Source organism: Aphelocoma coerulescens, chromosome 3, assembly GCF_041296385.1.
Source record: "Aphelocoma coerulescens isolate FSJ_1873_10779 chromosome 3, UR_Acoe_1.0, whole genome shotgun sequence".
In the NCBI taxonomy this organism is placed as follows: domain Eukaryota; kingdom Metazoa; phylum Chordata; class Aves; order Passeriformes; family Corvidae; genus Aphelocoma; species Aphelocoma coerulescens.
In genome coordinates this window covers 36606923-36678135 of record NC_091016.1, presented here as the reverse complement: position 1 = coordinate 36678135, position 71213 = coordinate 36606923, and positions in this window count along the sequence as shown.

The window sequence follows — 71213 nt, the reverse complement described above, 5'->3', positions numbered from 1 at the left end:
CAATGCCCCATTTCCGGCTCAAACTAGGGTTATGGTCATGGTTACACCTAGTGTTAGGATTTGAGAAATCCACAAAGCCAGGAGTTCCAGGGATACTCAGGATGCGAAAGGCAGGCCAAGATTATCGCAGCACAGCCAAAACCTTCCTCCCACTTCTTCATTCTTCTTGGAATTCGCCACAGACCAAGGCCTGATTTCTGGCTCAATCTAGGGTTAGGGTGAGGGTTAGGGTTACGCCTAGGGTTCGGCTTGAGAAAACCACAAAGCCAGGAGCTCCAGGGACACTCACCATGTGAAAGGCAGGCCAAGTTGAGCACGATACAGTTAAAACCTTGCTCCATCTTCTTCTTTCTGCTTGGAACTTGCCACAGCCCAATGCCCGATTTCTGGCTCAATCTAGGTTTAGGGTTAGGGTTAGGGTTACGCCTAGTGTTAGGCTTGAGAAAACCACAAATCCAGGAGCTCCAGGGACACTCACCATGTGAAAGGCAGGCCAAGTTGAGCACGATACAGTTAAAACCTTGCTCCCACTTCTTCATACTGCTTGGAACTCGCCACAGCCCAATGCCCGATTTCTGGCTCAATCTAGGGTTAAGGTTAGGGTTAGGGTTACGCCTAGGGTTAGGCTTGAGAAAACCACAAAGCCAGGAGCTCCAGGGACACTCACCATGCGAAAGGCAGGCCAAGTTGAGCACGATACAGTTAAAACCTTGCTCCATCTTCTTCTTTCTGCTTGGAACTTGCCACAGCCCAATGCCCGATTTCTGGCTCAATCTAGGGTTAAGGTTAGGGTTAGGGTTACGCCTAGTGTTAGGCTTGAGAAAACCACAAAGCCAGGAGCTCCAGGGACACTCACCATGTGAAAGGCAGGCCAAGTTGAGCACGATACAGTTAAAACCTTGCTCCCACTTCTTCATTCTTCTTGGGACTCGCCACAGCCCAATGCCCGATTTCTGGCTCAATCTAGGGTTAGGGTTACGCCTAGGGTTAGGCTTGAGAAAACCACAAAGCCAGGAGCTCCAGGGACACTCACCATGCGAAAGGCAGGCCAAGTTGAGCACGATACAGTTAAAACCTTGCTCCCTCTTCTTCTTTCTGCTTGGAACTTGCCGCCGCCCAATGCCCCATTTCTGGCTCAAACTAGGGTTATGGTCATGGTTACACGTAGTGTTAGGATTTGAGAAATCCACAAAGCCAGGAGTTCCAGGGATACTCAGGATGCGAAAGGCAGGCCAAGCTTATCGCAGCACAGCCAAAACCTTGCTCCCACTTCTTCATTCTTCTTGGAATTCGCCACAGCCCAATGCCCGATTTCTGGCTCAATCTAGGGTTAGGGTGAGGGTTAGGGTTACGCCTAGTGTTAGGCTTGAGAAAACCACAAAGCCAGGAGCTCCAGGGACACTCACCATGTGAAAGGCAGGCCAAGTTGAGCATGATACAGTTAAAACCTTGCTCCATCTTCTTCTTTCTGCTTGGAACTTGCCACAGCCCAATGCCCGATTTCTGGCTCAATCTAGGGTTAGGGTGAGGGTTAGGGTTACGCCTAGGGTTAGGCTTGAGAAAACCACAAAGCCAGGAGCTCCAGGGACACTCACCATGCGTAAGGCAGGCCAAGCTTATCGCAGCACAGCCAAAACCTTGCTCCCTCTTCTTCTTTCTGCTTGGAACTTGCCACAGCCCAATGCCCGATTTCTGGCTCAATCTAGGTTTAGGGCTAGGGTTAGGGTTACGCCTAGTGTTAGGCTTGAGAAAACCACAAAGCCAGGAGCTCCAGGGACACTCACCATGTGAAAGGCAAGCCAAGTTGAGCACGATACAGTTAAAACCTTGCTCCCACTTCTTCATTCTTCTTGGAACTCGCCACAGCCCAATGCCCGATTTCTGGCTCAATCTAGGGTTAGGGTTACGCCTAGGGTTAGGCTTGAGAAAACCACAAAGCCAGGAGCTCCAGGGACACTCACCATGCGAAAGGCAGGCCAAGTTGAGCACGATACAGTTAAAACCTTGCTCCCTCTTCTTCTTTCTGCTTGGAACTTGCCGCCGCCCAATGCCCCATTTCCGGCTCAAACTAGGGTTATGGTCATGGTTACACCTAGTGTTAGGATTTGAGAAATCCACAAAGCCAGGAGTTCCAGGGATACTCAGGATGCGAAAGGCAGGCCAAGATTATCGCAGCACAGCCAAAACCTTCCTCCCACTTCTTCATTCTTCTTGGAATTCGCCACAGACCAAGGCCTGATTTCTGGCTCAATCTAGGGTTAGGGTGAGGGTTAGGGTTACGCCTAGGGTTCGGCTTGAGAAAACCACAAAGCCAGGAGCTCCAGGGACACTCACCATGTGAAAGGCAGGCCAAGTTGAGCACGATACAGTTAAAACCTTGCTCCCTCTTCTTCTTTCTGCTTGGAACTTGCCACAGCCCAATGCCCGATTTCTGGCTCAATCTAGGGTTAGGGTTAGGGTTAGGGTTACGCCTAGTGTTAGGCTTGAGAAAACCACAAAGCCAGGAGCTCCAGGGACACTCACCATGTGAAAGGCAGGCCAAGTTGAGCACGATACAGTTAAAACCTTGCTCCCACTTCTTCATTCTTCTTGGAACTCGCCACAGCCCAATGCCCGATTTCTGGCTCAATCTAGGGTTAAGGTTAGGGTTAGGGTTACGCCTAGGCTTAGGCTTGAGAAAACCACAAATCCCGGCGCTCCAGGGACACTCACCATGTGAAAGGCAGGCCAAGTTGAGCACGATACAGTTAAAACCTTGCTCCCACTTCTTCATTCTTCTTGGAACTCGCCACAGCCCAATGCCCGATTTCTGGCTCAATCTAGGGTTAGGGTTACGCCTAGGGTTAGGCTTGAGAAAACCACAAAGCCAGGAGCTCCCGGGACACTCACCATGTGAAAGGCAGGCCAAGTTGAGCACGATACAGTTAAAACCTTGCTCCCTCTTCTTCTTTCTGCTTGGAACTTGCCACAGCCCAATGCCCGATTTCTGGCTCAATCTAGGGTTAAGGTTAGGGTTAGGGTTACGCCTAGTGTTAGGCTTGAGAAAACCACAAAGCCAGGAGCTCCAGGGACACTCACCATGCGAAAGGCAGGCCAAGTTGAGCACGATACAGTTAAAACCTTGCTCCCACTTCTTCATTCTTCTTGGGACTCGCCACAGCCCAATGCCCAATTTCTGGCTCAATCTAGGGTTAGGGTTACGCCTAGGGTTAGGCTTGAGAAAACCACAAAGCCAGGAGCTCCAGGGACACTCACCATGCGAAAGGCAGGCCAAGTTGAGCACGATACAGTTAAAACCTTGCTCCCTCTTCTTCTTTCTGCTTGGAACTTGCCACAGCCCAATGCCCGATTTCTGGCTCAATCTAGGGTTACGTTAGGGTTACGCCTAGTGTTAGGCTTGAGAAAACCACAAAGCCAGGAGCTCCAGGGACACTCACCATGTGAAAAGCAGGCCAAGTTGAGCACGATACAGCTAAAACCTTGCTCCCACTTCTTCATTCTTCTTGGAACTCGCCACAGCCCAATGCCCGATTTCTGGCTCAATCTAGGGTTAGGGTTACGCCTAGGGTTAGGCTTGAGAATACCACAAAGCCAGGAGCTCCAGGGACACTCACCATGTGAAAGGCAGGCCAAGCTGAGCACGATACAGCTAAAACCTTGCTCCCACTTCTTCATTCTTCTTGGAATTCGCCACAGCCCAATGCCCGATTTCTGGCTCAATCTAGGGTTAGGGTTACGCCTAGGGTTAGGCTTGAGAAAACCACAAAGCCAGGACCTCCAGGGACACTCACCATGCGAAAGGCAGGCCAAGTTGAGCACGATACAGTTAAAACCTTGCTCCCTCTTCTTCTTTCTGCTTGGAACTTGCCACAGCCCAATGCCCGATTTCTGGCTCAATCTAGGGTTAGGATTAGGGTTAGGGTTACGCCTAGTGTTAGGCTTGAGAAAACCACAAAGCCAGGAGCTCCAGGGACACTCACCATGTGAAAGGCAGGCCAAGTTGAGCACGATACAGCTAAAACCTTGCTCCCACTTCTTCATTCTGCTTGGAACTCGCCACAGCCCAATGCCCGATTTCTGGCTCAATCTAGGGTTAGGGTTACGCCTAGGGTTAGGCTTGAGAAAACCACAAAGCCAGGAGCTCCAGGGACACTCACCATGCGAAAGGCAGGCCAAGCTTATCGCAGCACAGCCAAAATCTTGCTCCCTCTTCTTCTTTCTGCTTGGAACTTGCCACAGCCCAATGCCCGATTTCTGGCTCAATATAGGTTTAGGACAAGGGTTAGGGTTACGCCTAGTGTTAGGCTTGAGAAAACCACAAAGCCAGGAGCTCCAGGGACACTCACCATGTGAAAGGCAAGCCAAGTTGAGCACGATACAGTTAAAACCTTGCTCCCACTTCTTCATTCTTCTTGGAACTCGCCACAGCCCAATGCCCGATTTCTGGCTCAATCTAGGGTTAGGGTTACGCCTAGGGTTAGGCTTGAGAAAACCACAAAGCCAGGAGCTCCAGGGACACTCACCATGTGAAAGGCAGGCCAAGTTGAGCACGATACAGTTAAAACCTTGCTCCCTCTTCTTCTTTCTGCTTGGAACTTGCCGCCGCCCAATGCCCCATTTCTGGCTCAAACTAGGGTTATGGTCATGGTTACACGTAGTGTTAGGATTTGAGAAATCCACAAAGCCAGGAGCTCCAGGGATACTCAGGATGCGAAAGGCAGGCCAAGATTATCGCAGCACAGCCAAAACCTTCCTCCCACTTCTTCATTCTTCTTGGAATTCGCCACAGCCCAATGCCCGATTTCTGGCTCAATCTAGGGTTAGGGTGAGGGTTAGGGTTACGCCTAGGGTTAGGCTTGAGAAAACCACAAAGCCAGGAGCTCCAGGGACACTCACCATGTGAAAGGCAGGCCAAGTTGAGCATGATACAGTTAAAACCTTGCTCCCTCTTCTTCTTTCTGCTTGGAACTTGCCACAGCCCAATGCCCGATTTCTGGCTCAATCTAGGGTTAGGGTTAGGGTTAGGATTACGCCTAGTGTTAGGCTTGAGAAAACCACAAAGCCAGGACCTCCAGGGACACTCACCATGCGAAAGGCAGGCCAAGTTGAGCACGATACAGTTAAAACCTTGCTCCCTCTTCTTCTTTCTGCTTGGAACTTGCCACAGCCCAATGCCCGATTTCTGGCTCAATCTAGGGTTAGGATTAGGGTTAGGGTTACGCCTAGTGTTAGGCTTGAGAAAACCACAAAGCCAGGAGCTCCAGGGACACTCACCATGTGAAAGGCAGGCCAAGTTGAGCACGATACAGCTAAAACCTTGCTCCCACTTCTTCATTCTTCTTGGAACTCGCCACAGCCCAATGCCCGATTTCTGGCTCAATCTAGGGTTAGGGTTACGCCTAGGGTTAGGCTTGAGAAAACCACAAAGCCAGGAGCTCCAGGGACACTCACCATGCGAAAGGCAGGCCAAGCTTATCGCAGCACAGCCAAAATCTTGCTCCCTCTTCTTCTTTCTGCTTGGAACTTGCCACAGCCCAATGCCCGATTTCTGGCTCAATATAGGTTTAGGACAAGGGTTAGGGTTACGCCTAGTGTTAGGCTTGAGAAAACCACAAAGCCAGGAGCTCCAGGGACACTCACTATGTGAAAGGCAAGCCAAGTTGAGCACGATACAGTTAAAACCTTGCTCCCACTTCTTCATTCTTCTTGGAACTCGCCACAGCCCAATGCCCGATTTCTGGCTCAATCTAGGGTTAGGGTTACGCCTAGGGTTAGGCTTGAGAAAACCACAAAGCCAGGAGCTCCAGGGACACTCACCATGTGAAAGGCAGGCCAAGTTGAGCACGATACAGTTAAAACCTTGCTCCCTCTTCTTCTTTCTGCTTGGAACTTGCCGCCGCCCAATGCCCCATTTCTGGCTCAAACTAGGGTTATGGTCATGGTTACACGTAGTGTTAGGATTTGAGAAATCCACAAAGCCAGGAGCTCCAGGGATACTCAGGATGCGAAAGGCAGGCCAAGATTATCGCAGCACAGCCAAAACCTTCCTCCCACTTCTTCATTCTTCTTGGAATTCGCCACAGCCCAATGCCCGATTTCTGGCTCAATCTAGGGTTAGGGTGAGGGTTAGGGTTACGCCTAGGGTTAGGCTTGAGAAAACCACAAAGCCAGGAGCTCCAGGGACACTCACCATGTGAAAGGCAGGCCAAGTTGAGCATGATACAGTTAAAACCTTGCTCCCTCTTCTTCTTTCTGCTTGGAACTTGCCACAGCCCAATGCCCGATTTCTGGCTCAATCTAGGGTTAGGGTTAGGGTTAGGATTACGCCTAGTGTTAGGCTTGAGAAAACCACAAAGCCAGGAGCTCCAGGGACACTCACCATGCGAAAGGCAGGCCAAGTTGAGCACGATACAGTTAAAACCTTGCTCCCACTTCTTCATTCTGCTTGGAACTCGCCACAGCCCAATGCCCGATTTCTGGCTCAATCTAGGGTTAGGGTTACGCCTAGGGTTAGGCTTGAGAAAACCACAAAGCCAGGAGCTCCAGGGACACTCACCATGCGAAAGGCAGGCCAAGTTGAGCATGATACAGTTAAAACCTTGCTCCATCTTCTTCTTTCTGCTTGGAACTTGCCACAGCCCAATGCCCGATTTCTGGCTCAATCTAGGGTTAGGGTTAGGGTTAGGGTTACGCCTAGGGTTAGGCTTGAGAAAACCACAAAGCCAGGAGCTCCAGGGACACTCACCATGTGAAAGGCAGGCCAAGCTTATCGCAGCACAGCCAAAACCTTGCTCCCTCTTCTTCTTTCTGCTTGGAACTTGCCACAGCCCAATGCCCGATTTCTGGCTCAATCTAGGTTTAGGGCTAGGGTTAGGGTTACGCCTAGTGTTAGGCTTGAGAAAACCACAAAGCCAGGAGCTCCAGGGACACTCACCATGTGAAAGGCAAGCCAAGTTGAGCACGATACAGTTAAAACCTTGCTCCCACTTCTTCATTCTGCTTGGAACTCGCCACAGCCCAATGCCCGATTTCTGGCTCAATCTAGGGTTAGGGTTACGCCTAGGGTTAGGCTTGAGAAAACCACAAAGCCAGGAGCTCCAGGGACACTCACCATGCGAAAGGCAGGCCAAGTTGAGCACGATACAGTTAAAACCTTGCTCCCTCTTCTTCTTTCTGCTTGGAACTTGCCGCCGCCCAATGCCCCATTTCTGGCTCAAACTAGGGTTATGGTCATGGTTACACGTAGTGTTAGGATTTGAGAAATCCACAAAGCCAGGAGTTCCAGGGATACTCAGGATGCGAAAGGCAGGCCAAGCTTATCGCAGCACAGCCAAAACCTTGCTCCCACTTCTTCATTCTTCTTGGAATTCGCCACAGCCCAATGCCCGATTTCTGGCTCAATCTAGGGTTAGGGTGAGGGTTAGGGTTACGCCTAGTGTTAGGCTTGAGAAAACCACAAAGCCAGGAGCTCCAGGGACACTCACCATGTGAAAGGCAGGCCAAGTTGAGCATGATACAGTTAAAACCTTGCTCCATCTTCTTCTTTCTGCTTGGAACTTGCCACAGCCCAATGCCCGATTTCTGGCTCAATCTAGGGTTAGGGTGAGGGTTAGGGTTACGCCTAGGGTTAGGCTTGAGAAAACCACAAAGCCAGGAGCTCCAGGGACACTCACCATGCGTAAGGCAGGCCAAGCTTATCGCAGCACAGCCAAAACCTTGCTCCCTCTTCTTCTTTCTGCTTGGAACTTGCCACAGCCCAATGCCCGATTTCTGGCTCAATCTAGGTTTAGGGCTAGGGTTAGGGTTACGCCTAGTGTTAGGCTTGAGAAAACCACAAAGCCAGGAGCTCCAGGGACACTCACCATGTGAAAGGCAAGCCAAGTTGAGCACGATACAGTTAAAACCTTGCTCCCACTTCTTCATTCTTCTTGGAACTCGCCACAGCCCAATGCCCGATTTCTGGCTCAATCTAGGGTTAGGGTTACGCCTAGGGTTAGGCTTGAGAAAACCACAAAGCCAGGAGCTCCAGGGACACTCACCATGCGAAAGGCAGGCCAAGTTGAGCACGATACAGTTAAAACCTTGCTCCCTCTTCTTCTTTCTGCTTGGAACTTGCCGCCGCCCAATGCCCCATTTCCGGCTCAAACTAGGGTTATGGTCATGGTTACACCTAGTGTTAGGATTTGAGAAATCCACAAAGCCAGGAGTTCCAGGGATACTCAGGATGCGAAAGGCAGGCCAAGATTATCGCAGCACAGCCAAAACCTTCCTCCCACTTCTTCATTCTTCTTGGAATTCGCCACAGACCAAGGCCTGATTTCTGGCTCAATCTAGGGTTAGGGTGAGGGTTAGGGTTACGCCTAGGGTTCGGCTTGAGAAAACCACAAAGCCAGGAGCTCCAGGGACACTCACCATGTGAAAGGCAGGCCAAGTTGAGCACGATACAGTTAAAACCTTGCTCCATCTTCTTCTTTCTGCTTGGAACTTGCCACAGCCCAATGCCCGATTTCTGGCTCAATCTAGGGTTAGGGTTAGGGTTAGGGTTACGCCTAGTGTTAGGCTTGAGAAAACCACAAAGCCAGGAGCTCCAGGGACACTCACCATGTGAAAGGCAGGCCAAGTTGAGCACGATACAGTTAAAACCTTGCTCCCACTTCTTCATACTGCTTGGAACTCGCCACAGCCCAATGCCCGATTTCTGGCTCAATCTAGGGTTAAGGTTAGGGTTAGGGTTACGCCTAGGGTTAGGCTTGAGAAAACCACAAAGCCAGAAGCTCCAGGGACACTCACCATGCGAAAGGCAGGCCAAGTTGAGCACGATACAGTTAAAACCTTGCTCCATCTTCTTCTTTCTGCTTGGAACTTGCCACAGCCCAATGCCCGATTTCTGGCTCAATCTAGGGTTAAGGTTAGGGTTAGGGTTACGCCTAGTGTTAGGCTTGAGAAAACCACAAAGCCAGGAGCTCCAGGGACACTCACCATGTGAAAGGCAGGCCAAGTTGAGCACGATACAGTTAAAACCTTGCTCCCACTTCTTCATTCTTCTTGGGACTCGCCACAGCCCAATGCCCGATTTCTGGCTCAATCTAGGGTTAGGGTTACGCCTAGGGTTAGGCTTGAGAAAACCACAAAGCCAGGAGCTCCAGGGACACTCACCATGCGAAAGGCAGGCCAAGTTGAGCACGATACAGTTAAAACCTTGCTCCCTCTTCTTCTTTCTGCTTGGAACTTGCCACAGCCCAATGCCCGATTTCTGGCTCAATCTAGGGTTACGTTAGGGTTACGCCTAGTGTTAGGCTTGAGAAAACCACAAAGCCAGGAGCTCCAGGGACACTCACCATGTGAAAAGCAGGCCAAGTTGAGCACGATACAGCTAAAACCTTGCTCCCACTTCTTCATTCTTCTTGGAACTCGCCACAGCCCAATGCCCGATTTCTGGCTCAATCTAGGGTTAGGGTTACGCCTAGGGTTAGGCTTGAGAAAACCACAAATCCCGGAGCTCCAGGGACACTCACCATGTGAAAGGCAGGCCAAGTTGAGCACGATACAGTTAAAACCTTGCTCCCACTTCTTCTTTCTACTTCGAACTTGCCACAGCCCAATGCCCGATTTCTGGCTCAATCTAGGGTTAGGGTTACGCCTAGGGTTAGGCTTGAGAAAACCACAAAGCCAGGAGCTCCAGGGACACTCACCATGCGAAAGGCAGGCCAAGTTGAGCACGATACAGTTAAAACCTTGCTCCCTCTTCTTCTTTCTGCTTGGAACTTGCCACAGCCCAATGCCCGATTTCTGGCTCAATCTAGGGTTAGGGTTAGGGTTAGGGTTACGCCTAGTGTTAGGCTTGAGAAAACCACAAAGCCAGGAGCTCCAGGGACACTCACCATGTGAAAGGCAGGCCAAGTTGAGCACGATACAGTTAAAACCTTGCTCCCTCTTCTTCTTTCTGCTTGGAACTTGCCACAGCCCAATGCCCGATTTCTGGCTCAATCAAGGGTTAGGGTTAGGGTTAGGGTTACGCCTAGTGTTAGGCTTGAGAAAACCACAAAGCCAGGAGCTCCAGGGACACTCACCATGTGAAAGGCAGGCCAAGTTGAGCACGATACAGTTAAAACCTTGCTACCACTTCTTCATTCTTCTTGGGACTCGCCACAGCCCAATGCCCGATTTCTGGCTCAATCTAGGGTTAGGGTTACGCCTAGGGTTAGGCTTGAGAAAACCACAAAGCCAGGAGCTCCAGGGACACTCACCATGCGAAAGGCAGGCCAAGTTGAGCACGATACAGTTAAAACCTTGCTCCCTCTGCTTCTTTCTGCTTGGAACTTGCCACAGCCCAATGCCCGATTTCTGGCTCAATCTAGGGTTAGGGTTAGGGTTAGGGTTACGCCTAGTGTTAGGCTTGAGAAAACCACAAAGCCAGGAGCTCCAGGGACACTCACCATGCGAAAGGCAGGCCAAGTTGAGCACGATACAGTTAAAACCTTGCTCCCACTTCTTCATTCTTCTTGGAACTCGCCACAGCCCAATGCCCGATTTCTGGCTCAATCTAGGGTTAGGGTTAGGGTTAGGGTTACGCCTAGTGTTAGGCTTGAGAAAACCACAAAGCCAGGAGCTCCAGGGACACTCACCATGCGAAAGGCAGGCCAAGTTGAGCACGATACAGCTAAAACCTTGCTCCCTCTTCTTCTTTCTGCTTGGAACTTGCCACAGCCCAATGCCCCATTTCTGGCTCAATCTAGGGTTAGGGTTAGGGTTAGGGTTACGCCTAGTGTTAGGCTTGAGAAAACCACAAAGCCAGGAGCTCCAGGGACACTCACCATGTGAAAGGCAGGCCAAGTTGAGCACGATACAGTTAAAACCTTGCTCCCACTTCTTCATTCTTCTTGGAACTCGCCACAGCCCAATGCCCAATTTCTGGCTCAATCTAGGGTTAGGGTTACGCCTAGGGTTAGGCTTGAGAAAACCACAAAGCCAGGAGCTCCAGGGACACTCACCATGCGAAAGGCAGGCCAAGTTGAGCACGATACAGTTAAAACCTTGCTCCATCTTCTTCTTTCTGCTTGGAACTTGCCACAGCCCAATGCCCGATTTCTGGCTCAATCTAGGGTTAAGGTTAGGGTTAGGGTTACGCCAAGTGTTAGGCTTGAGAAAACCACAAAGCCAGGAGCTCCAGGGACACTCACCATGTGAAAGGCAGGCCAAGTTGAGCACGATACAGTTAAAACCTTGCTCCCTCTTCTTCTTTCTGCTTGGAACTTGCCACAGCCCAATGCCCGATTTCTGGCTCAATCTAGGGTTACGTTAGGGTTACGCCTAGTGTTAGGCTTGAGAAAACCACAAAGCCAGGAGCTCCAGGGACACTCACCATGTGAAAAGCAGGCCAAGTTGAGCATGATACAGTTAAAACCTTGCTCCCACTTCTTCATTCTTCTTGGAACTCGCCACAGCCCAATGCCCGATTTCTGGCTCAATCTAGGGTTAGGGTTACGCCTAGGGTTAGGCTTGAGAATACCACAAAGCCAGGAGCTCCAGGGACACTCACCATGTGAAAGGCAGGCCAAGTTGAGCACGATACAGCTAAAACCTTGCTCCCACTTCTTCATTCTTCTTGGAATTCGCCACAGCCCAATGCCCGATTTCTGGCTCAATCTAGGGTTAGGGTTACGCCTAGGGTTAGGCTTGAGAAAACCACAAAGCCAGGAGCTCCAGGGACACTCACCATGCGAAAGGCAGGCCAAGTTGAGCACGATACAGTTAAAACCTTGCTCCCTCTTCTTCTTTCTGCTAGGAACTTGCCACAGCCCAATGCCCGATTTCTGGCTCAATCTAGGGTTAGGATTAGGGTTAGGGTTACGCCTAGGGTTAGGCTTGAGAAAACCACAAAGCCAGGAGCTCCAGGGACACTCACCATGCGAAAGGCAGGCCAAGCTTATCGCAGCACAGCCAAAACCTTGCTCCCTCTTCTTCTTTCTGCTTGGAACTTGCCACAGCCCAATGCCCGATTTCTGGCTCAATCTAGGTTTAGGGCTAGGGTTAGGGTTACGCCTAGTGTTAGGCTTGAGAAAACCACAAAGCCAGGAGCTCCAGGGACACTCACCATGTGAAAGGCAAGCCAAGTTGAGCACGATACAGTTAAAACCTTGCTCCCACTTCTTCATTCTTCTTGGAACTCGCCACAGCCCAATGCCCGATTTCTGGCTCAATCTAGGGTTAGGGTTACGCCTAGGGTTAGGCTTGAGGAAACCACAAAGCCAGGAGCTCCAGGGACACTCACCATGCGAAAGGCAGGCCAAGTTGAGCACGATACAGTTAAAACCTTGCTCCCTCTTCTTCTTTCTGCTTGGAACTTGCCGCCGCCCAATGCCCCATTTCTGGCTCAAACTAGGGTTATGGTCATGGTTACACGTAGTGTTAGGATTTGAGAAATCCACAAAGCCAGGAGTTCCAGGGATACTCAGGATGCGAAAGGCAGGCCAAGCTTATCGCAGCACAGCCAAAACCTTCCTCCCACTTCTTCATTCTTCTTGGAATTCGCCACAGCCCAATGCCTGATTTCTGGCTCAATCTAGGGTTAGGGTGAGGGTTAGGGTTACGCCTAGGGTTAGGCTTGAGAAAACCACAAAGCCAGGAGCTCCAGGGACACTCACCATGCGAAAGGCAGGCCAAGTTGAGCACGATACAGTTAAAACCTTGCTCCATCTTCTTCTTTCTGCTTGGAACTTGCCACAGCCCAATGCCCGATTTCTGGCTCAATCTAGGGTTAGGGTGAGGGTTAGGGTTACGCCTAGGGTTAGGCTTGAGAAAACCACAAAGCCAGGAGCTCCAGGGACACTCACCATGTGAAAGGCAGGCCAAGTTGAGCACGATACAGTTAAAACCTTGCTCCCACTTCTTCATTCTTCTTGGAACTCGCCACAGCCCAATGCCCGATTTCTGGCTCAATCTAGGGTTAGGGTTACGCCTAGGGTTAGGCTTGAGAAAACCACAAAGCCAGGAGCTCCAGGGACACTCACCATGCGAAAGGCAGGCCAAGTTGAGCACGATACAGTTAAAACCTTGCTCCCTCTTCTTCTTTCTGCTTGGAACTTGCCACAGCCCAATGCCCGATTTCTGGCTCAATCTAGGGTTACGTTAGGGTTACGCCTAGGGTTAGGCTTGAGAAAACCACAAAGCCAGGAGCTCCAGGGACACTCACCATGTGAAAGGCAGGCCAAGTTGAGCACGATACAGTTAAAACCTTGCTCCCACTTCTTCATTCTTCTTGGAACTCGCCACAGCCCAATGCCCGATTTCTGGCTCAATCTAGGGTTAGGGTTACGCCTAGGGTTAGGCTTGAGAAAACCACAAAGCCAGGAGCTCCAGGGACACTCACCATGCGAAAGGCAGGCCAAGTTGAGCACGATACAGTTAAAACCTTGCTCCCACTTCTTCATTCTTCTTGGAATTCGCCACAGCCCAATGCCCGATTTCTGGCTCAATCTAGGGTTAGGGTTACGCCTAGGGTTAGGCTTGAGAAAACCACAAAGCCAGGACCTCCAGGGACACTCACCATGCGAAAGGCAGGCCAAGTTGAGCACGATACAGTTAAAACCTTGCTCCCTCTTCTTCTTTCTGCTTGGAACTTGCCACAGCCCAATGCCCGATTTCTGGCTCAATCTAGGGTTAGGATTAGGGTTAGGGTTACGCCTAGTGTTAGGCTTGAGAAAACCACAAAGCCAGGAGCTCCAGGGACACTCACCATGTGAAAGGCAGGCCAAGTTGAGCACGATACAGCTAAAACCTTGCTCCCACTTCTTCATTCTGCTTGGAACTCGCCACAGCCCAATGCCCGATTTCTGGCTCAATCTAGGGTTAGGGTTACGCCTAGGGTTAGGCTTGAGAAAACCACAAAGCCAGGAGCTCCAGGGACACTCACCATGCGAAAGGCAGGCCAAGCTTATCGCAGCACAGCCAAAATCTTGCTCCCTCTTCTTCTTTCTGCTTGGAACTTGCCACAGCCCAATGCCCGATTTCTGGCTCAATATAGGTTTAGGACAAGGGTTAGGGTTACGCCTAGTGTTAGGCTTGAGAAAACCACAAAGCCAGGAGCTCCAGGGACACTCACCATGTGAAAGGCAAGCCAAGTTGAGCACGATACAGTTAAAACCTTGCTCCCACTTCTTCATTCTTCTTGGAACTCGCCACAGCCCAATGCCCGATTTCTGGCTCAATCTAGGGTTAGGGTTACGCCTAGGGTTAGGCTTGAGAAAACCACAAAGCCAGGAGCTCCAGGGACACTCACCATGTGAAAGGCAGGCCAAGTTGAGCACGATACAGTTAAAACCTTGCTCCCTCTTCTTCTTTCTGCTTGGAACTTGCCGCCGCCCAATGCCCCATTTCTGGCTCAAACTAGGGTTATGGTCATGGTTACACGTAGTGTTAGGATTTGAGAAATCCACAAAGCCAGGAGCTCCAGGGATACTCAGGATGCGAAAGGCAGGCCAAGATTATCGCAGCACAGCCAAAACCTTCCTCCCACTTCTTCATTCTTCTTGGAATTCGCCACAGCCCAATGCCCGATTTCTGGCTCAATCTAGGGTTAGGGTGAGGGTTAGGGTTACGCCTAGGGTTAGGCTTGAGAAAACCACAAAGCCAGGAGCTCCAGGGACACTCACCATGTGAAAGGCAGGCCAAGTTGAGCATGATACAGTTAAAACCTTGCTCCCTCTTCTTCTTTCTGCTTGGAACTTGCCACAGCCCAATGCCCGATTTCTGGCTCAATCTAGGGTTAGGGTTAGGGTTAGGATTACGCCTAGTGTTAGGCTTGAGAAAACCACAAAGCCAGGACCTCCAGGGACACTCACCATGCGAAAGGCAGGCCAAGTTGAGCACGATACAGTTAAAACCTTGCTCCCTCTTCTTCTTTCTGCTTGGAACTTGCCACAGCCCAATGCCCGATTTCTGGCTCAATCTAGGGTTAGGATTAGGGTTAGGGTTACGCCTAGTGTTAGGCTTGAGAAAACCACAAAGCCAGGAGCTCCAGGGACACTCACCATGTGAAAGGCAGGCCAAGTTGAGCACGATACAGCTAAAACCTTGCTCCCACTTCTTCATTCTTCTTGGAACTCGCCACAGCCCAATGCCCGATTTCTGGCTCAATCTAGGGTTAGGGTTACGCCTAGGGTTAGGCTTGAGAAAACCACAAAGCCAGGAGCTCCAGGGACACTCACCATGCGAAAGGCAGGCCAAGCTTATCGCAGCACAGCCAAAATCTTGCTCCCTCTTCTTCTTTCTGCTTGGAACTTGCCACAGCCCAATGCCCGATTTCTGGCTCAATATAGGTTTAGGACAAGGGTTAGGGTTACGCCTAGTGTTAGGCTTGAGAAAACCACAAAGCCAGGAGCTCCAGGGACACTCACTATGTGAAAGGCAAGCCAAGTTGAGCACGATACAGTTAAAACCTTGCTCCCACTTCTTCATTCTTCTTGGAACTCGCCACAGCCCAATGCCCGATTTCTGGCTCAATCTAGGGTTAGGGTTACGCCTAGGGTTAGGCTTGAGAAAACCACAAAGCCAGGAGCTCCAGGGACACTCACCATGTGAAAGGCAGGCCAAGTTGAGCACGATACAGTTAAAACCTTGCTCCCTCTTCTTCTTTCTGCTTGGAACTTGCCGCCGCCCAATGCCCCATTTCTGGCTCAAACTAGGGTTATGGTCATGGTTACACGTAGTGTTAGGATTTGAGAAATCCACAAAGCCAGGAGCTCCAGGGATACTCAGGATGCGAAAGGCAGGCCAAGATTATCGCAGCACAGCCAAAACCTTCCTCCCACTTCTTCATTCTTCTTGGAATTCGCCACAGCCCAATGCCCGATTTCTGGCTCAATCTAGGGTTAGGGTGAGGGTTAGGGTTACGCCTAGGGTTAGGCTTGAGAAAACCACAAAGCCAGGAGCTCCAGGGACACTCACCATGTGAAAGGCAGGCCAAGTTGAGCATGATACAGTTAAAACCTTGCTCCCTCTTCTTCTTTCTGCTTGGAACTTGCCACAGCCCAATGCCCGATTTCTGGCTCAATCTAGGGTTAGGGTTAGGGTTAGGATTACGCCTAGTGTTAGGCTTGAGAAAACCACAAAGCCAGGAGCTCCAGGGACACTCACCATGCGAAAGGCAGGCCAAGTTGAGCACGATACAGTTAAAACCTTGCTCCCACTTCTTCATTCTGCTTGGAACTCGCCACAGCCCAATGCCCGATTTCTGGCTCAATCTAGGGTTAGGGTTACGCCTAGGGTTAGGCTTGAGAAAACCACAAAGCCAGGAGCTCCAGGGACACTCACCATGCGAAAGGCAGGCCAAGTTGAGCATGATACAGTTAAAACCTTGCTCCATCTTCTTCTTTCTGCTTGGAACTTGCCACAGCCCAATGCCCGATTTCTGGCTCAATCTAGGGTTAGGGTTAGGGTTAGGGTTACGCCTAGGGTTAGGCTTGAGAAAACCACAAAGCCAGGAGCTCCAGGGACACTCACCATGTGAAAGGCAGGCCAAGCTTATCGCAGCACAGCCAAAACCTTGCTCCCTCTTCTTCTTTCTGCTTGGAACTTGCCACAGCCCAATGCCCGATTTCTGGCTCAATCTAGGTTTAGGGCTAGGGTTAGGGTTACGCCTAGTGTTAGGCTTGAGAAAACCACAAAGCCAGGAGCTCCAGGGACACTCACCATGTGAAAGGCAAGCCAAGTTGAGCACGATACAGTTAAAACCTTGCTCCCACTTCTTCATTCTGCTTGGAACTCGCCACAGCCCAATGCCCGATTTCTGGCTCAATCTAGGGTTAGGGTTACGCCTAGGGTTAGGCTTGAGAAAACCACAAAGCCAGGAGCTCCAGGGACACTCACCATGCGAAAGGCAGGCCAAGTTGAGCACGATACAGTTAAAACCTTGCTCCCTCTTCTTCTTTCTGCTTGGAACTTGCCGCCGCCCAATGCCCCATTTCTGGCTCAAACTAGGGTTATGGTCATGGTTACACGTAGTGTTAGGATTTGAGAAATCCACAAAGCCAGGAGTTCCAGGGATACTCAGGATGCGAAAGGCAGGCCAAGCTTATCGCAGCACAGCCAAAACCTTGCTCCCACTTCTTCATTCTTCTTGGAATTCGCCACAGCCCAATGCCCGATTTCTGGCTCAATCTAGGGTTAGGGTGAGGGTTAGGGTTACGCCTAGTGTTAGGCTTGAGAAAACCACAAAGCCAGGAGCTCCAGGGACACTCACCATGTGAAAGGCAGGCCAAGTTGAGCATGATACAGTTAAAACCTTGCTCCATCTTCTTCTTTCTGCTTGGAACTTGCCACAGCCCAATGCCCGATTTCTGGCTCAATCTAGGGTTAGGGTGAGGGTTAGGGTTACGCCTAGGGTTAGGCTTGAGAAAACCACAAAGCCAGGAGCTCCAGGGACACTCACCATGCGTAAGGCAGGCCAAGCTTATCGCAGCACAGCCAAAACCTTGCTCCCTCTTCTTCTTTCTGCTTGGAACTTGCCACAGCCCAATGCCCGATTTCTGGCTCAATCTAGGTTTAGGGCTAGGGTTAGGGTTACGCCTAGTGTTAGGCTTGAGAAAACCACAAAGCCAGGAGCTCCAGGGACACTCACCATGTGAAAGGCAAGCCAAGTTGAGCACGATACAGTTAAAACCTTGCTCCCACTTCTTCATTCTTCTTGGAACTCGCCACAGCCCAATGCCCGATTTCTGGCTCAATCTAGGGTTAGGGTTACGCCTAGGGTTAGGCTTGAGAAAACCACAAAGCCAGGAGCTCCAGGGACACTCACCATGCGAAAGGCAGGCCAAGTTGAGCACGATACAGTTAAAACCTTGCTCCCTCTTCTTCTTTCTGCTTGGAACTTGCCGCCGCCCAATGCCCCATTTCCGGCTCAAACTAGGGTTATGGTCATGGTTACACCTAGTGTTAGGATTTGAGAAATCCACAAAGCCAGGAGTTCCAGGGATACTCAGGATGCGAAAGGCAGGCCAAGATTATCGCAGCACAGCCAAAACCTTCCTCCCACTTCTTCATTCTTCTTGGAATTCGCCACAGACCAAGGCCTGATTTCTGGCTCAATCTAGGGTTAGGGTGAGGGTTAGGGTTACGCCTAGGGTTCGGCTTGAGAAAACCACAAAGCCAGGAGCTCCAGGGACACTCACCATGTGAAAGGCAGGCCAAGTTGAGCACGATACAGTTAAAACCTTGCTCCATCTTCTTCTTTCTGCTTGGAACTTGCCACAGCCCAATGCCCGATTTCTGGCTCAATCTAGGGTTAGGGTTAGGGTTAGGGTTACGCCTAGTGTTAGGCTTGAGAAAACCACAAAGCCAGGAGCTCCAGGGACACTCACCATGTGAAAGGCAGGCCAAGTTGAGCACGATACAGTTAAAACCTTGCTCCCACTTCTTCATACTGCTTGGAACTCGCCACAGCCCAATGCCCGATTTCTGGCTCAATCTAGGGTTAAGGTTAGGGTTAGGGTTACGCCTAGGGTTAGGCTTGAGAAAACCACAAAGCCAGAAGCTCCAGGGACACTCACCATGCGAAAGGCAGGCCAAGTTGAGCACGATACAGTTAAAACCTTGCTCCATCTTCTTCTTTCTGCTTGGAACTTGCCACAGCCCAATGCCCGATTTCTGGCTCAATCTAGGGTTAAGGTTAGGGTTAGGGTTACGCCTAGTGTTAGGCTTGAGAAAACCACAAAGCCAGGAGCTCCAGGGACACTCACCATGTGAAAGGCAGGCCAAGTTGAGCACGATACAGTTAAAACCTTGCTCCCACTTCTTCATTCTTCTTGGGACTCGCCACAGCCCAATGCCCGATTTCTGGCTCAATCTAGGGTTAGGGTTACGCCTAGGGTTAGGCTTGAGAAAACCACAAAGCCAGGAGCTCCAGGGACACTCACCATGCGAAAGGCAGGCCAAGTTGAGCACGATACAGTTAAAACCTTGCTCCCTCTTCTTCTTTCTGCTTGGAACTTGCCACAGCCCAATGCCCGATTTCTGGCTCAATCTAGGGTTACGTTAGGGTTACGCCTAGTGTTAGGCTTGAGAAAACCACAAAGCCAGGAGCTCCAGGGACACTCACCATGTGAAAAGCAGGCCAAGTTGAGCACGATACAGCTAAAACCTTGCTCCCACTTCTTCATTCTTCTTGGAACTCGCCACAGCCCAATGCCCGATTTCTGGCTCAATCTAGGGTTAGGGTTACGCCTAGGGTTAGGCTTGAGAAAACCACAAATCCCGGAGCTCCAGGGACACTCACCATGTGAAAGGCAGGCCAAGTTGAGCACGATACAGTTAAAACCTTGCTCCCACTTCTTCTTTCTACTTCGAACTTGCCACAGCCCAATGCCCGATTTCTGGCTCAATCTAGGGTTAGGGTTACGCCTAGGGTTAGGCTTGAGAAAACCACAAAGCCAGGAGCTCCAGGGACACTCACCATGCGAAAGGCAGGCCAAGTTGAGCACGATACAGTTAAAACCTTGCTCCCTCTTCTTCTTTCTGCTTGGAACTTGCCACAGCCCAATGCCCGATTTCTGGCTCAATCTAGGGTTAGGGTTAGGGTTAGGGTTACGCCTAGTGTTAGGCTTGAGAAAACCACAAAGCCAGGAGCTCCAGGGACACTCACCATGTGAAAGGCAGGCCAAGTTGAGCACGATACAGTTAAAACCTTGCTCCCTCTTCTTCTTTCTGCTTGGAACTTGCCACAGCCCAATGCCCGATTTCTGGCTCAATCAAGGGTTAGGGTTAGGGTTAGGGTTACGCCTAGTGTTAGGCTTGAGAAAACCACAAAGCCAGGAGCTCCAGGGACACTCACCATGTGAAAGGCAGGCCAAGTTGAGCACGATACAGTTAAAACCTTGCTACCACTTCTTCATTCTTCTTGGGACTCGCCACAGCCCAATGCCCGATTTCTGGCTCAATCTAGGGTTAGGGTTACGCCTAGGGTTAGGCTTGAGAAAACCACAAAGCCAGGAGCTCCAGGGACACTCACCATGCGAAAGGCAGGCCAAGTTGAGCACGATACAGTTAAAACCTTGCTCCCTCTGCTTCTTTCTGCTTGGAACTTGCCACAGCCCAATGCCCGATTTCTGGCTCAATCTAGGGTTAGGGTTAGGGTTAGGGTTACGCCTAGTGTTAGGCTTGAGAAAACCACAAAGCCAGGAGCTCCAGGGACACTCACCATGCGAAAGGCAGGCCAAGTTGAGCACGATACAGTTAAAACCTTGCTCCCACTTCTTCATTCTTCTTGGAACTCGCCACAGCCCAATGCCCGATTTCTGGCTCAATCTAGGGTTAGGGTTAGGGTTAGGGTTACGCCTAGTGTTAGGCTTGAGAAAACCACAAAGCCAGGAGCTCCAGGGACACTCACCATGCGAAAGGCAGGCCAAGTTGAGCACGATACAGCTAAAACCTTGCTCCCTCTTCTTCTTTCTGCTTGGAACTTGCCACAGCCCAATGCCCCATTTCTGGCTCAATCTAGGGTTAGGGTTAGGGTTAGGGTTACGCCTAGTGTTAGGCTTGAGAAAACCACAAAGCCAGGAGCTCCAGGGACACTCACCATGTGAAAGGCAGGCCAAGTTGAGCACGATACAGTTAAAACCTTGCTCCCACTTCTTCATTCTTCTTGGAACTCGCCACAGCCCAATGCCCAATTTCTGGCTCAATCTAGGGTTAGGGTTACGCCTAGGGTTAGGCTTGAGAAAACCACAAAGCCAGGAGCTCCAGGGACACTCACCATGCGAAAGGCAGGCCAAGTTGAGCACGATACAGTTAAAACCTTGCTCCATCTTCTTCTTTCTGCTTGGAACTTGCCACAGCCCAATGCCCGATTTCTGGCTCAATCTAGGGTTAAGGTTAGGGTTAGGGTTACGCCAAGTGTTAGGCTTGAGAAAACCACAAAGCCAGGAGCTCCAGGGACACTCACCATGTGAAAGGCAGGCCAAGTTGAGCACGATACAGTTAAAACCTTGCTCCCTCTTCTTCTTTCTGCTTGGAACTTGCCACAGCCCAATGCCCGATTTCTGGCTCAATCTAGGGTTACGTTAGGGTTACGCCTAGTGTTAGGCTTGAGAAAACCACAAAGCCAGGAGCTCCAGGGACACTCACCATGTGAAAAGCAGGCCAAGTTGAGCATGATACAGTTAAAACCTTGCTCCCACTTCTTCATTCTTCTTGGAACTCGCCACAGCCCAATGCCCGATTTCTGGCTCAATCTAGGGTTAGGGTTACGCCTAGGGTTAGGCTTGAGAATACCACAAAGCCAGGAGCTCCAGGGACACTCACCATGTGAAAGGCAGGCCAAGTTGAGCACGATACAGCTAAAACCTTGCTCCCACTTCTTCATTCTTCTTGGAATTCGCCACAGCCCAATGCCCGATTTCTGGCTCAATCTAGGGTTAGGGTTACGCCTAGGGTTAGGCTTGAGAAAACCACAAAGCCAGGAGCTCCAGGGACACTCACCATGCGAAAGGCAGGCCAAGTTGAGCACGATACAGTTAAAACCTTGCTCCCTCTTCTTCTTTCTGCTAGGAACTTGCCACAGCCCAATGCCCGATTTCTGGCTCAATCTAGGGTTAGGATTAGGGTTAGGGTTACGCCTAGGGTTAGGCTTGAGAAAACCACAAAGCCAGGAGCTCCAGGGACACTCACCATGCGAAAGGCAGGCCAAGCTTATCGCAGCACAGCCAAAACCTTGCTCCCTCTTCTTCTTTCTGCTTGGAACTTGCCACAGCCCAATGCCCGATTTCTGGCTCAATCTAGGTTTAGGGCTAGGGTTAGGGTTACGCCTAGTGTTAGGCTTGAGAAAACCACAAAGCCAGGAGCTCCAGGGACACTCACCATGTGAAAGGCAAGCCAAGTTGAGCACGATACAGTTAAAACCTTGCTCCCACTTCTTCATTCTTCTTGGAACTCGCCACAGCCCAATGCCCGATTTCTGGCTCAATCTAGGGTTAGGGTTACGCCTAGGGTTAGGCTTGAGGAAACCACAAAGCCAGGAGCTCCAGGGACACTCACCATGCGAAAGGCAGGCCAAGTTGAGCACGATACAGTTAAAACCTTGCTCCCTCTTCTTCTTTCTGCTTGGAACTTGCCGCCGCCCAATGCCCCATTTCTGGCTCAAACTAGGGTTATGGTCATGGTTACACGTAGTGTTAGGATTTGAGAAATCCACAAAGCCAGGAGTTCCAGGGATACTCAGGATGCGAAAGGCAGGCCAAGCTTATCGCAGCACAGCCAAAACCTTCCTCCCACTTCTTCATTCTTCTTGGAATTCGCCACAGCCCAATGCCTGATTTCTGGCTCAATCTAGGGTTAGGGTGAGGGTTAGGGTTACGCCTAGGGTTAGGCTTGAGAAAACCACAAAGCCAGGAGCTCCAGGGACACTCACCATGCGAAAGGCAGGCCAAGTTGAGCACGATACAGTTAAAACCTTGCTCCATCTTCTTCTTTCTGCTTGGAACTTGCCACAGCCCAATGCCCGATTTCTGGCTCAATCTAGGGTTAGGGTGAGGGTTAGGGTTACGCCTAGGGTTAGGCTTGAGAAAACCACAAAGCCAGGAGCTCCAGGGACACTCACCATGTGAAAGGCAGGCCAAGTTGAGCACGATACAGTTAAAACCTTGCTCCCACTTCTTCATTCTTCTTGGAACTCGCCACAGCCCAATGCCCGATTTCTGGCTCAATCTAGGGTTAGGGTTACGCCTAGGGTTAGGCTTGAGAAAACCACAAAGCCAGGAGCTCCAGGGACACTCACCATGCGAAAGGCAGGCCAAGTTGAGCACGATACAGTTAAAACCTTGCTCCCTCTTCTTCTTTCTGCTTGGAACTTGCCACAGCCCAATGCCCGATTTCTGGCTCAATCTAGGGTTACGTTAGGGTTACGCCTAGGGTTAGGCTTGAGAAAACCACAAAGCCAGGAGCTCCAGGGACACTCACCATGTGAAAGGCAGGCCAAGTTGAGCACGATACAGTTAAAACCTTGCTCCCACTTCTTCATTCTTCTTGGAACTCGCCACAGCCCAATGCCCGATTTCTGGCTCAATCTAGGGTTAGGGTTACGCCTAGGGTTAGGCTTGAGAAAACCACAAAGCCAGGAGCTCCAGGGACACTCACCATGCGAAAGGCAGGCCAAGTTGAGCACGATACAGTTAAAACCTTGCTCCCTCTTCTTCTTTCTGCTTGGAACTTGCCACAGACCAATGCCCGATTTCTGGCTCAATCTAGGGTTAGGGTTAGGGTTACGCCTAGGGTTAGGCTTGAGAAAACCACAATGCCAGGAGCTCCAGGGACACTCACCATGTGAAAGGCAGGCCAAGTTGAGCATGATACAGTTAAAACCTTGCTCCCACTTCTTCTTTCTACTTCGAACTTGCCACAGCCCAATGCCCGATTTCTGGCTCAATCTAGGGTTAGGGTTACGCCTAGGGTTAGGCTTGAGAAAACCACAAAGCCAGGAGCTCCAGGGACACTCACCATGCGAAAGGCAGGCCAAGTTGAGCACGATACACCTAAAACCTTGCTCCCTCTTCTTCTTTCTGCTTGGAACTTGCCACAGCCCAATGCCCCATTTCTGGCTCAATCGAAGGTTTGGGTTAGGGTTAGGTTTAGGGTTACGCCTAGGGTTAGGCTTGAGAAAACCACAAAGCCAGGAGCTCCAGGGACACTCACCATGTGAAAGGCAGGCCAAGTTGAGCATGATACAGTTAAAACCTTGCTCCCACTTCTTCTTTCTACTTCGAACTTGCCACAGCCCAATGCCCGATTTCTGGCTCAATCTAGGGTTAGGGTTACGCCTAGGGTTAGGCTTGAGAAAACCACAAAGCCAGGAGCTCCAGGGACACTCACCATGCGAAAGGCAGGCCAAGTTGAGCACGATACAGTTAAAACCTTGCTCCCTCTTCTTCTTTCTGCTTGGAACTTGCCACAGCCCAATGCCCGATTTCTGGCTCAATCTAGGGTTAGGATTAGGGTTAGGGTTACGCCTAGTGTTAGGCTTGAGAAAACCACAAAGCCAGGAGCTCCAGGGACACTCACCATGTGAAAGGCAGGCCAAGTTGAGCACGATACAGTTAAAACCTTGCTCCCTCTTCTTCTTTCTACTTGGAACTTGCCACAGCCCAATGCCCGATTTCTGGCTCAATCTAGGGTTACGTTAGGGTTACACCTAGTGTTAGGCTTGAGAAAACCACAAAGCCAGGAGCTCCAGGGACACTCACCATGTGAAAGGCAGGCCAAGTTGAGCACGATACAGTTAAAACCTTGCTCCCACTTCTTCATTCTTCTTGGAACTCGCCACAGCCCAATGCCCGATTTCTGGCTCAATCTAGGGTTAGGGTTACGCCTAGGGTTAGGCTTGAGAAAACCACAAAGCCAGGAGCTCCAGGGACACTCCCCATGCGAAAGGCAGGCCAAGTTGAGCACGATACAGTTAAAACCTTGCTCCCTCTTCTTCATTCTTCTTGGAACTCGCCACAGCCCAATGCCCGATTTCTGGCTCAATCTAGGGTTAGGGTTAGGGTTAGGGTTACGCCTAGGGTTAGGCTTGAGAAAACCACAAATCCCGGAGCTCCAGGGACACTCACCATGTGAAAGGCAGGCCAAGTTGAGCACGATACAGTTAAAACCTTGCTCCCACTTCTTCATTCTTCTTGGAACTCGCCACAGCCCAATGCCCGATTTCTGGCTCAATCTAGGGTTAGGGTTACGCCTAGGGTTAGGCTTGAGAAAACCACAAAGCCAGGAGCTCCAGGGACACTCACCATGCGAAAGGCAGGCCAAGTTGAGCACGATACAGTTAAAACCTTGCTCCCTCTTCTTCTTTCTGCTTGGAACTTGCCACAGCCCAATGCCCGATTTCTGGCTCAATCTAGGGTTAGGGTTAGGGTTACGCCTAGGGTTAGGCTTGAGAAAACCACAATGCCAGGAGCTCCAGGGACACTCACCATGTGAAAGGCAGGCCAAGTTGAGCATGATACAGTTAAAACCTTGCTCCCACTTCTTCTTTCTGCTTGGAACTTGCCACAGCCCAATGCCCGATTTCTGGCTCAATCTAGGGTTAGGGTTACGCCTAGGGTTAGGCTTGAGAAAACCACAAAGCCAGGAGCTCCAGGGACACTCACCATGCGAAAGGCAGGCCAAGTTGAGCACGATACAGCTAAAACCTTGCTCCCTCTTCTTCTTTCTGCTTGGAACTTGCCACAGCCCAATGCCCCATTTCTGGCTCAATCAAGGGTTAGGGTTAGGGGTAGGGTTACGCCTAGTGTTAGGCTTGAGAAAACCACAAAGCCAGGAGCTCCAGGGACACTCACCATGTGAAAGGCAGGCCAAGTTGAGCACGATACAGTTAAAACCTTGCTCCCACTTCTTCATTCTTCTTGGAACTCGCCACAGCCCAATGCCCGATTTCTGGCTCAATCTAGGGTTAGGGTTACGCCTAGGGTTAGGCTTGAGAAAACCACAAAGCCAGGAGCTCCAGGGACACTCACCATGCGAAAGGCAGGCCAAGTTGAGCACGATACAGTTAAAACCTTGCTCCCTCTTCATTCTGCTTGGAACTTGCCACAGCCCAATGCCCGATTTCTGGCTCAATCTAGGGTTAGGGTTAGGGTTAGGGTTACGCCTAGTGTTAGGCTTGAGAAAACCACAAAGCCAGGAGCTCCAGGGACACTCACCATGCGAAAGGCAGGCCAAGTTGAGCACGATACAGTTAAAACCTTGCTCCCACTTCTTCATTCTTCTTGGAAGTCGCCACAGCCCAATGCCCGATTTCTGGCTCAATCTAGGGTTAGGGTTACGCCTAGGGTTAGGCTTGAGAAAACCACAAAGCCAGGAGCTCCAGGGACACTCACCATGCGAAAGGCAGGCCAAGTTGAGCACGATACAGTTAAAACCTTGCTCCCTCTTCTTCTTTCTGCTTGGAACTTGCCACAGCCCAATGCCCGATTTCTGGCTCAATCTAGGGTTACGTTAGGGTTACGCCTAGGGTTAGGCTTGAGAAAACCACAAAGCCAGGAGCTCCAGGGACACTCACCATGTGAAAGGCAGGCCAAGTTGAGCACGATACAGTTAAAACCTTGCTCCCACTTCTTCATTCTTCTTGGAACTCGCCACAGCCCAATGCCCGATTTCTGGCTCAATCTAGGGTTAGGGTTACGCCTAGGGTTAGGCTTGAGAAAACCACAAAGCCAGGAGCTCCAGGGACACTCCCCATGCGAAAGGCAGGCCAAGTTGAGCACGATACAGTTAAAACCTTGCTCCCTCTTCTTCATTCTTCTTGGAACTCGCCACAGCCCAATGCCCGATTTCTGGCTCAATCTAGGGTTAGGGTTAGGGTTAGGGTTACGCCAGGGTTAGGCTTGAGAAAACCACAAATCCCGGAGCTCCAGGGACACTCACCATGTGAAAGGCAGGCCAAGTTGAGCACGATACAGTTAAAACCTTGCTCCCACTTCTTCATTCTTCTTGGAACTCGCCACAGCCCAATGCCCGATTTCTGGCTCAATCTAGGGTTAGGGTTACGCCTAGGGTTAGGCTTGAGAAAACCACAAAGCCAGGAGCTCCAGGGACACTCACCATGCGAAAGGCAGGCCAAGTTGAGCACGATACAGTTAAAACCTTGCTCCCTCTTCTTCTTTCTGCTTGGAACTTGCCACAGCCCAATGCCCGATTTCTGGCTCAATCTAGGGTTAGGATTAGGGTTAGGGTTACGCCTAGTGTTAGGCTTGAGAAAACCACAAAGCCAGGAGCTCCAGGGACACTCACCATGTGAAAGGCAGGCCAAGTTGAGCACGATACAGTTAAAACCTTGCTCCCTCTTCTTCTTTCTGCTTGGAACTTGCCACAGCCCAATGCCCGATTTCTGGCTCAATCTAGGGTTACGTTAGGGTTACGCCTAGTGTTAGGCTTGAGAAAACCACAAAGCCAGGAGCTCCAGGGACACTCACCATGTGAAAGGCAGGCCAAGTTGAGCACGATACAGTTAAAACCTTGCTCCCACTTCTTCATTCTTCTTGGAACTCGCCACAGCCCAATGCCCGATTTCTGGCTCAATCTAGGGTTAGGGTTACGCCTAGGGTTTGGCTTGAGAAAACCACAAAGCCAGGAGCTCCAGGGACACTCCCCATGCGAAAGGCAGGCCAAGTTGAGCACGATACAGTTAAAACCTTGCTCCCACTTCTTCATTCTTCTTGGAACTCGCCACAGCCCAATGCCCGATTTCTGGCTCAATCTAGGGTTAGGGTTAGGGTTAGGGTTACGCCTAGTGTTAGGCTTGAGAAAACCACAAAGCCAGGAGCTCCAGGGACACTCACCATGCGAAAGGCAGGCCAAGTTGAGCACGATACAGCTAAAACCTTGCTCCCTCTTCTTCTTTCTGCTTGGAACTTGCCACAGCCCAATGCCCCATTTCTGGCTCAATCTAGGGTTAGGGTTAGGGTTAGGGTTACGCCTAGTGTTAGGCTTGAGAAAACCACAAAGCCAGGAGCTCCAGGGACACTCACCATGTGAAAGGCAGGCCAAGTTGAGCACGATACAGTTAAAACCTTGCTCCCACTTCTTCATTCTTCTTGGAACTCGCCACAGCCCAATGCCCAATTTCTGGCTCAATCTAGGGTTAGGGTTACGCCTAGGGTTAGGCTTGAGAAAACCACAAAGCCAGGAGCTCCAGGGACACTCACCATGCGAAAGGCAGGCCAAGTTGAGCACGATACAGTTAAAACCTTGCTCCATCTTCTTCTTTCTGCTTGGAACTTGCCACAGCCCAATGCCCGATTTCTGGCTCAATCTAGGGTTAAGGTTAGGGTTAGGGTTACGCCAAGTGTTAGGCTTGAGAAAACCACAAAGCCAGGAGCTCCAGGGACACTCACCATGTGAAAGGCAGGCCAAGTTGAGCACGATACAGTTAAAACCTTGCTCCCTCTTCTTCTTTCTGCTTGGAACTTGCCACAGCCCAATGCCCGATTTCTGGCTCAATCTAGGGTTACGTTAGGGTTACGCCTAGTGTTAGGCTTGAGAAAACCACAAAGCCAGGAGCTCCAGGGACACTCACCATGTGAAAAGCAGGCCAAGTTGAGCATGATACAGTTAAAACCTTGCTCCCACTTCTTCATTCTTCTTGGAACTCGCCACAGCCCAATGCCCGATTTCTGGCTCAATCTAGGGTTAGGGTTACGCCTAGGGTTAGGCTTGAGAATACCACAAAGCCAGGAGCTCCAGGGACACTCACCATGTGAAAGGCAGGCCAAGTTGAGCACGATACAGCTAAAACCTTGCTCCCACTTCTTCATTCTTCTTGGAATTCGCCACAGCCCAATGCCCGATTTCTGGCTCAATCTAGGGTTAGGGTTACGCCTAGGGTTAGGCTTGAGAAAACCACAAAGCCAGGAGCTCCAGGGACACTCACCATGCGAAAGGCAGGCCAAGTTGAGCACGATACAGTTAAAACCTTGCTCCCTCTTCTTCTTTCTGCTAGGAACTTGCCACAGCCCAATGCCCGATTTCTGGCTCAATCTAGGGTTAGGATTAGGGTTAGGGTTACGCCTAGGGTTAGGCTTGAGAAAACCACAAAGCCAGGAGCTCCAGGGACACTCACCATGCGAAAGGCAGGCCAAGCTTATCGCAGCACAGCCAAAACCTTGCTCCCTCTTCTTCTTTCTGCTTGGAACTTGCCACAGCCCAATGCCCGATTTCTGGCTCAATCTAGGTTTAGGGCTAGGGTTAGGGTTACGCCTAGTGTTAGGCTTGAGAAAACCACAAAGCCAGGAGCTCCAGGGACACTCACCATGTGAAAGGCAAGCCAAGTTGAGCACGATACAGTTAAAACCTTGCTCCCACTTCTTCATTCTTCTTGGAACTCGCCACAGCCCAATGCCCGATTTCTGGCTCAATCTAGGGTTAGGGTTACGCCTAGGGTTAGGCTTGAGGAAACCACAAAGCCAGGAGCTCCAGGGACACTCACCATGCGAAAGGCAGGCCAAGTTGAGCACGATACAGTTAAAACCTTGCTCCCTCTTCTTCTTTCTGCTTGGAACTTGCCGCCGCCCAATGCCCCATTTCTGGCTCAAACTAGGGTTATGGTCATGGTTACACGTAGTGTTAGGATTTGAGAAATCCACAAAGCCAGGAGTTCCAGGGATACTCAGGATGCGAAAGGCAGGCCAAGCTTATCGCAGCACAGCCAAAACCTTCCTCCCACTTCTTCATTCTTCTTGGAATTCGCCACAGCCCAATGCCTGATTTCTGGCTCAATCTAGGGTTAGGGTGAGGGTTAGGGTTACGCCTAGGGTTAGGCTTGAGAAAACCACAAAGCCAGGAGCTCCAGGGACACTCACCATGCGAAAGGCAGGCCAAGTTGAGCACGATACAGTTAAAACCTTGCTCCATCTTCTTCTTTCTGCTTGGAACTTGCCACAGCCCAATGCCCGATTTCTGGCTCAATCTAGGGTTAGGGTGAGGGTTAGGGTTACGCCTAGGGTTAGGCTTGAGAAAACCACAAAGCCAGGAGCTCCAGGGACACTCACCATGTGAAAGGCAGGCCAAGTTGAGCACGATACAGTTAAAACCTTGCTCCCACTTCTTCATTCTTCTTGGAACTCGCCACAGCCCAATGCCCGATTTCTGGCTCAATCTAGGGTTAGGGTTACGCCTAGGGTTAGGCTTGAGAAAACCACAAAGCCAGGAGCTCCAGGGACACTCACCATGCGAAAGGCAGGCCAAGTTGAGCACGATACAGTTAAAACCTTGCTCCCTCTTCTTCTTTCTGCTTGGAACTTGCCACAGCCCAATGCCCGATTTCTGGCTCAATCTAGGGTTACGTTAGGGTTACGCCTAGGGTTAGGCTTGAGAAAACCACAAAGCCAGGAGCTCCAGGGACACTCACCATGTGAAAGGCAGGCCAAGTTGAGCACGATACAGTTAAAACCTTGCTCCCACTTCTTCATTCTTCTTGGAACTCGCCACAGCCCAATGCCCGATTTCTGGCTCAATCTAGGGTTAGGGTTACGCCTAGGGTTAGGCTTGAGAAAACCACAAAGCCAGGAGCTCCAGGGACACTCACCATGCGAAAGGCAGGCCAAGTTGAGCACGATACAGTTAAAACTTTGCTCCCTCTTCTTCTTTCTGCTTGGAACTTGCCACAGACCAATGCCCGATTTCTGGCTCAATCTAGGGTTAGGGTTAGGGTTACGCCTAGGGTTAGGCTTGAGAAAACCACAATGCCAGGAGCTCCAGGGACACTCACCATGTGAAAGGCAGGCCAAGTTGAGCATGATACAGTTAAAACCTTGCTCCCACTTCTTCTTTCTACTTCGAACTTGCCACAGCCCAATGCCCGATTTCTGGCTCAATCTAGGGTTAGGGTTACGCCTAGGGTTAGGCTTGAGAAAACCACAAAGCCAGGAGCTCCAGGGACACTCACCATGCGAAAGGCAGGCCAAGTTGAGCACGATACACCTAAAACCTTGCTCCCTCTTCTTCTTTCTGCTTGGAACTTGCCACAGCCCAATGCCCCATTTCTGGCTCAATCGAAGGTTTGGGTTAGGGTTAGGTTTAGGGTTACGCCTAGGGTTAGGCTTGAGAAAACCACAAATCCCGGAGCTCCAGGGACACTCACCATGTGAAAGGCAGGCCAAGTTGAGCATGATACAGTTAAAACCTTGCTCCCACTTCTTCTTTCTACTTCGAACTTGCCACAGCCCAATGCCCGATTTCTGGCTCAATCTAGGGTTAGGGTTACGCCTAGGGTTAGGCTTGAGAAAACCACAAAGCCAGGAGCTCCAGGGACACTCACCATGCGAAAGGCAGGCCAAGTTGAGCACGATACAGTTAAAACCTTGCTCCCTCTTCTTCTTTCTGCTTGGAACTTGCCACAGCCCAATGCCCGATTTCTGGCTCAATCTAGGGTTAGGATTAGGGTTAGGGTTACGCCTAGTGTTAGGCTTGAGAAAACCACAAAGCCAGGAGCTCCAGGGACACTCACCATGTGAAAGGCAGGCCAAGTTGAGCACGATACAGTTAAAACCTTGCTCCCTCTTCTTCTTTCTACTTGGAACTTGCCACAGCCCAATGCCCGATTTCTGGCTCAATCTAGGGTTACGTTAGGGTTACACCTAGTGTTAGGCTTGAGAAAACCACAAAGCCAGGAGCTCCAGGGACACTCACCATGTGAAAGGCAGGCCAAGTTGAGCACGATACAGTTAAAACCTTGCTCCCACTTCTTCATTCTTCTTGGAACTCGCCACAGCCCAATGCCCGATTTCTGGCTCAATCTAGGGTTAGGGTTACGCCTAGGGTTAGGCTTGAGAAAACCACAAAGCCAGGAGCTCCAGGGACACTCCCCATGCGAAAGGCAGGCCAAGTTGAGCACGATACAGTTAAAACCTTGCTCCCTCTTCTTCATTCTTCTTGGAACTCGCCACAGCCCAATGCCCGATTTCTGGCTCAATCTAGGGTTAGGGTTAGGGTTAGGGTTACGCCTAGGGTTAGGCTTGAGAAAACCACAAATCCCGGAGCTCCAGGGACACTCACCATGTGAAAGGCAGGCCAAGTTGAGCACGATACAGTTAAAACCTTGCTCCCACTTCTTCATTCTTCTTGGAACTCGCCACAGCCCAATGCCCGATTTCTGGCTCAATCTAGGGTTAGGGTTACGCCTAGGGTTAGGCTTGAGAAAACCACAAAGCCAGGAGCTCCAGGGACACTCACCATGCGAAAGGCAGGCCAAGTTGAGCACGATACAGTTAAAACCTTGCTCCCTCTTCTTCTTTCTGCTTGGAACTTGCCACAGCCCAATGCCCGATTTCTGGCTCAATCTAGGGTTAGGATTAGGGTTAGGGTTACGCCTAGTGTTAGGCTTGAGAAAACCACAAAGCCAGGAGCTCCAGGGACACTCACCATGTGAAAGGCAGGCCAAGTTGAGCACGATACAGTTAAAACCTTGCTCCCTCTTCTTCTTTCTGCTTGGAACTTGCCACAGCCCAATGCCCGATTTCTGGCTCAATCTAGGGTTACGTTAGGGTTACGCCTAGTGTTAGGCTTGAGAAAACCACAAAGCCAGGAGCTCCAGGGACACTCACCATGTGAAAGGCAGGCCAAGTTGAGCACGATACAGTTAAAACCTTGCTCCCACTTCTTCATTCTTCTTGGAACTCGCCACAGCCCAATGCCCGATTTCTGGCTCAATCTAGGGTTAGGGTTACGCCTAGGGTTTGGCTTGAGAAAACCACAAAGCCAGGAGCTCCAGGGACACTCCCCATGCGAAAGGCAGGCCAAGTTGAGCACGATACAGTTAAAACCTTGCTCCCACTTCTTCATTCTTCTTGGAACTCGCCACAGCCCAATGCCCGATTTCTGGCTCAATCTAGGGTTAGGGTTAGGGTTAGGGTTACGCCTAGTGTTAGGCTTGAGAAAACCACAAAGCCAGGAGCTCCAGGGACACTCACCATGCGAAAGGCAGGCCAAGTTGAGCACGATACAGCTAAAACCTTGCTCCCTCTTCTTCTTTCTGCTTGGAACTTGCCACAGCCCAATGCCCCATTTCTGGCTCAATCTAGGGTTAGGGTTAGGGTTAGGGTTACGCCTAGTGTTAGGCTTGAGAAAACCACAAAGCCAGGAGCTCCAGGGACACTCACCATGTGAAAGGCAGGCCAAGTTGAGCACGATACAGTTAAAACCTTGCTCCCACTTCTTCATTCTTCTTGGAACTCGCCACAGCCCAATGCCCAATTTCTGGCTCAATCTAGGGTTAGGGTTACGCCTAGGGTTAGGCTTGAGAAAACCACAAAGCCAGGAGCTCCAGGGACACTCACCATGCGAAAGGCAGGCCAAGTTGAGCACGATACAGTTAAAACCTTGCTCCATCTTCTTCTTTCTGCTTGGAACTTGCCACAGCCCAATGCCCGATTTCTGGCTCAATCTAGGGTTAAGGTTAGGGTTAGGGTTACGCCAAGTGTTAGGCTTGAGAAAACCACAAAGCCAGGAGCTCCAGGGACACTCACCATGTGAAAGGCAGGCCAAGTTGAGCACGATACAGTTAAAACCTTGCTCCCTCTTCTTCTTTCTGCTTGGAACTTGCCACAGCCCAATGCCCGATTTCTGGCTCAATCTAGGGTTACGTTAGGGTTACGCCTAGTGTTAGGCTTGAGAAAACCACAAAGCCAGGAGCTCCAGGGACACTCACCATGTGAAAAGCAGGCCAAGTTGAGCATGATACAGTTAAAACCTTGCTCCCACTTCTTCATTCTTCTTGGAACTCGCCACAGCCCAATGCCCGATTTCTGGCTCAATCTAGGGTTAGGGTTACGCCTAGGGTTAGGCTTGAGAATACCACAAAGCCAGGAGCTCCAGGGACACTCACCATGTGAAAGGCAGGCCAAGTTGAGCACGATACAGCTAAAACCTTGCTCCCACTTCTTCATTCTTCTTGGAATTCGCCACAGCCCAATGCCCGATTTCTGGCTCAATCTAGGGTTAGGGTTACGCCTAGGGTTAGGCTTGAGAAAACCACAAAGCCAGGAGCTCCAGGGACACTCACCATGCGAAAGGCAGGCCAAGTTGAGCACGATACAGTTAAAACCTTGCTCCCTCTTCTTCTTTCTGCTAGGAACTTGCCACAGCCCAATGCCCGATTTCTGGCTCAATCTAGGGTTAGGATTAGGGTTAGGGTTACGCCTAGGGTTAGGCTTGAGAAAACCACAAAGCCAGGAGCTCCAGGGACACTCACCATGCGAAAGGCAGGCCAAGCTTATCGCAGCACAGCCAAAACCTTGCTCCCTCTTCTTCTTTCTGCTTGGAACTTGCCACAGCCCAATGCCCGATTTCTGGCTCAATCTAGGTTTAGGGCTAGGGTTAGGGTTACGCCTAGTGTTAGGCTTGAGAAAACCACAAAGCCAGGAGCTCCAGGGACACTCACCATGTGAAAGGCAAGCCAAGTTGAGCACGATACAGTTAAAACCTTGCTCCCACTTCTTCATTCTTCTTGGAACTCGCCACAGCCCAATGCCCGATTTCTGGCTCAATCTAGGGTTAGGGTTACGCCTAGGGTTAGGCTTGAGGAAACCACAAAGCCAGGAGCTCCAGGGACACTCACCATGCGAAAGGCAGGCCAAGTTGAGCACGATACAGTTAAAACCTTGCTCCCTCTTCTTCTTTCTGCTTGGAACTTGCCGCCGCCCAATGCCCCATTTCTGGCTCAAACTAGGGTTATGGTCATGGTTACACGTAGTGTTAGGATTTGAGAAATCCACAAAGCCAGGAGTTCCAGGGATACTCAGGATGCGAAAGGCAGGCCAAGCTTATCGCAGCACAGCCAAAACCTTCCTCCCACTTCTTCATTCTTCTTGGAATTCGCCACAGCCCAATGCCTGATTTCTGGCTCAATCTAGGGTTAGGGTGAGGGTTAGGGTTACGCCTAGGGTTAGGCTTGAGAAAACCACAAAGCCAGGAGCTCCAGGGACACTCACCATGCGAAAGGCAGGCCAAGTTGAGCACGATACAGTTAAAACCTTGCTCCATCTTCTTCTTTCTGCTTGGAACTTGCCACAGCCCAATGCCCGATTTCTGGCTCAATCTAGGGTTAGGGTGAGGGTTAGGGTTACGCCTAGGGTTAGGCTTGAGAAAACCACAAAGCCAGGAGCTCCAGGGACACTCACCATGTGAAAGGCAGGCCAAGTTGAGCACGATACAGTTAAAACCTTGCTCCCACTTCTTCATTCTTCTTGGAACTCGCCACAGCCCAATGCCCGATTTCTGGCTCAATCTAGGGTTAGGGTTACGCCTAGGGTTAGGCTTGAGAAAACCACAAAGCCAGGAGCTCCAGGGACACTCACCATGCGAAAGGCAGGCCAAGTTGAGCACGATACAGTTAAAACCTTGCTCCCTCTTCTTCTTTCTGCTTGGAACTTGCCACAGCCCAATGCCCGATTTCTGGCTCAATCTAGGGTTACGTTAGGGTTACGCCTAGGGTTAGGCTTGAGAAAACCACAAAGCCAGGAGCTCCAGGGACACTCACCATGTGAAAGGCAGGCCAAGTTGAGCACGATACAGTTAAAACCTTGCTCCCACTTCTTCATTCTTCTTGGAACTCGCCACAGCCCAATGCCCGATTTCTGGCTCAATCTAGGGTTAGGGTTACGCCTAGGGTTAGGCTTGAGAAAACCACAAAGCCAGGAGCTCCAGGGACACTCACCATGCGAAAGGCAGGCCAAGTTGAGCACGATACAGTTAAAACTTTGCTCCCTCTTCTTCTTTCTGCTTGGAACTTGCCACAGACCAATGCCCGATTTCTGGCTCAATCTAGGGTTAGGGTTAGGGTTACGCCTAGGGTTAGGCTTGAGAAAACCACAATGCCAGGAGCTCCAGGGACACTCACCATGTGAAAGGCAGGCCAAGTTGAGCATGATACAGTTAAAACCTTGCTCCCACTTCTTCTTTCTACTTCGAACTTGCCACAGCCCAATGCCCGATTTCTGGCTCAATCTAGGGTTAGGGTTACGCCTAGGGTTAGGCTTGAGAAAACCACAAAGCCAGGAGCTCCAGGGACACTCACCATGCGAAAGGCAGGCCAAGTTGAGCACGATACACCTAAAACCTTGCTCCCTCTTCTTCTTTCTGCTTGGAACTTGCCACAGCCCAATGCCCCATTTCTGGCTCAATCGAAGGTTTGGGTTAGGGTTAGGTTTAGGGTTACGCCTAGGGTTAGGCTTGAGAAAACCACAAATCCCGGAGCTCCAGGGACACTCACCATGTGAAAGGCAGGCCAAGTTGAGCATGATACAGTTAAAACCTTGCTCCCACTTCTTCTTTCTACTTCGAACTTGCCACAGCCCAATGCCCGATTTCTGGCTCAATCTAGGGTTAGGGTTACGCCTAGGGTTAGGCTTGAGAAAACCACAAAGCCAGGAGCTCCAGGGACACTCACCATGCGAAAGGCAGGCCAAGTTGAGCACGATACAGTTAAAACCTTGCTCCCTCTTCTTCTTTCTGCTTGGAACTTGCCACAGCCCAATGCCCGATTTCTGGCTCAATCTAGGGTTAGGATTAGGGTTAGGGTTACGCCTAGTGTTAGGCTTGAGAAAACCACAAAGCCAGGAGCTCCAGGGACACTCACCATGTGAAAGGCAGGCCAAGTTGAGCACGATACAGTTAAAACCTTGCTCCCTCTTCTTCTTTCTACTTGGAACTTGCCACAGCCCAATGCCCGATTTCTGGCTCAATCTAGGGTTACGTTAGGGTTACACCTAGTGTTAGGCTTGAGAAAACCACAAAGCCAGGAGCTCCAGGGACACTCACCATGTGAAAGGCAGGCCAAGTTGAGCACGATACAGTTAAAACCTTGCTCCCACTTCTTCATTCTTCTTGGAACTCGCCACAGCCCAATGCCCGATTTCTGGCTCAATCTAGGGTTAGGGTTACGCCTAGGGTTAGGCTTGAGAAAACCACAAAGCCAGGAGCTCCAGGGACACTCCCCATGCGAAAGGCAGGCCAAGTTGAGCACGATACAGTTAAAACCTTGCTCCCTCTTCTTCATTCTTCTTGGAACTCGCCACAGCCCAATGCCCGATTTCTGGCTCAATCTAGGGTTAGGGTTAGGGTTAGGGTTACGCCTAGGGTTAGGCTTGAGAAAACCACAAATCCCGGAGCTCCAGGGACACTCACCATGTGAAAGGCAGGCCAAGTTGAGCACGATACAGTTAAAACCTTGCTCCCACTTCTTCATTCTTCTTGGAACTCGCCACAGCCCAATGCCCGATTTCTGGCTCAATCTAGGGTTAGGGTTACGCCTAGGGTTAGGCTTGAGAAAACCACAAAGCCAGGAGCTCCAGGGACACTCACCATGCGAAAGGCAGGCCAAGTTGAGCACGATACAGTTAAAACCTTGCTCCCTCTTCTTTCTGCTTGGAACTTGCCACAGCCCAATGCCCGATTTCTGGCTCAATCTAGGGTTAGGGTTAGGGTTACGCCTAGGGTTAGGCTTGAGAAAACCACAATGCCAGGAGCTCCAGGGACACTCACCATGTGAAAGGCAGGCCAAGTTGAGCATGATACAGTTAAAACCTTGCTCCCACTTCTTCTTTCTGCTTGGAACTTGCCACAGCCCAATGCCCGATTTCTGGCTCAATCTAGGGTTAGGGTTACGCCTAGGGTTAGGCTTGAGAAAACCACAAAGCCAGGAGCTCCAGGGACACTCACCATGCGAAAGGCAGGCCAAGTTGAGCACGATACAGCTAAAACCTTGCTCCCTCTTCTTCTTTCTGCTTGGAACTTGCCACAGCCCAATGCCCCATTTCTGGCTCAATCAAGGGTTAGGGTTAGGGGTAGGGTTACGCCTAGTGTTAGGCTTGAGAAAACCACAAAGCCAGGAGCTCCAGGGACACTCACCATGTGAAAGGCAGGCCAAGTTGAGCACGATACAGTTAAAACCTTGCTCCCACTTCTTCATTCTTCTTGGAACTCGCCACAGCCCAATGCCCGATTTCTGGCTCAATCTAGGGTTAGGGTTACGCCTAGGGTTAGGCTTGAGAAAACCACAAAGCCAGGAGCTCCAGGGACACTCACCATGCGAAAGGCAGGCCAAGTTGAGCACGATACAGTTAAAACCTTGCTCCCTCTTCATTCTGCTTGGAACTTGCCACAGCCCAATGCCCGATTTCTGGCTCAATCTAGGGTTAGGGTTAGGGTTAGGGTTACGCCTAGTGTTAGGCTTGAGAAAACCACAAAGCCAGGAGCTCCAGGGACACTCACCATGCGAAAGGCAGGCCAAGTTGAGCACGATACAGTTAAAACCTTGCTCCCACTTCTTCATTCTTCTTGGAAGTCGCCACAGCCCAATGCCCGATTTCTGGCTCAATCTAGGGTTAGGGTTACGCCTAGGGTTAGGCTTGAGAAAACCACAAAGCCAGGAGCTCCAGGGACACTCACCATGCGAAAGGCAGGCCAAGTTGAGCACGATACAGTTAAAACCTTGCTCCCTCTTCTTCTTTCTGCTTGGAACTTGCCACAGCCCAATGCCCGATTTCTGGCTCAATCTAGGGTTACGTTAGGGTTACGCCTAGGGTTAGGCTTGAGAAAACCACAAAGCCAGGAGCTCCAGGGACACTCACCATGTGAAAGGCAGGCCAAGTTGAGCACGATACAGTTAAAACCTTGCTCCCACTTCTTCATTCTTCTTGGAACTCGCCACAGCCCAATGCCCGATTTCTGGCTCAATCTAGGGTTAGGGTTACGCCTAGGGTTAGGCTTGAGAAAACCACAAAGCCAGGAGCTCCAGGGACACTCCCCATGCGAAAGGCAGGCCAAGTTGAGCACGATACAGTTAAAACCTTGCTCCCTCTTCTTCATTCTTCTTGGAACTCGCCACAGCCCAATGCCCGATTTCTGGCTCAATCTAGGGTTAGGGTTAGGGTTAGGGTTACGCCAGGGTTAGGCTTGAGAAAACCACAAATCCCGGAGCTCCAGGGACACTCACCATGTGAAAGGCAGGCCAAGTTGAGCACGATACAGTTAAAACCTTGCTCCCACTTCTTCATTCTTCTTGGAACTCGCCACAGCCCAATGCCCGATTTCTGGCTCAATCTAGGGTTAGGGTTACGCCTAGGGTTAGGCTTGAGAAAACCACAAAGCCAGGAGCTCCAGGGACACTCACCATGCGAAAGGCAGGCCAAGTTGAGCACGATACAGTTAAAACCTTGCTCCCTCTTCTTCTTTCTGCTTGGAACTTGCCACAGCCCAATGCCCGATTTCTGGCTCAATCTAGGGTTAGGATTAGGGTTAGGGTTACGCCTAGTGTTAGGCTTGAGAAAACCACAAAGCCAGGAGCTCCAGGGACACTCACCATGTGAAAGGCAGGCCAAGTTGAGCACGATACAGTTAAAACCTTGCTCCCTCTTCTTCTTTCTGCTTGGAACTTGCCACAGCCCAATGCCCGATTTCTGGCTCAATCTAGGGTTACGTTAGGGTTACGCCTAGTGTTAGGCTTGAGAAAACCACAAAGCCAGGAGCTCCAGGGACACTCACCATGTGAAAGGCAGGCCAAGTTGAGCACGATACAGTTAAAACCTTGCTCCCACTTCTTCATTCTTCTTGGAACTCGCCACAGCCCAATGCCCGATTTCTGGCTCAATCTAGGGTTAGGGTTACGCCTAGGGTTTGGCTTGAGAAAACCACAAAGCCAGGAGCTCCAGGGACACTCCCCATGCGAAAGGCAGGCCAAGTTGAGCACGATACAGTTAAAACCTTGCTCCCTCTTCTTCATTCTTCTTGGAACTCGCCACAGCCCAATGCCCGATTTCTGGCTCAATCTAGGGTTAGGGTTAGGGTTAGGGTTACGCCTAGGGTTAGGCTTGAGAAAACCACAAATCCCGGAGCTCCAGGGACACTCACCATGTGAAAGGCAGGCCAAGTTGAGCACGATACAGTTAAAACCTTGCTCCCACTTCTTCATTCTTCTTGGAACTCGCCACAGCCCAATGCCCGATTTCTGGCTCAATCTAGGGTTAGGGTTACGCCTAGGCTTAGGCTTGAGAAAACCACAAAGCCAGGAGCTCCAGGGACACTCCCCATGCGAAAGGCAGGCCAAGTTGAGCACGATACAGTTAAAACCTTGCTCCCTCTTCTTCTTTCTGCTTGGAACTTGCCACAGCCCAATGCCCGATTTCTGGCTCAATCTAGGGTTAGGGTTAGGGTTACGCCTAGGGTTAGGCTTGAGAAAACCACAATGCCAGGAGCTCCAGGGACACTCACCATGTGAAAGGCAGGCCAAGTTGAGCATGATACAGTTAAAACCTTGCTCCCACTTCTTCTTTCTGCTTGGAACTTGCCACAGCCCAATGCCCGATTTCTGGCTCAATCTAGGGTTAGGGTTACGCCTAGGGTTAGGCTTGAGAAAACCACAAAGCCAGGAGCTCCAGGGACACTCACCATGCGAAAGGCAGGCCAAGTTGAGCACGATACAGCTAAAACCTTGCTCCCTCTTCTTCTTTCTGCTTGGAACTTGCCACAGCCCAATGCCCGATTTCTGGCTCAATCTAGGGTTAGGGTTAGGGTTAGGATTACGCCTAGTGTTAGGCTTGAGAAAACCACAAAGCCAGGAGCTCCAGGGACACTCACCATGCGAAAGGCAGGCCAAGTTGAGCACGATACAGTTAAAACCTTGCTCCCTCTTCTTCTTTCTGCTTGGAACTTGCCACAGCCCAATGCCCGATTTCTGGCTCAATCTAGGGTTACGTTAGGGTTACGCCTAGTGTTAGGCTTGAGAAAACCACAAAGCCAGGAGCTCCAGGGACACTCACCATGTGAAAGGCAGGCCAAGTTGAGCACGATACAGTTAAAACCTTGCTCCCACTTCTTCATTCTTCTTGGAACTCGCCACAGCCCAATGCCCGATTTCTGGCTCAATCTAGGGTTAGGGTTACGCCTAGGGTTAGGCTTGAGAAAACCACAAAGCCAGGAGCTCCAGGGACACTCACCATGCGAAAGGCAGGCCAAGTTGAGCACGATACAGTTAAAACCTTGCTCCCTCTTCATTCTGCTTGGAACTTGCCACAGCCCAATGCCCGATTTCTGGCTCAATCTAGGGTTAAGGTTAGGGTTAGGGTTACGCCTAGTGTTAGGCTTGAGAAAACCACAAAGCCAGGAGCTCCAGGGACACTCACCATGCGAAAGGCAGGCCAAGTTGAGCACGATACAGTTAAAACCTTGCTCCCACTTCTTCATTCTTCTTGGAACTCGCCACAGCCCAATGCCCGATTTCTGGCTCAATCTAGGGTTAGGGTTACGCCTAGGGTTAGGCTTGAGAAAACCACAAAGCCAGGAGCTCCAGGGACACTCACCATGCGAAAGGCAGGCCAAGTTGAGCACGATACAGTTAAAACCTTGCTCCCTCTTCTTCTTTCTGCTTGGAACTTGCCACAGCCCAATGCCCGATTTCTGGCTCAATCTAGGGTTACGTTAGGGTTACGCCTAGGGTTAGGCTTGAGAAAACCACAAAGCCAGGAGCTCCAGGGACACTCACCATGTGAAAGGCAGGCCAAGTTGAGCACGATACAGTTAAAACCTTGCTCCCACTTCTTCATTCTTCTTGGAACTCGCCACAGCCCAATGCCCGATTTCTGGCTCAATCTAGGGTTAGGGTTACGCCTAGGGTTAGGCTTGAGAAAACCACAAAGCCAGGAGCTCCAGGGACACTCCCCATGCGAAAGGCAGGCCAAGTTGAGCACGATACAGTTAAAACCTTGCTCCCTCTTCTTCATTCTTCTTGGAACTCGCCACAGCCCAATGCCCGATTTCTGGCTCAATCTAGGGTTAGGGTTAGGGTTAGGGTTACGCCAGGGTTAGGCTTGAGAAAACCACAAATCCCGGAGCTCCAGGGACACTCACCATGTGAAAGGCAGGCCAAGTTGAGCACGATACAGTTAAAACCTTGCTCCCACTTCTTCATTCTTCTTGGAACTCGCCACAGCCCAATGCCCGATTTCTGGCTCAATCTAGGGTTAGGGTTACGCCTAGGGTTAGGCTTGAGAAAACCACAAAGCCAGGAGCTCCAGGGACACTCACCATGCGAAAGGCAGGCCAAGTTGAGCACGATACAGTTAAAACCTTGCTCCCTCTTCTTCTTTCTGCTTGGAACTTGCCACAGCCCAATGCCCGATTTCTGGCTCAATCTAGGGTTAGGATTAGGGTTAGGGTTACGCCTAGTGTTAGGCTTGAGAAAACCACAAAGCCAGGAGCTCCAGGGACACTCACCATGTGAAAGGCAGGCCAAGTTGAGCACGATACAGTTAAAACCTTGCTCCCTCTTCTTCTTTCTGCTTGGAACTTGCCACAGCCCAATGCCCGATTTCTGGCTCAATCTAGGGTTACGTTAGGGTTACGCCTAGTGTTAGGCTTGAGAAAACCACAAAGCCAGGAGCTCCAGGGACACTCACCATGTGAAAGGCAGGCCAAGTTGAGCACGATACAGTTAAAACCTTGCTCCCACTTCTTCATTCTTCTTGGAACTCGCCACAGCCCAATGCCCGATTTCTGGCTCAATCTAGGGTTAGGGTTACGCCTAGGGTTAGGCTTGAGAAAACCACAAAGCCAGGAGCTCCAGGGACACTCCCCATGCGAAAGGCAGGCCAAGTTGAGCACGATACAGTTAAAACCTTGCTCCCTCTTCTTCATTCTTCTTGGAACTCGCCACAGCCCAATGCCCGATTTCTGGCTCAATCTAGGGTTAGGGTTAGGGTTAGGGTTACGCCTAGGGTTAGGCTTGAGAAAACCACAAATCCCGGAGCTCCAGGGACACTCACCATGTGAAAGGCAGGCCAAGTTGAGCACGATACAGTTAAAACCTTGCTCCCACTTCTTCATTCTTCTTGGAACTCGCCACAGCCCAATGCCCGATTTCTGGCTCAATCTAGGGTTAGGGTTACGCCTAGGGTTAGGCTTGAGAAAACCACAAAGCCAGGAGCTCCAGGGACACTCACCATGCGAAAGGCAGGCCAAGTTGAGCACGATACAGTTAAAACCTTGCTCCCTCTTCTTCTTTCTGCTTGGAACTTGCCACAGCCCAATGCCCGATTTCTGGCTCAATCTAGGGTTAGGGTTAGGGTTACGCCTAGGGTTAGGCTTGAGAAAACCACAATGCCAGGAGCTCCAGGGACACTCACCATGTGAAAGGCAGGCCAAGTTGAGCATGATACAGTTAAAACCTTGCTCCCACTTCTTCTTTCTGCTTGGAACTTGCCACAGCCCAATGCCCGATTTCTGGCTCAATCTAGGGTTAGGGTTACGCCTAGGGTTAGGCTTGAGAAAACCACAAAGCCAGGAGCTCCAGGGACACTCACCATGCGAAAGGCAGGCCAAGTTGAGCACGATACAGCTAAAACCTTGCTCCCTCTTCTTCTTTCTGCTTGGAACTTGCCACAGCCCAATGCCCGATTTCTGGCTCAATCTAGGGTTAGGGTTAGGGTTAGGATTACGCCTAGTGTTAGGCTTGAGAAAACCACAAAGCCAGGAGCTCCAGGGACACTCACCATGCGAAAGGCAGGCCAAGTTGAGCACGATACAGTTAAAACCTTGCTCCCTCTTCTTCTTTCTGCTTGGAACTTGCCACAGCCCAATGCCCGATTTCTGGCTCAATCTAGGGTTACGTTAGGGTTACGCCTAGTGTTAGGCTTGAGAAAACCACAAAGCCAGGAGCTCCAGGGACACTCACCATGTGAAAGGCAGGCCAAGTTGAGCACGATACAGTTAAAACCTTGCTCCCACTTCTTCATTCTTCTTGGAACTCGCCACAGCCCAATGCCCGATTTCTGGCTCAATCTAGGGTTAGGGTTACGCCTAGGGTTAGGCTTGAGAAAACCACAAAGCCAGGAGCTCCAGGGACACTCCCCATGCGAAAGGCAGGCCAAGTTGAGCACGATACAGTTAAAACCTTGCTCCCTCTTCTTCATTCTTCTTGGAACTCGCCACAGCCCAATGCCCGATTTCTGGCTCAATCTAGGGTTAGGGTTAGGGTTAGGGTTACGCCAGGGTTAGGCTTGAGAAAACCACAAATCCCGGAGCTCCAGGGACACTCACCATGTGAAAGGCAGGCCAAGTTGAGCACGATACAGTTAAAACCTTGCTCCCACTTCTTCATTCTTCTTGGAACTCGCCACAGCCCAATGCCCGATTTCTGGCTCAATCTAGGGTTAGGGTTACGCCTAGGGTTAGGCTTGAGAAAACCACAAAGCCAGGAGCTCCAGGGACACTCACCATGCGAAAGGCAGGCCAAGTTGAGCACGATACAGTTAAAACCTTGCTCCCTCTTCTTCTTTCTGCTTGGAACTTGCCACAGCCCAATGCCCGATTTCTGGCTCAATCTAGGGTTAGGATTAGGGTTAGGGTTACGCCTAGTGTTAGGCTTGAGAAAACCACAAAGCCAGGAGCTCCAGGGACACTCACCATGTGAAAGGCAGGCCAAGTTGAGCACGATACAGTTAAAACCTTGCTCCCTCTTCTTCTTTCTGCTTGGAACTTGCCACAGCCCAATGCCCGATTTCTGGCTCAATCTAGGGTTACGTTAGGGTTACGCCTAGTGTTAGGCTTGAGAAAACCACAAAGCCAGGAGCTCCAGGGACACTCACCATGTGAAAGGCAGGCCAAGTTGAGCACGATACAGTTAAAACCTTGCTCCCACTTCTTCATTCTTCTTGGAACTCGCCACAGCCCAATGCCCGATTTCTGGCTCAATCTAGGGTTAGGGTTACGCCTAGGGTTAGGCTTGAGAAAACCACAAAGCCAGGAGCTCCAGGGACACTCCCCATGCGAAAGGCAGGCCAAGTTGAGCACGATACAGTTAAAACCTTGCTCCCTCTTCTTAATTCTTCTTGGAACTCGCCACAGCCCAATGCCCGATTTCTGGCTCAATCTAGGGTTAGGGTTAGGGTTAGGGTTACGCCTAGGGTTAGGCTTGAGAAAACCACAAATCCCGGAGCTCCAGGGACACTCACCATGTGAAAGGCAGGCCAAGTTGAGCACGATACAGTTAAAACCTTGCTCCCACTTCTTCATTCTTCTTGGAACTCGCCACAGCCCAATGCCCGATTTCTGGCTCAATCTAGGGTTAGGGTTACGCCTAGGGTTAGGCTTGAGAAAACCACAAAGCCAGGAGCTCCAGGGACACTCACCATGCGAAAGGCAGGCCAAGTTGAGCACGATACAGTTAAAACCTTGCTCCCTCTTCTTCTTTCTGCTTGGAACTTGCCACAGCCCAATGCCCGATTTCTGGCTCAATCTAGGGTTAGGGTTAGGGTTACGCCTAGGGTTAGGCTTGAGAAAACCACAATGCCAGGAGCTCCAGGGACACTCACCATGTGAAAGGCAGGCCAAGTTGAGCATGATACAGTTAAAACCTTGCTCCCACTTCTTCTTTCTGCTTGGAACTTGCCACAGCCCAATGCCCGATTTCTGGCTCAATCTAGGGTTAGGGTTACGCCTAGGGTTAGGCTTGAGAAAACCACAAAGCCAGGAGCTCCAGGGACACTCACCATGCGAAAGGCAGGCCAAGTTGAGCACGATACAGCTAAAACCTTGCTCCCTCTTCTTCTTTCTGCTTGGAACTTGCCACAGCCCAATGCCCCATTTCTGGCTCAATCAAGGGTTAGGGTTAGGGGTAGGGTTACGCCTAGTGTTAGGCTTGAGAAAACAATAAATCCCGGAGCTCCAGGGACACTCACCATGTGAAAGGCAGGCCAAGTTGAGCACGATACAGTTAAAACCTTGCTCCCTCTTCTTCATTCTTCTTGGAACTCGCCACAGCCCAATGCCCGATTTCTGGCTCAATCTAGGGTTAGGGTTAGGGTTAGGGTTACGCCTAGGGTTAGGCTTGAGAAAACCACAAATCCCGGAGCTCCAGGGACACTCACCATGTGAAAGGCAGGCCAAGTTGAGCACGATACAGTTAAAACCTTGCTCCCACTTCTTCATTCTTCTTGGAACTCGCCACAGCCCAATGCCCGATTTCTGGCTCAATCTAGGGTTAGGGTTACGCCTAGGGTTAGGCTTGAGAAAACCACAAAGCCAGGAGCTCCAGGGACACTCACCATGCGAAAGGCAGGCCAAGTTGAGCACGATACAGTTAAAACCTTGCTCCCTCTTCTTCTTTCTGCTTGGAACTTGCCACAGCCCAATGCCCGATTTCTGGCTCAATCTAGGGTTAGGGTTAGGGTTACGCCTAGGGTTAGGCTTGAGAAAACCACAATGCCAGGAGCTCCAGGGACACTCACCATGTGAAAGGCAGGCCAAGTTGAGCACGATACAGTTAAAACCTTGCTCCCACTTCTTCATTCTTCTTGGAACTCGCCACAGCCCAATGCCCGATTTCTGGCTCAATCTAGGGTTAGGGTTACGCCTAGGGTTAGGCTTGAGAAAACCACAAAGCCAGGAGCTCCAGGGACACTCACCATGCGAAAGGCAGGCCAAGTTGAGCACGATACAGTTAAAACCTTGCTCCCTCTTCTTCTTTCTGCTTGGAACTTGCCACAGCCCAATGCCCGATTTCTGGCTCAATCTAGGGTTAGGATTAGGGTTAGGGTTACGCCTAGTGTTAGGCTTGAGAAAACCACAAAGCCAGGAGCTCCAGGGACACTCACCATGTGAAAGGCAGGCCAAGTTGAGCACGATACAGTTAAAACCTTGCTCCCTCTTCTTCTTTCTGCTTGGAACTTGCCACAGCCCAATGCCCGATTTCTGGCTCAATCTAGGGTTACGTTAGGGTTACGCCTAGTGTTAGGCTTGAGAAAACCACAAAGCCAGGAGCTCCAGGGACACTCACCATGTGAAAGGCAGGCCAAGTTGAGCACGATACAGTTAAAACCTTGCTCCCACTTCTTCATTCTTCTTGGAACTCGCCACAGCCCAATGCCCGATTTCTGGCTCAATCTAGGGTTAGGGTTACGCCTAGGGTTAGGCTTGAGAAAACCACAAAGCCAGGAGCTCCAGGGACACTCCCCATGCGAAAGGCAGGCCAAGTTGAGCACGATACAGTTAAAACCTTGCTCCCACTTCTTCATTCTTCTTGGAACTCGCCACAGCCCAATGCCCGATTTCTGGCTCAATCTAGGGTTAGGGTTACGCCTAGGGTTAGGCTTGAGAAAACCACAAAGCCAGGAGCTCCAGGGACACTCCCCATGCGAAAGGCAGGCCAAGTTGAGCACGATACAGTTAAAACCTTGCTCCCTCTTCTTCATTCTTCTTGGAACTCGCCACAGCCCAATGCCCGATTTCTGGCTCAATCTAGGGTTAGGGTTAGGGTTAGGGTTACGCCTAGGGTTAGGCTTGAGAAAACCACAAATCCCGGAGCTCCAGGGACACTCACCATGTGAAAGGCAGGCCAAGTTGAGCACGATACAGTTAAAACCTTGCTCCCACTTCTTCATTCTTCTTGGAACTCGCCACAGCCCAATGCCCGATTTCTGGCTCAATCTAGGGTTAGGGTTACGCCTAGGGTTAGGCTTGAGAAAACCACAAAGCCAGGAGCTCCAGGGACACTCACCATGCGAAAGGCAGGCCAAGTTGAGCACGATACAGTTAAAACCTTGCTCCCTCTTCTTCTTTCTGCTTGGAACTTGCCACAGCCCAATGCCCGATTTCTGGCTCAATCTAGGGTTAGGGTTAGGGTTACGCCTAGGGTTAGGCTTGAGAAAACCACAATGCCAGGAGCTCCAGGGACACTCACCATGTGAAAGGCAGGCCAAGTTGAGCATGATACAGTTAAAACCTTGCTCCCACTTCTTCTTTCTGCTTGGAACTTGCCACAGCCCAATGCCCGATTTCTGGCTCAATCTAGGGTTAGGGTTACGCCTAGGGTTAGGCTTGAGAAAACCACAAAGCCAGGAGCTCCAGGGACACTCACCATGCGAAAGGCAGGCCAAGTTGAGCACGATACAGCTAAAACCTTGCTCCCTCTTCTTCTTTCTGCTTGGAACTTGCCACAGCCCAATGCCCGATTTCTGGCTCAATCTAGGGTTAGGGTTAGGGTTAGGATTACGCCTAGTGTTAGGCTTGAGAAAACCACAAAGCCAGGAGCTCCAGGGACACTCACCATGCGAAAGGCAGGCCAAGTTGAGCACGATACAGTTAAAACCTTGCTCCCTCTTCTTCTTTCTGCTTGGAACTTGCCACAGCCCAATGCCCGATTTCTGGCTCAATCTAGGGTTACGTTAGGGTTACGCCTAGTGTTAGGCTTGAGAAAACCACAAAGCCAGGAGCTCCAGGGACACTCACCATGTGAAAGGCAGGCCAAGTTGAGCACGATACAGTTAAAACCTTGCTCCCACTTCTTCATTCTTCTTGGAACTCGCCACAGCCCAATGCCCGATTTCTGGCTCAATCTAGGGTTAGGGTTACGCCTAGGGTTAGGCTTGAGAAAACCACAAAGCCAGGAGCTCCAGGGACACTCCCCATGCGAAAGGCAGGCCAAGTTGAGCACGATACAGTTAAAACCTTGCTCCCTCTTCTTCATTCTTCTTGGGACTCGCCACAGCCCAATGCCCGATTTCTGGCTCAATCTAGGGTTAGGGTTAGGGTTAGGGTTACGCCAGGGTTAGGCTTGAGAAAACCACAAATCCCGGAGCTCCAGGGACACTCACCATGTGAAAGGCAGGCCAAGTTGAGCACGATACAGTTAAAACCTTGCTCCCACTTCTTCATTCTTCTTGGAACTCGCCACAGCCCAATGCCCGATTTCTGGCTCAATCTAGGGTTAGGGTTACGCCTAGGGTTAGGCTTGAGAAAACCACAAAGCCAGGAGCTCCAGGGACACTCACCATGCGAAAGGCAGGCCAAGTTGAGCACGATACAGTTAAAACCTTGCTCCCTCTTCTTCTTTCTGCTTGGAACTTGCCACAGCCCAATGCCCGATTTCTGGCTCAATCTAGGGTTAGGATTAGGGTTAGGGTTACGCCTAGTGTTAGGCTTGAGAAAACCACAAAGCCAGGAGCTCCAGGGACACTCACCATGTGAAAGGCAGGCCAAGTTGAGCACGATACAGTTAAAACCTTGCTCCCTCTTCTTCTTTCTGCTTGGAACTTGCCACAGCCCAATGCCCGATTTCTGGCTCAATCTAGGGTTACGTTAGGGTTACGCCTAGTGTTAGGCTTGAGAAAACCACAAAGCCAGGAGCTCCAGGGACACTCACCATGTGAAAGGCAGGCCAAGTTGAGCACGATACAGTTAAAACCTTGCTCCCACTTCTTCATTCTTCTTGGAACTCGCCACAGCCCAATGCCCGATTTCTGGCTCAATCTAGGGTTAGGGTTACGCCTAGGGTTAGGCTTGAGAAAACCACAAAGCCAGGAGCTCCAGGGACACTCCCCATGCGAAAGGCAGGCCAAGTTGAGCACGATACAGTTAAAACCTTGCTCCCTCTTCTTCTTTCTGCTTGGAACTTGCCACAGCCCAATGCCCGATTTCTGGCTCAATCTAGGGTTAGGGTTAGGGTTACGCCTAGGGTTAGGCTTGAGAAAACCACAATGCCAGGAGCTCCAGGGACACTCACCATGTGAAAGGCAGGCCAAGTTGAGCATGATACAGTTAAAACCTTGCTCCCACTTCTTCTTTCTGCTTGGAACTTGCCACAGCCCAATGCCCGATTTCTGGCTCAATCTAGGGTTAGGGTTACGCCTAGGGTTAGGCTTGAGAAAACCACAAAGCCAGGAGCTCCAGGGACACTCACCATGCGAAAGGCAGGCCAAGTTGAGCACGATACAGCTAAAACCTTGCTCCCTCTTCTTCTTTCTGCTTGGAACTTGCCACAGCCCAATGCCCCATTTCTGGCTCAATCAAGGGTTAGGGTTAGGGGTAGGGTTACGCCTAGTGTTAGGCTTGAGAAAACCACAAAGCCAGGAGCTCCAGGGACACTCACCATGTGAAAGGCAGGCCAAGTTGAGCACGATACAGTTAAAACCTTGCTCCCTCTTCTTCATTCTTCTTGGAACTCGCCACAGCCCAATGCCCGATTTCTGGCTCAATCTAGGGTTAGGGTTAGGGTTAGGGTTACGCCTAGGGTTAGGCTTGAGAAAACCACAAATCCCGGAGCTCCAGGGACACTCACCATGTGAAAGGCAGGCCAAGTTGAGCACGATACAGTTAAAACCTTGCTCCCACTTCTTCATTCTTCTTGGAACTCGCCACAGCCCAATGCCCGATTTCTGGCTCAATCTAGGGTTAGGGTTACGCCTAGGGTTAGGCTTGAGAAAACCACAAAGCCAGGAGCTCCAGGGACACTCACCATGCGAAAGGCAGGCCAAGTTGAGCACGATACAGTTAAAACCTTGCTCCCTCTTCTTCTTTCTGCTTGGAACTTGCCACAGCCCAATGCCCGATTTCTGGCTCAATCTAGGGTTAGGGTTAGGGTTACGCCTAGGGTTAGGCTTGAGAAAACCACAATGCCAGGAGCTCCAGGGACACTCACCATGTGAAAGGCAGGCCAAGTTGAGCATGATACAGTTAAAACCTTGCTCCCACTTCTTCTTTCTGCTTGGAACTTGCCACAGCCCAATGCCCGATTTCTGGCTCAATCTAGGGTTAGGGTTACGCCTAGGGTTAGGCTTGAGAAAACCACAAAGCCAGGAGCTCCAGGGACACTCACCATGCGAAAGGCAGGCCAAGTTGAGCACGATACAGCTAAAACCTTGCTCCCTCTTCTTCTTTCTGCTTGGAACTTGCCACAGCCCAATGCCCGATTTCTGGCTCAATCTAGGGTTAGGGTTAGGGTTAGGATTACGCCTAGTGTTAGGCTTGAGAAAACCACAAAGCCAGGAGCTCCAGGGACACTCACCATGCGAAAGGCAGGCCAAGTTGAGCACGATACAGTTAAAACCTTGCTCCCTCTTCTTCTTTCTGCTTGGAACTTGCCACAGCCCAATGCCCGATTTCTGGCTCAATCTAGGGTTACGTTAGGGTTACGCCTAGTGTTAGGCTTGAGAAAACCACAAAGCCAGGAGCTCCAGGGACACTCACCATGTGAAAGGCAGGCCAAGTTGAGCACGATACAGTTAAAACCTTGCTCCCACTTCTTCATTCTTCTTGGAACTCGTCACAGCCCAATGCCCGATTTCTGGCTCAATCTAGGGTTAGGGTTACGCCTAGGGTTAGGCTTGAGAAAACCACAAAGCCAGGAGCTCCAGGGACACTCCCCATGCGAAAGGCAGGCCAAGTTGAGCACGATACAGTTAAAACCTTGCTCCCTCTTCTTCATTCTTCTTGGAACTCGCCACAGCCCAATGCCCGATTTCTGGCTCAATCTAGGGTTAGGGTTAGGGTTAGGGTTACGCCTAGGGTTAGGCTTGAGAAAACCACAAATCCCGGAGCTCCAGGGACACTCACCATGTGAAAGGCAGGCCAAGTTGAGCACGATACAGTTAAAACCTTGCTCCCACTTCTTCATTCTTCTTGGAACTCGCCACAGCCCAATGCCCGATTTCTGGCTCAATCTAGGGTTAGGGTTACGCCTAGGGTTAGGCTTGAGAAAACCACAAAGCCAGGAGCTCCAGGGACACTCACCATGCGAAAGGCAGGCCAAGTTGAGCACGATACAGTTAAAACCTTGCTCCCTCTTCTTCTTTCTGCTTGGAACTTGCCACAGCCCAATGCCCGATTTCTGGCTCAATCTAGGGTTAGGATTAGGGTTAGGGTTACGCCTAGTGTTAGGCTTGAGAAAACCACAAAGCCAGGAGCTCCAGGGACACTCACCATGTGAAAGGCAGGCCAAGTTGAGCACGATACAGTTAAAACCTTGCTCCCTCTTCTTCTTTCTGCTTGGAACTTGCCACAGCCCAATGCCCGATTTCTGGCTCAATCTAGGGTTACGTTAGGGTTACGCCTAGTGTTAGGCTTGAGAAAACCACAAAGCCAGGAGCTCCAGGGACACTCACCATGTGAAAGGCAGGCCAAGTTGAGCACGATACAGTTAAAACCTTGCTCCCACTTCTTCATTCTTCTTGGAACTCGCCACAGCCCAATGCCCGATTTCTGGCTCAATCTAGGGTTAGGGTTACGCCTAGGGTTAGGCTTGAGAAAACCACAAAGCCAGGAGCTCCAGGGACACTCCCCATGCGAAAGGCAGGCCAAGTTGAGCACGATACAGTTAAAACCTTGCTCCCACTTCTTAATTCTTCTTGGAACTCGCCACAGCCCAATGCCCGATTTCTGGCTCAATCTAGGGTTAGGGTTAGGGTTAGGGTTACGCCTAGGGTTAGGCTTGAGAAAACCACAAATCCCGGAGCTCCAGGGACACTCACCATGTGAAAGGCAGGCCAAGTTGAGCACGATACAGTTAAAACCTTGCTCCCACTTCTTCATTCTTCTTGGAACTCGCCACAGCCCAATGCCCGATTTCTGGCTCAATCTAGGGTTAGGGTTACGCCTAGGGTTAGGCTTGAGAAAACCACAAAGCCAGGAGCTCCAGGGACACTCACCATGCGAAAGGCAGGCCAAGTTGAGCACGATACAGTTAAAACCTTGCTCCCTCTTCTTCTTTCTGCTTGGAACTTGCCACAGCCCAATGCCCGATTTCTGGCTCAATCTAGGGTTAGGGTTAGGGTTACGCCTAGGGTTAGGCTTGAGAAAACCACAATGCCAGGAGCTCCAGGGACACTCACCATGTGAAAGGCAGGCCAAGTTGAGCATGATACAGTTAAAACCTTGCTCCCACTTCTTCTTTCTGCTTGGAACTTGCCACAGCCCAATGCCCGATTTCTGGCTCAATCTAGGGTTAGGGTTACGCCTAGGGTTAGGCTTGAGAAAACCACAAAGCCAGGAGCTCCAGGGACACTCACCATGCGAAAGGCAGGCCAAGTTGAGCACGATACAGCTAAAACCTTGCTCCCTCTTCTTCTTTCTGCTTGGAACTTGCCACAGCCCAATGCCCCATTTCTGGCTCAATCAAGGGTTAGGGTTAGGGGTAGGGTTACGCCTAGTGTTAGGCTTGAGAAAACCACAAAGCCAGGAGCTCCAGGGACACTCACCATGTGAAAGGCAGGCCAAGTTGAGCACGATACAGTTAAAACCTTGCTCCCACTTCTTCATTCTTCTTGGAACTCGCCACAGCCCAATGCCCGATTTCTGGCTCAATCTAGGGTTAGGGTTACGCCTAGGGTTAGGCTTGAGAAAACCACAAAGCCAGGAGCTCCAGGGACACTCCCCATGCGAAAGGCAGGCCAAGTTGAGCACGATACAGTTAAAACCTTGCTCCCTCTTCTTCATTCTTCTTGGAACTTGCCACAGCCCAATGCCCGATTTCTGGCTCAATCTAGGGTTAGGGTTAGGGTTAGGGTTACGCCAGGGTTAGGCTTGAGAAAACCACAAATCCCGGAGCTCCAGGGACACTCACCATGTGAAAGGCAGGCCAAGTTGAGCACGATACAGTTAAAACCTTGCTCCCACTTCTTCATTCTTCTTGGAACTCGCCACAGCCCAATGCCCGATTTCTGGCTCAATCTAGGGTTAGGGTTACGCCTAGGGTTAGGCTTGAGAAAACCACAAAGCCAGGAGCTCCAGGGACACTCACCATGCGAAAGGCAGGCCAAGTTGAGCACGATACAGTTAAAACCTTGCTCCCTCTTCTTCTTTCTGCTTGGAACTTGCCACAGCCCAATGCCCGATTTCTGGCTCAATCTAGGGTTAGGGTTAGGGTTACGCCTAGTGTTAGGCTTGAGAAAACCACAATGCCAGGAGCTCCAGGGACACTCACCATGTGAAAGGCAGGCCAAGTTGAGCATGATACAGTTAAAACCTTGCTCCCACTTCTTCTTTCTACTTCGAACTTGCCACAGCCCAATGCCCGATTTCTGGCTCAATCTAGGGTTAGGGTTACGCCTAGGGTTAGGCTTGAGAAAACCACAAAGCCAGGAGCTCCAGGGACACTCACCATGCGAAAGGCAGGCCAAGTTGAGCACGATACAGCTAAAACCTTGCTCCCTCTTCTTCTTTCTGCTTGGAACTTGCCACAGCCCAATGCCCCATTTCTGGCTCAATCAAGGGTTTGGGTTAGGGTTAGGTTTAGGGTTACGCCTAGTGTTAGGCTTGAGAAAACCACAAATCCCGGAGCTCCAGGGACACTCACCATGTGAAAGGCAGGCCAAGTTGAGCATGATACAGTTAAAACCTTGCTCCCACTTCTTCTTTCTACTTCGAACTTGCCACAGCCCAATGCCCGATTTCTGGCTCAATCTAGGGTTAGGGTTACGCCTAGGGTTAGGCTTGAGAAAACCACAAAGCCAGGAGCTCCAGGGACACTCACCATGCGAAAGGCAGGCCAAGTTGAACACGATACAGTTAAAACCTTGCTCCCTCTTCTTCTTTCTGCTTGGAACTTGCCACAGCCCAATGCCCGATTTCTGGCTCAATCTAGGGTTAGGATTAGGGTTAGGGTTACGCCTAGTGTTAGGCTTGAGAAAACCACAAAGCCAGGAGCTCCAGGGACACTCACCATGTGAAAGGCAGGCCAAGTTGAGCACGATACAGTTAAAACCTTGCTCCCTCTTCTTCTTTCTGCTTGGAACTTGCCACAGCCCAATGCCCGATTTCTGGCTCAATCTAGGGTTACGTTAGGGTTACGCCTAGTGTTAGGCTTGAGAAAACCACAAAGCCAGGATCTCCAGGGACACTCACCATGTGAAAGGCAGGCCAAGTTGAGCACGATACAGTTAAAACCTTGCTCCCACTTCTTCATTCTTCTTGGAACTCGCCACAGCCCAATGCCCGATTTCTGGCTCAATCTAGGGTTAGGGTTAGGGTTAGGGTTACGCCTAGGGTTAGGCTTGAGAAAACCACAAATCCCGGAGCTCCAGGGACACTCACCATGTGAAAGGCAGGCCAAGTTGAGCACGATACAGTTAAAACCTTGCTCCCACTTCTTCATTCTTCTTGGAACTCGCCACAGCCCAATGCCCGATTTCTGGCTCAATCTAGGGTTAGGGTTACGCCTAGGGTTAGGCTTGAGAAAACCACAAAGCCAGGAGCTCCAGGGACACTCACCATGCGAAAGGCAGGCCAAGTTGAGCACGATACAGTTAAAACCTTGCTCCCTCTTCTTCTTTCTGCTTGGAACTTGCCACAGCCCAATGCCCGATTTCTGGCTCAATCTAGGGTTACGTTAGGGTTACGCCTAGGGTTAGGCTTGAGAAAACCACAAAGCCAGGAGCTCCAGGGACACTCACCATGTGAAAGGCAGGCCAAGTTGAGCACGATACAGTTAAAACCTTGCTCCCACTTCTTCATTCTTCTTGGAACTCGCCACAGCCCAATGCCCGATTTCTGGCTCAATCTAGGGTTAGGGTTACGCCTAGGGTTAGGCTTGAGAAAACCACAAAGCCAGGAGCTCCAGGGACACTCACCATGTGAAAGGCAGGCCAAGTTGAGCACGATACAGTTAAAACCTTGCTCCCTCTTCTTCTTTCTGCTTGGAACTTGCCACAGACCAATGCCCGATTTCTGGCTCAATCTAGGGTTAGGGTTAGGGTTACGCCTAGGGTTAGGCTTGAGAAAACCACAATGCCAGGAGCTCCAGGGACACTCACCATGTGAAAGGCAGGCCAAGTTGAGCATGATACAGTTAAAACCTTGCTCCCACTTCTTCTTTCTACTTCGAACTTGCCACAGCCCAATGCCCGATTTCTGGCTCAATCTAGGGTTAGGGTTACGCCTAGGGTTAGGCTTGAGAAAACCACAAAGCCAGGAGCTCCAGGGACACTCACCATGCGAAAGGCAGGCCAAGTTGAGCACGATACACCTAAAACCTTGCTCCCTCTTCTTCTTTCTGCTTGGAACTTGCCACAGCCCAATGCCCCATTTCTGGCTCAATCGAAGGTTTGGGTTAGGGTTAGGTTTAGGGTTACGCCTAGGGTTAGGCTTGAGAAAACCACAAATCCCGGAGCTCCAGGGACACTCACCATGTGAAAGGCAGGCCAAGTTGAGCATGATACAGTTAAAACCTTGCTCCCACTTCTTCTTTCTACTTCGAACTTGCCACAGCCCAATGCCCGATTTCTGGCTCAATCTAGGGTTAGGGTTACGCCTAGGGTTAGGCTTGAGAAAACCACAAAGCCAGGAGCTCCAGGGACACTCACCATGCGAAAGGCAGGCCAAGTTGAGCACGATACAGTTAAAACCTTGCTCCCTCTTCTTCTTTCTGCTTGGAACTTGCCACAGCCCAATGCCCGATTTCTGGCTCAATCTAGGGTTAGGATTAGGGTTAGGGTTACGCCTAGTGTTAGGCTTGAGAAAACCACAAAGCCAGGAGCTCCAGGGACACTCACCATGTGAAAGGCAGGCCAAGTTGAGCACGATACAGTTAAAACCTTGCTCCCTCTTCTTCTTTCTACTTGGAACTTGCCACAGCCCAATGCCCGATTTCTGGCTCAATCTAGGGTTACGTTAGGGTTACACCTAGTGTTAGGCTTGAGAAAACCACAAAGCCAGGAGCTCCAGGGACACTCACCATGTGAAAGGCAGGCCAAGTTGAGCACGATACAGTTAAAACCTTGCTCCCACTTCTTCATTCTTCTTGGAACTCGCCACAGCCCAATGCCCGATTTCTGGCTCAATCTAGGGTTAGGGTTACGCCTAGGGTTAGGCTTGAGAAAACCACAAAGCCAGGAGCTCCAGGGACACTCCCCATGCGAAAGGCAGGCCAAGTTGAGCACGATACAGTTAAAACCTTGCTCCCTCTTCTTCATTCTTCTTGGAACTCGCCACAGCCCAATGCCCGATTTCTGGCTCAATCTAGGGTTAGGGTTAGGGTTAGGGTTACGCCTAGGGTTAGGCTTGAGAAAACCACAAATCCCGGAGCTCCAGGGACACTCACCATGTGAAAGGCAGGCCAAGTTGAGCACGATACAGTTAAAACCTTGCTCCCACTTCTTCATTCTTCTTGGAACTCGCCACAGCCCAATGCCCGATTTCTGGCTCAATCTAGGGTTAGGGTTACGCCTAGGGTTAGGCTTGAGAAAACCACAAAGCCAGGAGCTCCAGGGACACTCACCATGCGAAAGGCAGGCCAAGTTGAGCACGATACAGTTAAAACCTTGCTCCCTCTTCTTCTTTCTGCTTGGAACTTGCCACAGCCCAATGCCCGATTTCTGGCTCAATCTAGGGTTAGGGTTAGGGTTACGCCTAGGGTTAGGCTTGAGAAAACCACAATGCCAGGAGCTCCAGGGACACTCACCATGTGAAAGGCAGGCCAAGTTGAGCATGATACAGTTAAAACCTTGCTCCCACTTCTTCTTTCTGCTTGGAACTTGCCACAGCCCAATGCCCGATTTCTGGCTCAATCTAGGGTTAGGGTTACGCCTAGGGTTAGGCTTGAGAAAACCACAAAGCCAGGAGCTCCAGGGACACTCACCATGCGAAAGGCAGGCCAAGTTGAGCACGATACAGCTAAAACCTTGCTCCCTCTTCTTCTTTCTGCTTGGAACTTGCCACAGCCCAATGCCCCATTTCTGGCTCAATCAAGGGTTAGGGTTAGGGGTAGGGTTACGCCTAGTGTTAGGCTTGAGAAAACCACAAAGCCAGGAGCTCCAGGGACACTCACCATGTGAAAGGCAGGCCAAGTTGAGCACGATACAGTTAAAACCTTGCTCCCACTTCTTCATTCTTCTTGGAACTCGCCACAGCCCAATGCCCGATTTCTGGCTCAATCTAGGGTTAGGGTTACGCCTAGGGTTAGGCTTGAGAAAACCACAAAGCCAGGAGCTCCAGGGACACTCACCATGCGAAAGGCAGGCCAAGTTGAGCACGATACAGTTAAAACCTTGCTCCCTCTTCATTCTGCTTGGAACTTGCCACAGCCCAATGCCCGATTTCTGGCTCAATCTAGGGTTAGGGTTAGGGTTAGGGTTACGCCTAGTGTTAGGCTTGAGAAAACCACAAAGCCAGGAGCTCCAGGGACACTCACCATGCGAAAGGCAGGCCAAGTTGAGCACGATACAGTTAAAACCTTGCTCCCACTTCTTCATTCTTCTTGGAAGTCGCCACAGCCCAATGCCCGATTTCTGGCTCAATCTAGGGTTAGGGTTACGCCTAGGGTTAGGCTTGAGAAAACCACAAAGCCAGGAGCTCCAGGGACACTCACCATGCGAAAGGCAGGCCAAGTTGAGCACGATACAGTTAAAACCTTGCTCCCTCTTCTTCTTTCTGCTTGGAACTTGCCACAGCCCAATGCCCGATTTCTGGCTCAATCTAGGGTTACGTTAGGGTTACGCCTAGGGTTAGGCTTGAGAAAACCACAAAGCCAGGAGCTCCAGGGACACTCACCATGTGAAAGGCAGGCCAAGTTGAGCACGATACAGTTAAAACCTTGCTCCCACTTCTTCATTCTTCTTGGAACTCGCCACAGCCCAATGCCCGATTTCTGGCTCAATCTAGGGTTAGGGTTACGCCTAGGGTTAGGCTTGAGAAAACCACAAAGCCAGGAGCTCCAGGGACACTCCCCATGCGAAAGGCAGGCCAAGTTGAGCACGATACAGTTAAAACCTTGCTCCCTCTTCTTCATTCTTCTTGGAACTCGCCACAGCCCAATGCCCGATTTCTGGCTCAATCTAGGGTTAGGGTTAGGGTTAGGGTTACGCCAGGGTTAGGCTTGAGAAAACCACAAATCCCGGAGCTCCAGGGACACTCACCATGTGAAAGGCAGGCCAAGTTGAGCACGATACAGTTAAAACCTTGCTCCCACTTCTTCATTCTTCTTGGAACTCGCCACAGCCCAATGCCCGATTTCTGGCTCAATCTAGGGTTAGGGTTACGCCTAGGGTTAGGCTTGAGAAAACCACAAAGCCAGGAGCTCCAGGGACACTCACCATGCGAAAGGCAGGCCAAGTTGAGCACGATACAGTTAAAACCTTGCTCCCTCTTCTTCTTTCTGCTTGGAACTTGCCACAGCCCAATGCCCGATTTCTGGCTCAATCTAGGGTTAGGATTAGGGTTAGGGTTACGCCTAGTGTTAGGCTTGAGAAAACCACAAAGCCAGGAGCTCCAGGGACACTCACCATGTGAAAGGCAGGCCAAGTTGAGCACGATACAGTTAAAACCTTGCTCCCTCTTCTTCTTTCTGCTTGGAACTTGCCACAGCCCAATGCCCGATTTCTGGCTCAATCTAGGGTTACGTTAGGGTTACGCCTAGTGTTAGGCTTGAGAAAACCACAAAGCCAGGAGCTCCAGGGACACTCACCATGTGAAAGGCAGGCCAAGTTGAGCACGATACAGTTAAAACCTTGCTCCCACTTCTTCATTCTTCTTGGAACTCGCCACAGCCCAATGCCCGATTTCTGGCTCAATCTAGGGTTAGGGTTACGCCTAGGGTTTGGCTTGAGAAAACCACAAAGCCAGGAGCTCCAGGGACACTCCCCATGCGAAAGGCAGGCCAAGTTGAGCACGATACAGTTAAAACCTTGCTCCCTCTTCTTCATTCTTCTTGGAACTCGCCACAGCCCAATGCCCGATTTCTGGCTCAATCTAGGGTTAGGGTTAGGGTTAGGGTTACGCCTAGGGTTAGGCTTGAGAAAACCACAAATCCCGGAGCTCCAGGGACACTCACCATGTGAAAGGCAGGCCAAGTTGAGCACGATACAGTTAAAACCTTGCTCCCACTTCTTCATTCTTCTTGGAACTCGCCACAGCCCAATGCCCGATTTCTGGCTCAATCTAGGGTTAGGGTTACGCCTAGGCTTAGGCTTGAGAAAACCACAAAGCCAGGAGCTCCAGGGACACTCACCATGCGAAAGGCAGGCCAAGTTGAGCACGATACAGTTAAAACCTTGCTCCCTCTTCTTCTTTCTGCTTGGAACTTGCCACAGCCCAATGCCCGATTTCTGGCTCAATCTAGGGTTAGGGTTAGGGTTACGCCTAGGGTTAGGCTTGAGAAAACCACAATGCCAGGAGCTCCAGGGACACTCACCATGTGAAAGGCAGGCCAAGTTGAGCATGATACAGTTAAAACCTTGCTCCCACTTCTTCTTTCTGCTTGGAACTTGCCACAGCCCAATGCCCGATTTCTGGCTCAATCTAGGGTTAGGGTTACGCCTAGGGTTAGGCTTGAGAAAACCACAAAGCCAGGAGCTCCAGGGACACTCACCATGCGAAAGGCAGGCCAAGTTGAGCACGATACAGCTAAAACCTTGCTCCCTCTTCTTCTTTCTGCTTGGAACTTGCCACAGCCCAATGCCCGATTTCTGGCTCAATCTAGGGTTAGGGTTAGGGTTAGGATTACGCCTAGTGTTAGGCTTGAGAAAACCACAAAGCCAGGAGCTCCAGGGACACTCACCATGCGAAAGGCAGGCCAAGTTGAGCACGATACAGTTAAAACCTTGCTCCCTCTTCTTCTTTCTGCTTGGAACTTGCCACAGCCCAATGCCCGATTTCTGGCTCAATCTAGGGTTACGTTAGGGTTACGCCTAGTGTTAGGCTTGAGAAAACCACAAAGCCAGGAGCTCCAGGGACACTCACCATGTGAAAGGCAGGCCAAGTTGAGCACGATACAGTTAAAACCTTGCTCCCACTTCTTCATTCTTCTTGGAACTCGCCACAGCCCAATGCCCGATTTCTGGCTCAATCTAGGGTTAGGGTTACGCCTAGGGTTAGGCTTGAGAAAACCACAAAGCCAGGAGCTCCAGGGACACTCACCATGCGAAAGGCAGGCCAAGTTGAGCACGATACAGTTAAAACCTTGCTCCCTCTTCATTCTGCTTGGAACTTGCCACAGCCCAATGCCCGATTTCTGGCTCAATCTAGGGTTAGGGTTAGGGTTAGGGTTACGCCTAGTGTTAGGCTTGAGAAAACCACAAAGCCAGGAGCTCCAGGGACACTCACCATGCGAAAGGCAGGCCAAGTTGAGCACGATACAGTTAAAACCTTGCTCCCACTTCTTCATTCTTCTTGGAACTCGCCACAGCCCAATGCCCGATTTCTGGCTCAATCTAGGGTTAGGGTTACGCCTAGGGTTAGGCTTGAGAAAACCACAAAGCCAGGAGCTCCAGGGACACTCACCATGCGAAAGGCAGGCCAAGTTGAGCACGATACAGTTAAAACCTTGCTCCCTCTTCTTCTTTCTGCTTGGAACTTGCCACAGCCCAATGCCCGATTTCTGGCTCAATCTAGGGTTACGTTAGGGTTACGCCTAGGGTTAGGCTTGAGAAAACCACAAAGCCAGGAGCTCCAGGGACACTCACCATGTGAAAGGCAGGCCAAGTTGAGCACGATACAGTTAAAACCTTGCTCCCACTTCTTCATTCTTCTTGGAACTCGCCACAGCCCAATGCCCGATTTCTGGCTCAATCTAGGGTTAGGGTTACGCCTAGGGTTAGGCTTGAGAAAACCACAAAGCCAGGAGCTCCAGGGACACTCCCCATGCGAAAGGCAGGCCAAGTTGAGCACGATACAGTTAAAACCTTGCTCCCTCTTCTTCATTCTTCTTGGAACTCGCCACAGCCCAATGCCCGATTTCTGGCTCAATCTAGGGTTAGGGTTAGGGTTAGGGTTACGCCAGGGTTAGGCTTGAGAAAACCACAAATCCCGGAGCTCCAGGGACACTCACCATGTGAAAGGCAGGCCAAGTTGAGCACGATACAGTTAAAACCTTGCTCCCACTTCTTCATTCTTCTTGGAACTCGCCACAGCCCAATGCCCGATTTCTGGCTCAATCTAGGGTTAGGGTTACGCCTAGGGTTAGGCTTGAGAAAACCACAAAGCCAGGAGCTCCAGGGACACTCACCATGCGAAAGGCAGGCCAAGTTGAGCACGATACAGTTAAAACCTTGCTCCCTCTTCTTCTTTCTGCTTGGAACTTGCCACAGCCCAATGCCCGATTTCTGGCTCAATCTAGGGTTAGGATTAGGGTTAGGGTTACGCCTAGTGTTAGGCTTGAGAAAACCACAAAGCCAGGAGCTCCAGGGACACTCACCATGTGAAAGGCAGGCCAAGTTGAGCACGATACAGTTAAAACCTTGCTCCCTCTTCTTCTTTCTGCTTGGAACTTGCCACAGCCCAATGCCCGATTTCTGGCTCAATCTAGGGTTACGTTAGGGTTACGCCTAGTGTTAGGCTTGAGAAAACCACAAAGCCAGGAGCTCCAGGGACACTCACCATGTGAAAGGCAGGCCAAGTTGAGCACGATACAGTTAAAACCTTGCTCCCACTTCTTCATTCTTCTTGGAACTCGCCACAGCCCAATGCCCGATTTCTGGCTCAATCTAGGGTTAGGGTTACGCCTAGGGTTAGGCTTGAGAAAACCACAAAGCCAGGAGCTCCAGGGACACTCCCCATGCGAAAGGCAGGCCAAGTTGAGCACGATACAGTTAAAACCTTGCTCCCTCTTCTTCATTCTTCTTGGAACTCGCCACAGCCCAATGCCCGATTTCTGGCTCAATCTAGGGTTAGGGTTAGGGTTAGGGTTACGCCTAGGGTTAGGCTTGAGAAAACCACAAATCCCGGAGCTCCAGGGACACTCACCATGTGAAAGGCAGGCCAAGTTGAGCACGATACAGTTAAAACCTTGCTCCCACTTCTTCATTCTTCTTGGAACTCGCCACAGCCCAATGCCCGATTTCTGGCTCAATCTAGGGTTAGGGTTACGCCTAGGGTTAGGCTTGAGAAAACCACAAAGCCAGGAGCTCCAGGGACACTCACCATGCGAAAGGCAGGCCAAGTTGAGCACGATACAGTTAAAACCTTGCTCCCTCTTCTTCTTTCTGCTTGGAACTTGCCACAGCCCAATGCCCGATTTCTGGCTCAATCTAGGGTTAGGATTAGGGTTAGGGTTACGCCTAGGGTTAGGCTTGAGAAAACCACAATGCCAGGAGCTCCAGGGACACTCACCATGTGAAAGGCAGGCCAAGTTGAGCACGATACAGTTAAAACCTTGCTCCCTCTTCTTCTTTCTGCTTGGAACTTGCCACAGCCCAATGCCCGATTTCTGGCTCAATCTAGGGTTACGTTAGGGTTACGCCTAGTGTTAGGCTTGAGAAAACCACAAAGCCAGGAGCTCCAGGGACACTCACCATGTGAAAGGCAGGCCAAGTTGAGCACGATACAGTTAAAACCTTGCTCCCACTTCTTCATTCTTCTTGGAACTCGCCACAGCCCAATGCCCGATTTCTGGCTCAATCTAGGGTTAGGGTTACGCCTAGGGTTAGGCTTGAGAAAACCACAAAGCCAGGAGCTCCAGGGACACTCCCCATGCGAAAGGCAGGCCAAGTTGAGCACGATACAGTTAAAACCTTGCTCCCACTTCTTAATTCTTCTTGGAACTCGCCACAGCCCAATGCCCGATTTCTGGCTCAATCTAGGGTTAGGGTTAGGGTTAGGGTTACGCCTAGGGTTAGGCTTGAGAAAACCACAAATCCCGGAGCTCCAGGGACACTCACCATGTGAAAGGCAGGCCAAGTTGAGCACGATACAGTTAAAACCTTGCTCCCACTTCTTCATTCTTCTTGGAACTCGCCACAGCCCAATGCCCGATTTCTGGCTCAATCTAGGGTTAGGGTTACGCCTAGGGTTAGGCTTGAGAAAACCACAAAGCCAGGAGCTCCAGGGACACTCACCATGCGAAAGGCAGGCCAAGTTGAGCACGATACAGTTAAAACCTTGCTCCCTCTTCTTCTTTCTGCTTGGAACTTGCCACAGCCCAATGCCCGATTTCTGGCTCAATCTAGGGTTAGGGTTAGGGTTACGCCTAGGGTTAGGCTTGAGAAAACCACAATGCCAGGAGCTCCAGGGACACTCACCATGTGAAAGGCAGGCCAAGTTGAGCATGATACAGTTAAAACCTTGCTCCCACTTCTTCTTTCTGCTTGGAACTTGCCACAGCCCAATGCCCGATTTCTGGCTCAATCTAGGGTTAGGGTTACGCCTAGGGTTAGGCTTGAGAAAACCACAAAGCCAGGAGCTCCAGGGACACTCACCATGCGAAAGGCAGGCCAAGTTGAGCACGATACAGCTAAAACCTTGCTCCCTCTTCTTCTTTCTGCTTGGAACTTGCCACAGCCCAATGCCCCATTTCTGGCTCAATCAAGGGTTAGGGTTAGGGGTAGGGTTACGCCTAGTGTTAGGCTTGAGAAAACCACAAAGCCAGGAGCTCCAGGGACACTCACCATGTGAAAGGCAGGCCAAGTTGAGCACGATACAGTTAAAACCTTGCTCCCACTTCTTCATTCTTCTTGGAACTCGCCACAGCCCAATGCCCGATTTCTGGCTCAATCTAGGGTTAGGGTTACGCCTAGGGTTAGGCTTGAGAAAACCACAAAGCCAGGAGCTCCAGGGACACTCCCCATGCGAAAGGCAGGCCAAGTTGAGCACGATACAGTTAAAACCTTGCTCCCTCTTCTTCATTCTTCTTGGAACTTGCCACAGCCCAATGCCCGATTTCTGGCTCAATCTAGGGTTAGGGTTAGGGTTAGGGTTACGCCAGGGTTAGGCTTGAGAAAACCACAAATCCCGGAGCTCCAGGGACACTCACCATGTGAAAGGCAGGCCAAGTTGAGCACGATACAGTTAAAACCTTGCTCCCACTTCTTCATTCTTCTTGGAACTCGCCACAGCCCAATGCCCGATTTCTGGCTCAATCTAGGGTTAGGGTTACGCCTAGGGTTAGGCTTGAGAAAACCACAAAGCCAGGAGCTCCAGGGACACTCACCATGCGAAAGGCAGGCCAAGTTGAGCACGATACAGTTAAAACCTTGCTCCCTCTTCTTCTTTCTGCTTGGAACTTGCCACAGCCCAATGCCCGATTTCTGGCTCAATCTAGGGTTAGGGTTAGGGTTACGCCTAGTGTTAGGCTTGAGAAAACCACAATGCCAGGAGCTCCAGGGACACTCACCATGTGAAAGGCAGGCCAAGTTGAGCATGATACAGTTAAAACCTTGCTCCCACTTCTTCTTTCTACTTCGAACTTGCCACAGCCCAATGCCCGATTTCTGGCTCAATCTAGGGTTAGGGTTACGCCTAGGGTTAGGCTTGAGAAAACCACAAAGCCAGGAGCTCCAGGGACACTCACCATGCGAAAGGCAGGCCAAGTTGAGCACGATACAGCTAAAACCTTGCTCCCTCTTCTTCTTTCTGCTTGGAACTTGCCACAGCCCAATGCCCCATTTCTGGCTCAATCAAGGGTTTGGGTTAGGGTTAGGTTTAGGGTTACGCCTAGTGTTAGGCTTGAGAAAACCACAAATCCCGGAGCTCCAGGGACACTCACCATGTGAAAGGCAGGCCAAGTTGAGCATGATACAGTTAAAACCTTGCTCCCACTTCTTCTTTCTACTTCGAACTTGCCACAGCCCAATGCCCGATTTCTGGCTCAATCTAGGGTTAGGGTTACGCCTAGGGTTAGGCTTGAGAAAACCACAAAGCCAGGAGCTCCAGGGACACTCACCATGCGAAAGGCAGGCCAAGTTGAACACGATACAGTTAAAACCTTGCTCCCTCTTCTTCTTTCTGCTTGGAACTTGCCACAGCCCAATGCCCGATTTCTGGCTCAATCTAGGGTTAGGATTAGGGTTAGGGTTACGCCTAGTGTTAGGCTTGAGAAAACCACAAAGCCAGGAGCTCCAGGGACACTCACCATGTGAAAGGCAGGCCAAGTTGAGCACGATACAGTTAAAACCTTGCTCCCTCTTCTTCTTTCTGCTTGGAACTTGCCACAGCCCAATGCCCGATTTCTGGCTCAATCTAGGGTTACGTTAGGGTTACGCCTAGTGTTAGGCTTGAGAAAACCACAAAGCCAGGATCTCCAGGGACACTCACCATGTGAAAGGCAGGCCAAGTTGAGCACGATACAGTTAAAACCTTGCTCCCACTTCTTCATTCTTCTTGGAACTCGCCACAGCCCAATGCCCGATTTCTGGCTCAATCTAGGGTTAGGGTTAGGGTTAGGGTTACGCCTAGGGTTAGGCTTGAGAAAACCACAAATCCCGGAGCTCCAGGGACACTCACCATGTGAAAGGCAGGCCAAGTTGAGCACGATACAGTTAAAACCTTGCTCCCACTTCTTCATTCTTCTTGGAACTCGCCACAGCCCAATGCCCGATTTCTGGCTCAATCTAGGGTTAGGGTTACGCCTAGGGTTAGGCTTGAGAAAACCACAAAGCCAGGAGCTCCAGGGACACTCACCATGCGAAAGGCAGGCCAAGTTGAGCACGATACAGTTAAAACCTTGCTCCCTCTTCTTCTTTCTGCTTGGAACTTGCCACAGCCCAATGCCCGATTTCTGGCTCAATCTAGGGTTACGTTAGGGTTACGCCTAGGGTTAGGCTTGAGAAAACCACAAAGCCAGGAGCTCCAGGGACACTCACCATGTGAAAGGCAGGCCAAGTTGAGCACGATACAGTTAAAACCTTGCTCCCACTTCTTCATTCTTCTTGGAACTCGCCACAGCCCAATGCCCGATTTCTGGCTCAATCTAGGGTTAGGGTTACGCCTAGGGTTAGGCTTGAGAAAACCACAAAGCCAGGAGCTCCAGGGACACTCACCATGTGAAAGGCAGGCCAAGTTGAGCACGATACAGTTAAAACCTTGCTCCCTCTTCTTCTTTCTGCTTGGAACTTGCCACAGACCAATGCCCGATTTCTGGCTCAATCTAGGGTTAGGGTTAGGGTTACGCCTAGGGTTAGGCTTGAGAAAACCACAATGCCAGGAGCTCCAGGGACACTCACCATGTGAAAGGCAGGCCAAGTTGAGCATGATACAGTTAAAACCTTGCTCCCACTTCTTCTTTCTACTTCGAACTTGCCACAGCCCAATGCCCGATTTCTGGCTCAATCTAGGGTTAGGGTTACGCCTAGGGTTAGGCTTGAGAAAACCACAAAGCCAGGAGCTCCAGGGACACTCACCATGCGAAAGGCAGGCCAAGTTGAGCACGATACACCTAAAACCTTGCTCCCTCTTCTTCTTTCTGCTTGGAACTTGCCACAGCCCAATGCCCCATTTCTGGCTCAATCGAAGGTTTGGGTTAGGGTTAGGTTTAGGGTTACGCCTAGGGTTAGGCTTGAGAAAACCACAAATCCCGGAGCTCCAGGGACACTCACCATGTGAAAGGCAGGCCAAGTTGAGCATGATACAGTTAAAACCTTGCTCCCACTTCTTCTTTCTACTTCGAACTTGCCACAGCCCAATGCCCGATTTCTGGCTCAATCTAGGGTTAGGGTTACGCCTAGGGTTAGGCTTGAGAAAACCACAAAGCCAGGAGCTCCAGGGACACTCACCATGCGAAAGGCAGGCCAAGTTGAGCACGATACAGTTAAAACCTTGCTCCCTCTTCTTCTTTCTGCTTGGAACTTGCCACAGCCCAATGCCCGATTTCTGGCTCAATCTAGGGTTAGGATTAGGGTTAGGGTTACGCCTAGTGTTAGGCTTGAGAAAACCACAAAGCCAGGAGCTCCAGGGACACTCACCATGTGAAAGGCAGGCCAAGTTGAGCACGATACAGTTAAAACCTTGCTCCCTCTTCTTCTTTCTACTTGGAACTTGCCACAGCCCAATGCCCGATTTCTGGCTCAATCTAGGGTTACGTTAGGGTTACACCTAGTGTTAGGCTTGAGAAAACCACAAAGCCAGGAGCTCCAGGGACACTCACCATGTGAAAGGCAGGCCAAGTTGAGCACGATACAGTTAAAACCTTGCTCCCACTTCTTCATTCTTCTTGGAACTCGCCACAGCCCAATGCCCGATTTCTGGCTCAATCTAGGGTTAGGGTTACGCCTAGGGTTAGGCTTGAGAAAACCACAAAGCCAGGAGCTCCAGGGACACTCCCCATGCGAAAGGCAGGCCAAGTTGAGCACGATACAGTTAAAACCTTGCTCCCTCTTCTTCATTCTTCTTGGAACTCGCCACAGCCCAATGCCCGATTTCTGGCTCAATCTAGGGTTAGGGTTAGGGTTAGGGTTACGCCTAGGGTTAGGCTTGAGAAAACCACAAATCCCGGAGCTCCAGGGACACTCACCATGTGAAAGGCAGGCCAAGTTGAGCACGATACAGTTAAAACCTTGCTCCCACTTCTTCATTCTTCTTGGAACTCGCCACAGCCCAATGCCCGATTTCTGGCTCAATCTAGGGTTAGGGTTACGCCTAGGGTTAGGCTTGAGAAAACCACAAAGCCAGGAGCTCCAGGGACACTCACCATGCGAAAGGCAGGCCAAGTTGAGCACGATACAGTTAAAACCTTGCTCCCTCTTCTTCTTTCTGCTTGGAACTTGCCACAGCCCAATGCCCGATTTCTGGCTCAATCTAGGGTTAGGGTTAGGGTTACGCCTAGGGTTAGGCTTGAGAAAACCACAATGCCAGGAGCTCCAGGGACACTCACCATGTGAAAGGCAGGCCAAGTTGAGCATGATACAGTTAAAACCTTGCTCCCACTTCTTCTTTCTGCTTGGAACTTGCCACAGCCCAATGCCCGATTTCTGGCTCAATCTAGGGTTAGGGTTACGCCTAGGGTTAGGCTTGAGAAAACCACAAAGCCAGGAGCTCCAGGGACACTCACCATGCGAAAGGCAGGCCAAGTTGAGCACGATACAGCTAAAACCTTGCTCCCTCTTCTTCTTTCTGCTTGGAACTTGCCACAGCCCAATGCCCCATTTCTGGCTCAATCAAGGGTTAGGGTTAGGGGTAGGGTTACGCCTAGTGTTAGGCTTGAGAAAACCACAAAGCCAGGAGCTCCAGGGACACTCACCATGTGAAAGGCAGGCCAAGTTGAGCACGATACAGTTAAAACCTTGCTCCCACTTCTTCATTCTTCTTGGAACTCGCCACAGCCCAATGCCCGATTTCTGGCTCAATCTAGGGTTAGGGTTACGCCTAGGGTTAGGCTTGAGAAAACCACAAAGCCAGGAGCTCCAGGGACACTCACCATGCGAAAGGCAGGCCAAGTTGAGCACGATACAGTTAAAACCTTGCTCCCTCTTCATTCTGCTTGGAACTTGCCACAGCCCAATGCCCGATTTCTGGCTCAATCTAGGGTTAGGGTTAGGGTTAGGGTTACGCCTAGTGTTAGGCTTGAGAAAACCACAAAGCCAGGAGCTCCAGGGACACTCACCATGCGAAAGGCAGGCCAAGTTGAGCACGATACAGTTAAAACCTTGCTCCCACTTCTTCATTCTTCTTGGAAGTCGCCACAGCCCAATGCCCGATTTCTGGCTCAATCTAGGGTTAGGGTTACGCCTAGGGTTAGGCTTGAGAAAACCACAAAGCCAGGAGCTCCAGGGACACTCACCATGCGAAAGGCAGGCCAAGTTGAGCACGATACAGTTAAAACCTTGCTCCCTCTTCTTCTTTCTGCTTGGAACTTGCCACAGCCCAATGCCCGATTTCTGGCTCAATCTAGGGTTACGTTAGGGTTACGCCTAGGGTTAGGCTTGAGAAAACCACAAAGCCAGGAGCTCCAGGGACACTCACCATGTGAAAGGCAGGCCAAGTTGAGCACGATACAGTTAAAACCTTGCTCCCACTTCTTCATTCTTCTTGGAACTCGCCACAGCCCAATGCCCGATTTCTGGCTCAATCTAGGGTTAGGGTTACGCCTAGGGTTAGGCTTGAGAAAACCACAAAGCCAGGAGCTCCAGGGACACTCCCCATGCGAAAGGCAGGCCAAGTTGAGCACGATACAGTTAAAACCTTGCTCCCTCTTCTTCATTCTTCTTGGAACTCGCCACAGCCCAATGCCCGATTTCTGGCTCAATCTAGGGTTAGGGTTAGGGTTAGGGTTACGCCAGGGTTAGGCTTGAGAAAACCACAAATCCCGGAGCTCCAGGGACACTCACCATGTGAAAGGCAGGCCAAGTTGAGCACGATACAGTTAAAACCTTGCTCCCACTTCTTCATTCTTCTTGGAACTCGCCACAGCCCAATGCCCGATTTCTGGCTCAATCTAGGGTTAGGGTTACGCCTAGGGTTAGGCTTGAGAAAACCACAAAGCCAGGAGCTCCAGGGACACTCACCATGCGAAAGGCAGGCCAAGTTGAGCACGATACAGTTAAAACCTTGCTCCCTCTTCTTCTTTCTGCTTGGAACTTGCCACAGCCCAATGCCCGATTTCTGGCTCAATCTAGGGTTAGGATTAGGGTTAGGGTTACGCCTAGTGTTAGGCTTGAGAAAACCACAAAGCCAGGAGCTCCAGGGACACTCACCATGTGAAAGGCAGGCCAAGTTGAGCACGATACAGTTAAAACCTTGCTCCCTCTTCTTCTTTCTGCTTGGAACTTGCCACAGCCCAATGCCCGATTTCTGGCTCAATCTAGGGTTACGTTAGGGTTACGCCTAGTGTTAGGCTTGAGAAAACCACAAAGCCAGGAGCTCCAGGGACACTCACCATGTGAAAGGCAGGCCAAGTTGAGCACGATACAGTTAAAACCTTGCTCCCACTTCTTCATTCTTCTTGGAACTCGCCACAGCCCAATGCCCGATTTCTGGCTCAATCTAGGGTTAGGGTTACGCCTAGGGTTTGGCTTGAGAAAACCACAAAGCCAGGAGCTCCAGGGACACTCCCCATGCGAAAGGCAGGCCAAGTTGAGCACGATACAGTTAAAACCTTGCTCCCTCTTCTTCATTCTTCTTGGAACTCGCCACAGCCCAATGCCCGATTTCTGGCTCAATCTAGGGTTAGGGTTAGGGTTAGGGTTACGCCTAGGGTTAGGCTTGAGAAAACCACAAATCCCGGAGCTCCAGGGACACTCACCATGTGAAAGGCAGGCCAAGTTGAGCACGATACAGTTAAAACCTTGCTCCCACTTCTTCATTCTTCTTGGAACTCGCCACAGCCCAATGCCCGATTTCTGGCTCAATCTAGGGTTAGGGTTACGCCTAGGCTTAGGCTTGAGAAAACCACAAAGCCAGGAGCTCCAGGGACACTCACCATGCGAAAGGCAGGCCAAGTTGAGCACGATACAGTTAAAACCTTGCTCCCTCTTCTTCTTTCTGCTTGGAACTTGCCACAGCCCAATGCCCGATTTCTGGCTCAATCTAGGGTTAGGGTTAGGGTTACGCCTAGGGTTAGGCTTGAGAAAACCACAATGCCAGGAGCTCCAGGGACACTCACCATGTGAAAGGCAGGCCAAGTTGAGCATGATACAGTTAAAACCTTGCTCCCACTTCTTCTTTCTGCTTGGAACTTGCCACAGCCCAATGCCCGATTTCTGGCTCAATCTAGGGTTAGGGTTACGCCTAGGGTTAGGCTTGAGAAAACCACAAAGCCAGGAGCTCCAGGGACACTCACCATGCGAAAGGCAGGCCAAGTTGAGCACGATACAGCTAAAACCTTGCTCCCTCTTCTTCTTTCTGCTTGGAACTTGCCACAGCCCAATGCCCGATTTCTGGCTCAATCTAGGGTTAGGGTTAGGGTTAGGATTACGCCTAGTGTTAGGCTTGAGAAAACCACAAAGCCAGGAGCTCCAGGGACACTCACCATGCGAAAGGCAGGCCAAGTTGAGCACGATACAGTTAAAACCTTGCTCCCTCTTCTTCTTTCTGCTTGGAACTTGCCACAGCCCAATGCCCGATTTCTGGCTCAATCTAGGGTTACGTTAGGGTTACGCCTAGTGTTAGGCTTGAGAAAACCACAAAGCCAGGAGCTCCAGGGACACTCACCATGTGAAAGGCAGGCCAAGTTGAGCACGATACAGTTAAAACCTTGCTCCCACTTCTTCATTCTTCTTGGAACTCGCCACAGCCCAATGCCCGATTTCTGGCTCAATCTAGGGTTAGGGTTACGCCTA